General features: G+C 44.6%; 1 protein-coding gene across 1 annotated transcript; it reads left to right on the top strand.

The window, feature by feature from the left end:
- Positions 1 to 38,043: 38,043 nt before the first annotated feature.
- LOC123028030 (transient receptor potential cation channel subfamily V member 5-like) lies at positions 38,044 to 60,667 on the top strand. The gene is made up of 15 exons (XM_044439474.1): positions 38,044 to 38,107; positions 39,467 to 39,595; positions 40,243 to 40,365; positions 41,671 to 41,811; positions 43,661 to 43,759; positions 44,128 to 44,303; positions 45,054 to 45,200; positions 51,167 to 51,379; positions 51,785 to 51,871; positions 53,624 to 53,700; positions 54,979 to 55,144; positions 55,509 to 55,575; positions 57,171 to 57,439; positions 59,570 to 59,676; positions 60,397 to 60,667. Exons 1-15 carry the CDS (start codon positions 38,044 to 38,046, stop codon positions 60,665 to 60,667), a joined length of 2,136 nt encoding a protein of 711 aa, XP_044295409.1.
- The last annotated feature ends 11,422 nt before the right edge of the window (positions 60,668 to 72,089 follow it).

The following is a 72,089-nucleotide window of genomic DNA, read 5'->3' as shown; positions in this document are numbered from 1 at the left end:
GGGATCTTGAAAATATCACCTGTTCACAAGGTGATAGCAATCTTTCAGCTCTAGGGTCAACATCCATTTCGGATAAGTTCTTGGGACCTCTTTCTTGTGGTAGGGAGGATCACAGGCAAAAAAGGGGGGCTGAAACATCCACACCCATCCAAATGTCATTGTTAGCTATTTATAGTAAGAAGTATACTACTCAGAAGAAGGCATGAGGACAAGCTGTCACAAGTACTCAGAAGCAGTTTGGAAAGCCTCAGCAGCATTTTCAAAAGGCACCCTAGACTTCAGGAGTTGGCACGCCTTTTCTGAAGTTAGCATGAGCATCATGCTTTCATAAGTCTCTGCGTGACAGCTCAAAAGTAAGCAGAACACGCCTCTGTCAGACAAGACTCTGAAGGAAGCAGATCTGAATTATCCATCACATTCCGGTGCCTTCTGTCCTGCAGGGAAAAGCTCTTCTGTCAGCAGCTGAACGGAGAAACAGGCTTTTCCTTGCTAAGTGCAGAGAAAGTCAGCCCTTTTCCACTGGGGAAAGCACTTCTCTCCAGTCCACTGCTGATTGGAGACAAGAGCTTTCTCCTCCATGGCAGGGAGGGGCCACAGCAGATCCACTGGGAAGAGGCCCCAGGTCCCTGATCTGGTCTTGCCCCCTGCTCAATGCAGGCTCTACAGCACAGGATGCAACTGCAACACTCCTGCAAGAAGGGGTGCTTTCTGCAGAAATACTTCCAGTGAAGGAGTACCACCTCCTCCTAAGGGAGCCTATTCTAGTACTCACAGCTAGCAATGCGGTTTCCCTAAGATTTAGTCAAAATCGGTTTCCCTGCCCATTGTTTCTAGTCCTGCCTTCTGGAGTGTTAAGAGAATAGCTGTGCTCCCTTTTCTGCATGTACTTAATTCCCTGGTTTTTTTTTTTTTCCTTCAAGGAAGCCAAGGTAGCTTATATAACCCTCCTCTTCTCAGTCTTGTCCTTTCAACAAGGGTAAGTTGCCCCTTGTGCTCTGTGGCTGAGTGGGAACTAGGACCCATATCTCCTGGATCCCAGGCCAAAACTCTTAGCACCACACTTGCTCTGCACGACAGCTCTTTTGGGTATTCAGGAGGCTGGCTGCTGTCATGTCTGCATTTAATCTTCTCTTCCACAAGCTAAACATATGCAGCTCTTTCAGCCTTTCCCGACTGTCCAGGCTGCTCTTCTCTGGACACACACTAGTTTTTTCTTAAAGTGTGGCACCCAGAACTAAACAGGGTCATCCAGAAGTGGCCTGACGAATGCAAAAGAAGAGGAATTATATCTTTGGTGATGAGGACAATTCAGTTTCTGTTAATGCAGTCCAACAGCATCATGCTGCATTGACTTGCAATGCAGAAAGGGTGCATTTCAATGGGGCTACCCATAAGTTTCCATGTTCAGCGGATTATGAGCACCTTATACAGGCTGAGAGAGATACGGAGCTGATCCTCATATCTGTGCTCCTCCCCCCCTGTAAATTAGCTGGATCAGGGCAGTCCAACTTTTTGTACCTTGAGGGCTGCATGAGGACTTTTGACACAGAACCTGGGGCAGCACAATGAATTGCATGTCCATATTGTTAATTAAAGTGTTCTCAATATTTCTTTAATTTGAAATACACCATTGATATATTTAATTAAGCATTAAATGAGGGAGAAAACTGAAATGAGGTCTCATAGGACTAACTGAATGAGAAGAGAATGCTTTGTGGGCCTGCAATTTCTGTAGAGATCACAGGCAGCTCCTCTGGCCGTGGCCCAAGCTCAATGACCGCTCCTCTGGGTGCCCCATCCCTTCCTGCCCTGTTTCTCCAGCCCAGAAACCCTTCCGTGTGGCCCCCCAGCCCCTTCTTGGAAGGGGTGCACTGAGCCTCTTGTACTTGAGCTGACCAACTCTGAGCACCTTTGTGCTTGTCAGCTGGAGCAGCATGGGGCATGCTGGGGCAATCTCTCTCAAGGCCGCCAGCCCGACTTACTGTCTTCCTGAACCTCAGGAAGAGAGCAGGACAGGTCGGCGACCGCAGGAGCATTTGCCGAAATCATGCCCATGCCATCGCTGGGATCAGGACTGAGGGGAGGAATGGGGTGGGGTTGGGGGCTCCAAGCAGCAAGAGCAGAACAAGGCCTTGTGGGCTGTGTGTTGGACCACCCTGACCCAGAGGATATATAGCAGAGAAGTAGGATTTGTGTAGGTCTTGGGATCTCAGTTCTATTAAGCAACTGAAACAGATCTATGTCATAAATGTAAATACGCAAATAGAAACAACATTTTCTTACATCATCAGATATAATTCCGCATGTTTTCCACTCTAAAACAAAGCAAAGAAAAATGAAAAAAAAAGCCAAAAGTGCTGTTTACAAACCAAAACATCTAAAGAACCAATAAACAGCCATGAGTCAGAAATAATGACTGCATAATAAATGACTCACAGAGAAAACCTCATTTTAGAGGATGGAAAATGGGGGCATTACTGTCCACTTGTACTATTCTCTATGTCACAGATAGGATGAAGAGTGGAGCTTCTCTAGCAGATATATACTAATGTTCTCAAGATTTCTTCTCATCCCAAAGTCTTGGGGCTGATGGCAAAGCCAAACATTTCAGCATCTCATGTCATCTGATGCTGTGCAGTTAGATGGGACCAAACCCCACTGAGTACAAAGGGTGTTCTTTCCAAGCAGGAAAAGATACTGAAGAGGAAACTCAAATACTTTGGCCACCTAATGAGAAGGACTCACTGGAGAAGACCCTCATGCTGGGAATGATTGATGGCAAAAGGAGAGGATGAGGTGACTAGATGGAGTCACTGGAGCAGTGGGTGTGAGCTTGGGTGGACTCTGAGGGATGGTGGAAGACAGGGGGAATGGCTGTGCCTCCCCTTGCCCCATCATTATCCCGAATTGATTTTAGGAAAGGGGAGCTCAGAGATAGCTCCTGTCTCTTCCTATACATCTGAATACCTCAGAATGTCCTTGTTTTAAGAGGGTGTCAGAGAGATCCTCTTCCAATGCTTGTGGTGCACCCTTATTCCTGTCCATCAGCTCCTTCTCATCTCCTGTAGAACGAAAGCTTGGTGATGCATTGGGGCCCCCAAAGTAAGTTCTGGAAGGTGTGTGGATGTGAACTTGAAAAGTTTGAGAAATATTGCTTTCAGCAAAACTGTTTGGTAACAGTAATTGGCGGAGTGGTAACAGTAAGAGGTGGAATGAAGCTGCTTGAATAAACCCAGTGACACCACTGGAAAATGCCTCTGGGTCATCCAAGGATGTTCAGGTGGAAAGAAAATCTGCTCTTTCTGTGGTAGAGACTGTTCCGGCCCTGGAGTTTGGCATGGGTCCAATGTGACTGGATCCACATCTTTGTATATGATGCTATTGCAAGAGCATTAAGTAGTTCCTGATTAATACATTATGGGGCAGAGGCAGGGCCACCTCAAGATATTTTGACATCCTAGGAAAGGTACAGACCCCTTCCCTTTCATGCTTCCTCTATTAGTCCTTGAACAGCATGACAAAGATGTGTGTGCGGGGGGGGGGGGGGGAATATTAGTTTTCCGGGGATATTAGTATCTTCTATTTTTATGTCTTTACCATTAGAAAATTTATCTATTAATTCAGTGGCCAGTACTTTATACTGTAATATAAAGTACTTTAAACATGTATTTGGAACACACAATATATATTGTGTATATATTGTTTAAACTTGTCCAGACCTGAGACCCACTTCTGACCCAACCTACAACATGGGACATATTTGCACTTTTTTGTTTATACTGGGGTGGGTGGGTGAGAGAATCCACACACCCACACCAAACATATTTCCACACACCCATGCCCTCATTGCCAAACATTGCTCAAATAACTTTAAAACCATGCATGCAAAACAGAAGTGGGTGGGGGATCTACACAGCCAAGCGATGCGGTGGTGGAGGTGATGATGATAATGCAGCCTGGACTGGCCACTGAAATGCTCTCCTTTCCTGTATTTCAAGCCCAGCCACTATTAGGGTCACTTGGCATCCTGAATATCGTGGCACCTTAGGCAACTGTCCTCTTTGCTGCCCTAGAATCAGCCAAAAGCACAGTAAAGAGCATTCAAGGCAATGTCAACCTTATATTGTTCTATTGTTATTGTTATATTGTGAGCCACGCAGAGAGCCCAAATATGGGCTATGGTAGCAGCATACAAATCAAAACAACAAACAAACCACTACATTATCCAATTGGAAGCTGCATATATTTCTAATTCCTGGTTCTGAAGCTGCCTAACCTTTAAAAAAGTGTAACAAACATACTTTTTATAAGAAAAATGTATGTGTATATTCCATTGAAAAATATGCTGCACGTACACCCAAATGTCCAAATGGAGGGATCTCTCAGCACAGTATGAGAGCTGTCTTGTGCCTACTTGAAAAGGAAGATGTATCCATCCATGTAAACTAGCAGCAGGATCTATGGAATGGTTAGTGGCACCTGAGATCCTGTTATAGAGAATACAGAAATATGAATAAGAGTGTCAAAATCAACCACAAATGGTACAGTCACCATTAATTATAAATAGATACAATTTGTGCACACTGTTCAAAGTCAGTAAAACTTGGGATGAGCATACAAAAGGAAGCACATTCCAAGTCAAGCATCTGGCTACAAAAAGAAAGCAGCAGGTGAGGCAGGGGAGACAAAGTAAATAAACTCTGGTGATGAGGATGGCTATAATCTCCAAAAGATACCAGGTTGTTCTATCTTTGTCCAGCATGTGCTTGATCCAGGACAAAATGCCTTCTCTGCTAGGTCCTAGGTCCTGTGTGGTACTATTGTTATCATGCACCTACAGTGGGATCACCCTAAAATAGAGCTGTTGTGTCATTGCAACCCAGAAATCTGTGCGATGGCTCTAAATCCCTCAGGAGGCAAGGCAGCCATGGCATCTTCCTGTTGTACCTACTTTGATTCCTCTCCGCTCCTATCATAATAAGCAGAATTTCAGGTGTGCTGCCCAGCAGGAAGGACAGGGCAGAAGGTGACACAGCATATTGTAGACGTGGAAGAAGCCGCACCTGCCTTATCTCCTGCTTCTCCAAAGTCTTGATAGCTATTGATAAATTTAATGTGGCAAACTTACCCAAAGTAACATGTTAAACGTTTGCAGAATTTCTGGCAAAGGATATTAATTGTCCTTGAGCATGCAATTAATATTCATTTATAAGCTTTATGATAAATGCTGCAGAAAGGTAACACGTAATTGCCTGCACAGTGGGACCACAATCTTGCCATAGCTTTGGAGTGCTCTAGGGTTGTGCATAGTATTGCTTGCTTTTGTATTAAGTAGTTTTCCCCTCAATAAACCACTTGGTGGCAGACTGGGTACGTGGATTGTGAACATGCGTAATCAGTAATAAATAGTTTTATTAGATACAGTAGAGAATCCATTGCATGAAACCAAATAGTCCCAAACTCCTAGCTTACACCATTTCACTGTCTGTGATATAATACCTGTAGTGCAGGCTCAGCACATTGACATTTGACAAGGAAAGCCTTTTCTACCTCCCTGCCAGGAAAAATTCACTTGCTAAGTTTGTGAAAGTTGAGGTGCTGCTAAAGGTGCTAAACAAGGCCAGAAAAGGGAGGTGATAACTCTAAAGTGAGGTGAAAAGCAGTGATTAAGAGAGGTTGGTTCTCTGCACGCACACACTACCACTCAAGTCCCTTTGGCACTGCTATACAATGCATAGAGTGCAAGACAAATTATGCACTAGCTCTGAGGAAAGCAGATATTTTGTTCCTCTGGATGAGTCTTTAAAGATCGGCAAAATTAAAATTGGGTAGTGATGATTTACAGCTGCTTAGCTACTGTATCAGTGACACCAAAATGTGTATTTGTGTCAGGGAGAGAAGCAGACCTGTGCCTTCCTGGATTCTGATGTTCTGAGTTGCAGCCTTTCCATCCGTTTGAAGTCTTCTTGCTGGTTTCCTCTCCTTGAGCATTCTTTTCATGAGAGGAACAAGAGTGAAATAATAGATACCCCACTAGAGGGTAGCATCTCCCTGCTTGACATACCAAGTCAGCCAGCAGCAGCACAAGCCTTTTAACAGTGGTGTGTTGCACTGCGGCCTTTTCCAGAAATGGAGGCCACCCTGGAGCTGTGATCTTGTCAGTCCTTGTAACCAGGCAGGGTCAAGCAGGGACAACAGTGTCCGAGGCATCTGGCTGCAGGAGGAAAACTGGCAGTGAATCAACCACAGCTGATGGCACGATGAACTGGCACCCTCAGCAACCTGCAGAAATGGGAGAGAAAGAAGCTGCATCCAAGGACTAGGAGGCATTCTCCTAGCCACAGGTTTCTCATTTCCTGGATTAAAACTGGAGGTGCAGCATCACTTTTCCACATTAACACACAGCATTTACACTTTCTCAGTCATCTCCCAGAATGACAGGCAGCAGTTACCCTCCTGCCACTGCAGGATGACCAGGTTGTTTAGCAGGTTCGTACGGTTTCCTGGCAACTGGCTCTCCCACGTGTGGTAATTGAGAGCTTGGGAAAGGGAAGTTGTGAGCTGCCATGCGGCAGTGTCAAGGAATTCCTGTGTATCCTTGTTTAGGCTGATGCACTGCTCAAGCATTCACAGAAGGTCCATGCTGCCTCTTCCTTCCCTCCTCTAATGGGTATCAAGTGGTGGGTACATCCAAGAAGACTGGCTTATCCAAGGGATCCCTTGTTCCCTTTCCTCCCAATGTCTTTTTCTCTACCTATAAATTGTAAGCCATGGGTGGACAGATGGGAGGGAGGGGGCAAGGAGGAAGAGCTGGATAACAAAAACTCCAGAGGGGGCATAGCTTTCAGGGCAAATGTAATTACCTTTCGTACATAAAGGTCTAGCTTCAGTCCTAGGCATCTCTGGTGAGAAGGACTGTAGAGAGCAATATTGGGGAAAAACTTCTGTCTGAAGTGAGGCCTTGTGGAGCTACTGCCATTCAGAGTACTCCTGTTTTGATCTGACATCAGGCTCAGGGACCTGGGAGCCCCAACAGTTTGAGATGGAAGGCCAAGGAAGGGGAAATCTCAGGTGGGAGCAATATACTCAGCTAAACATTTGATTGCAAGCCTCCTGTCCTGATTACTTCAGCATTAATTTACTGGTGAGCAGGACCTAACATTATGGATGGAGCACTGATTTTGGTGTCTTCAAAGGAAGGTAATGAGTATGTGCAGACTTATATGTTTGGAAGTAAAGAGTCAACTCAACTGTTAAGCTGGTGACTGAGCTCAAAACACTGAAGTGTTTGCCTTAAAATATGAGGAATAGTGTCTAAGAGCGCAAACAGATCCCATCTCGGCTGTGATGACGACTTCAGAGGCATGAAGAGGTCCATTTCCTTTCCCATCCTCTGCATGTCTCTTTCCCATTTCTCAATCACTTTGTGTGCACCATCAAACCTCCACTGCACCCACCTGCCCAGCTACTGACTCTGCTGCTGTGGCCACAGTGGAAATCTCACACACTCACATAGACGGGAGGAGACAGAAAGAGCGCTGTTGCATTGCTTAGTGGCTGCCATGCAGTGTGTGACATTCATGTTGATCTAGAAACGAATTGAGACTGTTTTTTTAATAGTACATTTTAAATGTGATTTTTAATCTTTGCAAGTAAACAACTTGGAGATCATGTTGTAAGAGGTGGTATATGAGTATTTTAATTAACATAATTCTCTAATTGTTTCTGTAGATGTTTTAATCACATCACTAATATTTGGGTATCAAGTCTAATTTACACTGTGGAATGCGGCTCTCCCTCCTCTGTGATGGGCTCTTTGATCTTTTTGACCCAGGCAGCCCCCCTCCCTCTGCTTTCCCGCAAAGAACTGCATTTCCCAGCAGGCCAAACACCTCCTCAGTGCCTTGTTTCCCAATATTATTGCTGGGGATGCAGCTATGTGACAACTTCTGGTTGCAGCACAGGAGGGGAGCATTCAAGGGGGCTCACTGTGGGCCCCGATCCTGCAAAGCTGCCCACCACTGATCTAGCCCCTATCTAAGCACTTGCTCAGAACATTTTCCTTCTTGGATTCTTCCCTTCTCAGCTCCACCCTTCTTACTTCTCCACCAATTCTCTCAGCACTCTTGTCTTCACACCCTAGTGAGTTGCCAAGGCTATACTAAAGACCTTCCCTGCAAAAAGTAGCTAGGTTGATCCTAAGAAAAAGCTCATGATAGTGTATTATCTTTATTAGGTTATCCAACAGTGTTGATCTAATAAAGGTACTACATACAGGGATTTCAGAATTATTCTACAACAAATTAACTTGTTCACTGTTGAAAGATAGATCTTCCTCCAAAGCAGCAGTGTATCAAAAAGCAATGTTAAAATAAAAAAGTGGAAAAGTGGAGAAGGTTCACAGACCTTTTGAAATGGCAGTTTTGCCTTGAAAATGGAATTTTGGGTATATTCGGCAGTTTTTTTCACTGCCATAGTACAGTGGTCAGTCAGTCAGATACTTACCATTCCTTAAATTAGTGCTAACTCTCATCATCATTACAAGTAAATAAAACCAGAGGATTAAACAGACGGTACAGCTAAAGCAGAAATGAACAAAGTGCACATGGCCATGCCATGCTTTGAGAGAGCTTTCCACCAGAGCCCCAGGTAGTTACAGTCAAAGTAGACTTCATGTGCACACATGCGCCATTTGGGGTTTTCCCTTTTTGTTCCAGTGTGCATCAAAACCTTGTATGTCATTTCGTAGACTATTTGCAGAGTTTGCTGGTATCTTTGTGGAGAATTCGTATTTGGATGCATCACAATTTTGCTGCTGAATCAGGATCCATCTCACCTTTGCCCTGCCTGATGCCCACCAGATGCATTGTACATAGTACCAGATTGCGTGTGTGAGTGCTGCAAATGATTTTATTAGATTTATATCCCACTTTTTCTTTTTTAAAGTACTTGTACCAGCTTACATCATTCTCCTCCTCCCACTCTTCACACATAAGCTAAAACAGGCTGTCTGTGTGAAGGAGCATATCAATTCCTGGGACCAGAAATAAAGGCTTGAAATGATGCATTGACTTGATCTTGCTAAAGTTTATCATGTCTATGACTCACATAAAGTCATGCAATTTTGGGTTACAACTGTTATAATGTAGTTGTTGCACTCTGCACGCACACACAAAGTCTAGAACAGTGATGCCGAACCTTTTGGAGACCGAGTGCCCAAACGGCAACCCAAAATCCACTTTTTATTGCAGAGTGCCAACACTACAATAAAACCTGAAAACCTGAAGGTTTTAGTTTAGAAAAAAATGACTCATACATTAAAATCTTCTGTCTTAAAATAAAAATACAATAACAGAGCTTCCAATGATACAAACAGCTTTTTATTGAAAGGTAAAAGTTTGTATTTGGCATGCTTTTGCACAATTAATGCGATCTTTGCTGTTGTATGCATACTGATAATTTGTCACGTCTTGGCTCATACTTCGTTAGTTTGAGAGCAACACATGTAGCACTCAGGTCATCTGTTAATCTGTTTCTTATATCAGATTTGATATAATTTGTTAATAAAAACAAATGTATTAAAACTCACAGCCAGTCCAAGCAAATATATAGCGATATATATATATCCTTGGCAGTGCACTGACCGGCCATCCAAAAGCTCGGATGAGTCACAGCTAATGAGTTGCGGCCCATGATGTCATCGCCTGGCACCACTACTCCTTTCTGAGCATGCGTATGGCCCCTATGTGCGCTGTTATCCGATGCTCGGCTGCTGGGGCGATGCTGGGGTGACTTGGCTCGCGTGCTGACAGAGGGCTCTGCATGCCCACTGCGGCACACGTGCCATAGGTTCGCCACTGCTAGTCTAGAACAATTTGCTGACCAAATGTGTATATTCACATTATAAAGCTGTATGTCTTTGTACAATTTGAGCCATTATGGCTCCCTCAAAGAATCTTGAGAATTGTAGCTGTTTGGTGAGGGTGTGGAAATAAATTACTAGCTCCTACTGCACAAATACGAGTTCTCTGGCTTTGTTGAGGACAGATAATGACTATTGACTCAATTCCAAGTTTGGATCATAAATATCGCTATACGGCTCTTCCAGGCAAGAATTTATGGAGGAATCACCATGCCTCATTTAGTCACATTTTCAGAGGTGATCCAGACAACACTGTCATCCTTTTGTAGTCCACCTGTCTTTTCCTAGCAATTCTCCCAACATCTTGTTTCATGCATAAAATCCTTTAAGGAGGAAAAGAGCAGAACAATTGTAAACTACTAGTGTGAACAAGAATATGTGGAATGAAACCAAGGTGGAAGGAGTTGTTCCTGGGGAAGCAAAAGATACATTGAAGATACTCAAATGTTCCTGATTACTTACAGTGTGTTTCCCTGTTGCAGAGCCAAATTCTGCAGTGTACTAGCAGCTACTTAATAAATTGGGGGCAGCAGGGGAGGGGTGCTGCTTTATTCCCACAATGCAATCACCAGCTTGATTTTGTAGTTTTCTCTAGTGCTTTTTGCACAGCATGTTAGTAGAACAGGCCTTCCACTAACAGGCTCCTGAGGCCTTCACGATAGGACAGCATATAAATGTTATAAATAAATAAACTATGCGATTAAAAAATGTGTAAAAAAATGTGTGAGGCAGCAACATGGAGTTGGGCCTGGGATCACGAAGGCCGTCTTTATACAAAACTGGAAAGGGGAATTTGCATGATTGGCTTCTGGGCTTCCTTTTAAGCAGCTATTTTGTTGGGAAACTGAATAAGAATCTGGCAAAGTAGGACAGCTGCTTGCTCCTTAATTTTAAATCAAAGGTTCCTAGAATATCACAGCTCTGCTTAAAAACTAAGTATGTATATAAATAAGAGGAAAAGAGTGTGCACAGGCAAGTTACAACATACTTGCCCAAAATGGAGAAATGGGAGGGGTGCAGCACAATGGAAGAGGCAAGACGAGGGGCAGGGAAGGTCACCTCTTCACATTCTGGCAGGGACTGCCTCCCTTATATTGATGAGAAGTCCTGCTAGGCCAATTGAGAATAGGGGCTTTGGTGCAGATCATGGCCACCAAACTACAGGCAACAAAATGCAGTACAATCTCTGCCCAAATGCACATGCACAGAACAGCTCTATGCTGAAAAACCCACAGACACCACCTTCATCACTATCTCCCTTGCTTTTGCACTTGCAGGCTTGGTATGCTTTTCAGTTCCAGGTAGTGCAGATAGTCAGAGATTAGTGTTTCTCCAGGGGCTCCTCCTGGAGGTGCCTGAGTTTGGACTGAGGGATAAATGACCCCTGTGCACTTACTTGGTGAGCCAGTTTGATGTTTCAAGATAGCAATTTCTGAAGAAAGGTCAGAACATACCACTGGTTCTATGACATTCCTGGATTTTGATGCTGCAAAGCTGTACTTCTGTATTTCATTTCTTCAACTCTGCTATGTTGTCATTTCTACCTCCAGTGTAGTCCTGGCAGGACATGGCTTGCATAGTGCTCTGTCATTCACACAATGGTCTTCTATCTCTACACTTCAATACAGATTCAGAGGATTCACCTTTAAGTCTAATAGGATTACTGTATCTATTATCACTAGGAAGTTGTCATCCTCCAGAAGCCTTCCCCTCATCTTCATTATGTCCTTGCCCCAACCAGAAGCCACCTGCCCAGAGAGTTATGGTGGCAACACCTACAGCTGACTCAGCTGTACTTGATGCCTGCTGGAAAGCTACTGCCTGGTCAGGAACTCAGCTGGACAAATCCCAGCTATGTAGCATTAGCAAAGAGACAGGGAGGGAGACCCCAGTGCTACCTTTAAAAGGGCAGAGCAGGCAAACCAAGCAGGGAGAAGTTAGTGAACAGACAAGGAGTGGTGTCTTGGCCGGTTAGCCCTGTTCAGATAGGGGTGTGACTCCATTTCACCAAGGCCACTATATCGTCTACTGGCAAAAATGGCTGCAAGAGAACCACCAACCTTTGAACCTGTTACATCAACAGGCATGCAACACCCATCCGGAAGAGGGTAAGCATCCTTCCAGTTAGAAGAGCATCTCTGTCTTGCCACTATTTTCAATATATCAATCCTCATATGGTGCATTGTCACAGGTAGGCACCAATCTAACACATCCACAGCCTCACCTGATGAAGAGGAAAAGGAAAAATAAAGCTGTGTGATTAACATATTGATGTCAGTATGTTCTAAAACTCTATCCAGTGGTTTCAAGTAGATGTTGAATAGACCCTCCTAGCCTGAGGTCTTCCAGATAATCAGATCCAGTTGCATCTGGTAATCAACCTCATCTAAGAACATCTGGAGGAAGTTGGCAACCGTCCACTCGAGGCTTCTGGCAAATGCAGCCATTCTGCAGTCCAGGCCTACGGAGGGTTTCTTCAGGAGTGATCTCACCATTGTCTCTCTCAGGTGGCCAGGGAACATTCCTGTTTGTAAGGAGGTATTCAACATTATCACCACCACCACCACCACCGCTGCCTTGCATTGCATTGATATCCTGCCTTTCTTCTCTTCCAAGGAACCTAAGCTGACTTACAAGATTCTCCTCCTCTTCATGTTAACCTCACAACTGTGTAAGTCAGGCTAGGCTTAGAGGCAGTGACTGGCCCAAAGCCACCCAGTGGACTTCATGGCTGTGTGGGAATTAGAATCCAGATCTCCTGAGCCCCAGTCCCACACTCTTGCCCATGACACCATGTTGTGTGCTTCACTTATTTTTCTCTGCACTTACCTAGCTGGAAGATGGGAGCTGCACTCCAACACATGTGAAGGGAACTGAATTTATTTAAAAGTTTTTTTTAAATACAGCATCCAACTAGCAAAGACTGTCAGAACCATGTAAAACATGGGGTCAATCAAGTTCCAATCGTCAGCATTAAAATGCCCAATCTCCATGTTTGCCTCAATGCATACCAGAGGTGAATATTTGCTTCAGCACTTCAGGTTTGGGAACATTTGGTCCTGAACACCAGCTGCTTGGAATTCAGGATGATTTGCATTGCATTGTGTCTGGTTGCCATTTGAAGTGTCCTCTCATTCCTGCTTTGGTCAAGACCCATTTCCGGCTCGGAATGGAGAGACCCTGTTGGCATTGCTCTTTCGTGCTCTCCTGCACTCCCTGCCTGCTCTAAGCAAGCCTAAGGAGATTCTGCAGTGAAAGCTGCCTCAAAATGTCTGGCGAGCATAATGTAGGGCAAGAGGGAGGCAGCAGGAGAGAGAGAGCGTGCTGTAAAACGGCACTGTATAAAAACGTACCAGCTCCGACTCCTAATGTATTGTAAATAATATGTTTAATTTTCCTATTTTGTAGATAATAATTTGATTAAGCTATTTTTTCAGGTTATATTTCGAGGATATGTTTCAATTTCATATATTAGTGAAAGTGTCATCCCATGAAAAAAATCACAATGGCAAAAAAGTGTCATTGAAGTCAGTTGTTTTTGAACACTTTACAATAACTACAGATGGGAAGTATTCTATGCGTCAGTGTATTATAGATGATGATGATTGTGAAAAAGCACGTGTTGCAAAGATTAGTAGCGTAGCTGTGGCCTTTAGACCCAAACTTCAATAGGTTAGGGTTCTCAAAGTAGCCCGATGATTCTTGTTGGCAGTGATGAAATGTCTTGTAGGTTGAGTGCTTGCAATCAATATAGAAAATAAATAACCAGCTTGGGGAAGGCTGGTGTAAATAAAGCCCTTGGCTATGCCTCCCATGGCTCCAAGGATGTACTTTTCGTGTTTAGGGTGTCTGCTGTTCCATCCTTGACTTCATCTCTGTAGCAGGTCTTAGCCACTGTGCAGCCACCTAGTGAGGTCAGTGAGCTGGCTTGGCAGAGCAACCGCTTCATGTGGTCAGGACTGCAGGAGGAGCATCCTAGGTGAGCCAAACAGGGACTGGAATCCAAGTGACTCCAGCTGAATTCCAGCTTTCTGTCCACATCATGCCAGCTTCCCATCCATTGCCCTGATTTCCCTACTCTACATACTTGTGGTAAATAGATTTGGGGTTGCTGTCTCAAGGCATCACATCTATGGATTATGATTGTGCAGAAAGAAATTCACTTTCTGCTCTGGCCCCTCTTCTGCAGGGGATTAGGGCTGCGAGGGAAAACAAAACAGCAGGGAAGAAACCATCTGTGGCTTTAAAATCAGTGGACGGCCAATATATCTTTCCTGTTCCATAGTTTCACTGTTTAACTTGCAGGTGTAACATTTGTACATCAGATACCTTGTGATTGTTCGGGTGAGAGATGGGGCAATGCCCACAGCAGACAGAGAGAACACAGAGTTATGCTTCTGGAGCCAGAGAGCCCAACCTGGAGGGCGGGGACCCCTTGTTTACAAACAGGAACTTATCTGCCTTAGGTATTTATACGACACCTATTACAATGGGTATCCTATCATGCTATCTAGATTTGAACTAGCATTATCCTCTGGCCCATCCTCCTCACCATATTCAACAGGAGTGGGGACAAGGTTTGCTATTCAAAAAGAGTAAGCATCCTAGTCACAAGAATCACAACCTGCTGTTTCTGATGACCAGGTCCTGCTTAAATTTACAGCTTCCAACAAGGGCAGGCAACCTCTGGCCCTTGAGATGCTTGGCTAAGAACTTCCATCAACCGCAGCCACTGGCTATGCTGGCAACAGCTGATGGAAATTGTAGGCCAATTCATCTGGACAGCCACCAGTTGCCCATTCAAATAAATATATTTCCTATCAACACTTTTGATGAACAATGATTCAGCCATATCACAAGATCACAGTGACTGGAGATATCATTTAAAACCAACTTTCTGGAACTAAAGATGTTTGGACTACAGCTCCCAGCACCCTCCATGAGAGGATGACATGGAGGTGTGCTGTTGCTGTCCCCTATTCACCCACCTGATGCCAAGCCCACCCACTCATGCCACCCACCTGCTACTATTTAAAGAACTTACAACTGAGTAGCAGCAATCTGAAGCAACTGCACATTGCTTTTGGGGAAGGGTAATCAGGGAGGTCACAGGAATGGCAAACTGAAAGGACAAGCAGCAGGGAGAAAAAAAATCCAGCATTCTAAACAAAGACCCAACATTGATTTCCCCTATTGTTTTCTATACACAGATCTCATCCTAAAATGATTTTTGCCCTTCTCTGTGAGGTAAAGTACCATCCAGAAAAGAATTTATAAATAGGCTTCTTTCTGCAAGCAATGAGAAAATATCCAGAATTTTAAACAAAGATCAAGCATTGTTTTCCCCTGCCCTTTGTTTGATGAATGCAGAACAGTTGGATGAATACAGAAATGAATACAGTTTCACATACAGAACTTCTTGGAGAGGATGTCAAACAGAACTGTATGAATTTTTAATATATTTCATTTTTGTCCAGACTTTATCAGGATCATTTCTGTTAACTTTCTAAGACCATGCTGATGAAAATTTTACAATGCTTAATGCTTAAGCTAAACAAATTGAAATAAGCTGTTTTATTTTCAAGTTCATCATCAGGAAGACTCTGGTAGGGGGGGAATAAAAATCAGCTGTTATCTCAAAAAATCATTAACCTTATTGGTGCCAGCTGCTGCCATATGTACAATTTACTTACATGCAACCATCACTATTAAACAGTGTTATTACTAAAATGGCAACATGCAGGCCAAAATAGTACTTCCAAATTTTGACTCTCTTGAAATTTATTCCAAGCTTTCAAAAGATCTGCAATTCTGTTGATATCCTAATGTTTAAAAGATCAAGGTCATAAGCCTATGCAAGTTTAGGCAGAAAAAAGGCCTACAACTCCCTAGCTGCCCCAGCCAGTTGCACAGACGCTCCGAACCTGGAGGCTTGCATGCATCTAGTGCATGCCATGAAGTGCAGCAATGGCCAGCTCAGCTGCCATCATGCCTCATGCCACATATTTGCTCTTGATGCCATTTTCAGCCATCCAGATTAAGCACTAGGGAGGGGAGGAGCAACCCCAGCCTTGTCTCCTCCCTACATCCCTTTTTGTCCTTTCCAAGGCCCAGTTGTGACATCGAGAGGAGGCGGCCAGCACAGTTCTTTCTGGCTTTACTTTTGGTTAAACAAGGACAGGTTAATGCTGTGCAGCTGAGGATAAGCAGTGCAAGAGGTCTAGCTAACTAGCCCAATGCAATGTGTGTGTGTGTGTGAATTTGCACTGGGGAGGCTCATTAAATTGGCTTCCCTAAAGCTCTCTCTTACGGGGCATCTGAATGATAGGGGTTCCGTGTCTGAAGTTCCATAACTCACAAAACAGAGGAACAAATATGATCTTTCCATAGAACACTTTACAGCTTAAGATATGGATCAAATTCACTTAAAATGAAAATGGAGCAATATTTCTCACAACATGTAAAAATGTAATGAATAAATAGCAATCCTCTGGAAACCTGGCTCGCTGTAAAATATTCCCAAATAATTTAGCCTAGTACAGTTTTCATAATCCACTTACATCATTGGCCATGACAAAGCAAAAGATAAACCTTTCACCCTCTGGTTGTAAATCAACTCAGGAAATGATATACCTTCATATATTCTGTGGAACATGAAAGGTAAAAAACCCCTTGATGCCACATAAGCAAGAATCCTTCCTGATAAGATGTTGGTATGACATGAGCTGTGACTGATCAATTCTTTTTCTACATCCAGGATGGCCTTCCCCCTTGTGCCAAGAGCTTCTTACCAGACATTTCAATGGTGACAAGGATATGCAGGACTGCCATCTACTGATCTGAGTATTTTGACTTTTTAGTCTCAGTGCCATGAAACCAACTGCTAAGATGAAGATGAAGTATTTATTGTAGTACAGATGGCTCCACAAGCAGTAGCAATGGCACAAATAAGGAAGTCACATAAGAGGACTCATTTCTACAGTATAGCTGATTCTTAACAATCGACACAAAAAAGATAAAAAATTCTGTATGGTTAAGACTAGCTTAGTTTCTATGACCTCAAAAACATGGGATTCCACACTGCAGGCCCTCTTGCTCAGCCTTACTGCATGAAACATGCAACTGGTGGCATAGTTTCCTTCAGCAGTCCCACTGCATTGTGGGAATTTGATGGCAACTTACCAAAGTGCACCCATCAATGGGCATTCCCACATGAGACCATTATTCGTCATATATACAAGGAATGGCTAGTTGAATAACCTGAAAAAGAGAGTGAGCAAGGTGGTTGACAGTCAAATTCAGATTAGAAAGGGAATCTGAAAACACAGCATGAGAAAGAGGGAGAGAAAGGGTAGTGTGATGTAGTGGTTAAGAGTACAGGATTGGGAGGTGATCTGGGTTCTGGTCGCCACTCAGCCATGGAACTCACTAGGTGACTTTGGGCCAGTCACAAACTCTCAGCCCAACCTACCTCACAGGTAAGCTACCTGTCAGGATTAATCTGGTAGGAGGAGAAGCCACCTTGGGTCCCAGGAAAGAAAAAATATACCAGATAGCTAAATAGATAAAATTCATGAACAGGCGACTTATATGCCAATGGTTGGCCTATAAAGTGGTCCCAGAAGGTTGAGAAAATAACAATGAGGGGGAGCCAGCCCAGCTTCTGTTGGAAGAGGCTTCTCACACATGAAGTGGCCATCAAAAAGGCCCTCACTCATATCCCCACCAACTGTCCTCTCCTGAAGCTCTTAAAACCAAGGCAGGGTCATGTGGGAGAGGTTGGGGTTTTTTAGGCAGCCTGGTCCCACGCTTCCACAGCCATAAGCAGCCCAGAAGCAGACTAGCCATTAGTGACGCTGCCTGCATGTAGCTCTGGTTTTTGAACCTTTCTCAAGGGCATCCCCCCGCCCTTCATGCATTATTGCTAATTTCTATACCACCCGGGAGCCAATCCTCTCTGGGCAGTTCACAACAATTCATAAAAACACAAATACAAATAATAATATAGAACATAAAATTTCAATAAATAGTAAAACAGTTAAAACACTTACAATACAAATATTAGACATGTTACAAAGTCAGCCAAAATACATGTTCCACTTGTGCAATTAACTTGCATTAAATCCCTGACCATGTCACAATAGTAAATAGATCAAGCATCCCTAAAAATGGGTGCAGTTAGCTCTAGCCTCACCTGTGCAAAAATACTCCTGGAGACCACTAAGACCTAAGCTCCCAGATTCAGCCCTGAACCCTAACTGTAATCCTGAATCCTCACCTCAGGATGACTCCTATTCAGCCTTTGACTCCTATTGATTTCGATCTGAAATCAAGCTTTCAGATCAGAATCAGAATCTCCCTTGTCCAGATTAAGCTTTGATATGTTCTCCACCATCCTGTTCATTATTGGTATTTCTCACCTCTTTCTAAGCCAGAAATGTCAAGAATCCAGGACACAACTGGTAGGCCTAATTTCTCCATATTCTTAGTCTGTTCAAATTCAAATATATCCATTGTAACTCGGCAAGCAAAGCCAAAATTGGATCCATTGGTCCTTTATTAAGGATGGCATCCAAGCGGCTACAGATAACAATTCATTTAATTTGCAAAGTGTTGCACACATTAGCCACAATGGGAATTGGTGTGGTTGACATTTTTTTCTCAGGGACCACAGTGCAATTGACTGATTACCCAGAAAAGCTCCATTTGGTAACTCTGCAGATGTAGTGGCCGCAGAGAAGTGAGGCTTCTTTGCCATCCTCATTTCCAAGGAGTGAGCTTCTGAATGAGTTCTAGCCTGTGTACAGGTGGACCTGTTCCAAGTTTTCTGCCACGGCTGCTTTAGTCACCATCCTACTTATTTCACAGCTCCCTTTGTCCTGGAAAACTAGATGGCTTGTTGGGCTCTATTCAGCAGAACTGTGAGAGATGACATTCAGAAGTTACTGGGCCAACCCCATCTTTGCAATGCATGCTGTGCCCTGTGTGAGGAGACTGAGCTGTCACAGAACAGACCCAAGTCTTGGGAATGCTTTTGCTTTAAATTGTAGGCAGAAGCCCATTTTCAGGGGCAAGGAGCTGAACTTGAAATACAGGTATGCCAGGCAAGCTAGGCAAATTAACATTGTGAGCCAGATATTAATGAACTATAAAGCCACAACTACCATGCCTCTTCTTTCTGTTGTTTGTTGCCTTACTCTTCCCCACACCCAACCTTCAAACTGAAAGTTCCCTGTGGCAAGGGGCTTTTTTTTTTTTTACTCTTGAACTGCTACATATTCTGAGGGTTCTATATATAGCCATAAATAAAATTCAATGTCATCTTTCCGCGTCTTTGCTTATGTGATGGGATGCAGTGCAGAGAACTGCAGGTGGTGGCATCTTTGGCTGCATTGTTCAATTTGAGCTCCAGTCCTCACACCAATTCAGGGAGGTTTTACTGAGTACATGCTTGCACACTTCTACACACTGACCACTGACTTATACACATTTCTAGTGCCTCACTCTCTCTTCCTGCAAAAGTGAGAAACTACTGACAGCTGCTCTAATATGCTGCTTGGGCACTTTGGATGGACCGTCAGTGGCTGAGATCATGAGATTGCAAGGAGGGGCAGCAATGGCACCAAAAAGAGGTTATGCATGGAATGATAAAAGGAGACAAGGGGGCTTCAGCTGTCAACTTCCCAGGGATACCAGCAGAAAGATTAAGGGGGTTTCCATGAACAAGCCATAGTACATAGATAATTTGAGGGTTGCTTGCAGCATTGTGTGAACCCACCCGATAAGACAGACTGTAGGAAAGAGGTAGCAGGGAGAGGCAGTAAATGAAAAAAAACACTATTATTCTCTTGTACACTTAGTTTTCAAACAGAGACATTGCTAGGTGGATGAAGAGGAAAGTAGTTGCTTGGAAGAAAAAAAAAGGTGGGATACTATATCATATGGTGTTCAGGATCTGCATACAATTTGCAAATGTAACTTCACATCTTTATGTGCACATTTACAAATAATTACTAGGAAAGCAGCACTGAAAGTAGGGCTGTCATGGATAGGACATTTTGGAGGGTTTTCCTTCACAGGGTCATCATAAGTCAGAGAAGACTTGATGGCACATAACAAGAACAACAAATTGAAATCTCACGAAGGCATAATTTCTTCAGCCAAATCATTTCAGATAGAATGTATTCTTCAATTAATTTGTGCCCTGCCCTAGTTTATCCCAAACAAGTAGTTCCCCTTCAGTTACAATTCATATACAAAAGAGTAGGGAAAAATGTCAGAAAGATAGTATGTGGTAGCATTTTTCAAGGGCCCTTATACATATACCTAAAACATGCAACCTTTGCACCAAAATGGAACTTCTAAACTTTGACAGAGTGCTAATACAAAAGCAAGTCAGTGATGAATCCAATTTCTGCCATGCAGGTCCTGCTCCAAAATGGAATTGCTCCTCCTTCAATTAATTATCCTATTAATCATTCTTTATTAGTCTTTATTAATCTATGGATTTAAAATAAAGGGATTTTGTTGGAGTGGGTGAGAGTGCTGGCTAGCTGGCAGGATCAGAAAATGCATCAGACGAGTAAAAGGGGCAGGAATATTGGGGTGGGGTGGGGAGGGGAAGGGCAGATTTGGGGAATGGGGATCAGAGGTATGGAAGGAGACTGAGAGCTGGAGACTGAGAAGCCCAAGAACAGAAAGGTGGCAGCAGCGGGGCAAACAGCAGCAGTCTTTCTCTCCCCCTTTCCCTGCTCTGTATTTTCTCTCTCCATGTGGTGGGAAATAGCAACTTTTCATTCATACATGTGAGGTGTGTCACGCTAAGCCACTGCATTAAAAAGCCACATGAGCTCGTTTGCAGAGCAATCTGCAGGATGCACAACAGATTATCGGGCTTGGGACAGGTTGTTTTGCTGTCCCCTTCATCCAGCAGTGGCATGCAGCTCAGGAGCTTTGGGGTACCATCTGCATCCCTTGCTTTCTTGTTGGTCCAGCAGGCTTTTCTCTGATTGGACTGCTGCACATGTGGGGGGGAATGTTTTGCCCTAGCCAACTCCCTTTGGGAAGTCACCATTTCCCCTTCTCCCAATTCTTGCCTGCTGAAAACTCACATGCCTTTCTATGAACCCAGTAAAACTTCCCTGCCTGTGTTGACTTTTGCACTTCACCTCCCCGCTCTCTGAGGCAGATGTTTTCTGTTGCAGCCGCTGTCACCGTCCAGCCGCCTGCCCCTCACCCAAAGAATCTTCCTTCACTGCTGCCATTCCCCATACCCAGCAGAGAAGCTGTGCTCCCCCAACATTCTCCTATGGTCCCCCACACTCCCACAGGACCTATCAGCCTTCCCAGTGAAGCTTCCTTCCTCCCCATCCTCTCTCTGGCTACACCACCACCCACAACCATACTTGCTTCTTTCACCCCCAAGAACAACACAGTGGATTGCCAAGGAATGTTCTACTGAACACCATGATTTTGGGTGCTTAGGCTGCCTCTCCTAGGACAGAATAAAGCTTCCTTGAAAGGATTTCTAGCAGGGGAGCTGCTGGATCCAAGAGGGAATGCAAGGAGCTGTGCCACAGGCTCTTAGAGCAGGCGTGATTATATAAAAGGAAGTTGTGAGAGGCTTTGTTGGGGTGGGGCTTCAGCTGGGATGTGATGCTTCAGCAGATGCTGTGATGGCTCCATATAGAGGGTTTAACCGTGTATCCAGTCAATCCACAAAAGAGGAATGCTTACATGGTCGTGTGTGTATGGAGGGAGACGAGGCTGTTCTATATTTTGCTGAAAGGTATAAAGAAAAGTTGAGGATGAGCTGACCCGAGTGGGCCCTCTTGCTGCTTTGCCGGTGTCCACTGTGTCAACACTGATGACCACCTGACAGAAAGGGACAGAAAGGGACACAATGAACAGGGCTCAGTAGACCCCTGCCATGTGGGGTGGGAGCCCAGGAGACAGGGTTTAAACCTGAGCCTGTGAAGATCAGCAGCAACTGTTACTGGTTAATGCAAACCAAAACGCAGCAACAATGAGCTCTTATCTTTGCTTTTATTACACCAGAATGGTATTTTGCTATGGCTTGTCCTGCTAAAGCTCAGGAAATAGGCTACCCCAGCAATGCTGGGGGAGACCTATCAGGGCCTACCACATCCAACCCCCCACTTTTTGGTTCTGGCTTGACTTCTTCTGTAGGGTGCATTTTTTTCATATAGAGGCAGTGGTGGATTCTGGGGTCTCCTCCAACAGACTCAGATTTCACAAAATGGTTGCCAAGCTCCTTCCAGGCCCATCATCCTGGCCTGTTACATATGACACAAACTCCTGGGCAATGTTGGCCACTCCCGGTCATCCAGAATTGCTTTCTTTCTTTTGACCTCATCTGAGCCCATTACTATTCTGAATGAGTCAGTTGTGCTTGGTGTGATTTTCAAGTACAGGAGGATTCAGACTCTTCAGATGGGGAGGATGGACCCTTGAAAACTGGGCCTCCAGCTGTCGAAATGGAAGAGGCACAAGGGCTTATCTCAAAGTCACCCTCTCCAGGTATTCAGGCGGACTCTAAGAATAGCCAGGATCTGCAATGGTCAAGAGGAGGTGTGGGGCAGGAGCTCCAAGATTTTGGACTCCACAATGCAGTGTAGAGAGAAGGGGCTAGCCAACTAGAGGGGGCTTGCTCGCCTCCAAGAAGGAGGGGGGCCAAGGTCACTCAGAAGGGAGGTTCCCAGAAGTAGTTGCTAAACTGGGTTCACTGAACTGCTCTGTGCATGCTCAGAGATTCATGCTGTGGTGATTGTGCTTACTGGATGTACTTTGCAGAATAAAGAGCTTTTGTGAAGGAACAGTTGCTTTGAATGTACAAAGGGTGAGGGACGTAGCCCCCAACAATTATTTCCTAATTTGGGGGTCCTGTGGTTAGTCAAGCATGTCTTCATCGTTTTGTGGAATGAACCTTCAAGTCCCCTGTTGTCAGGAGATCTGTTTCCAGCCTGCTGCTATGACCCAAAGGAACATGGGAGCTTGGGGTCCAAGATCTAGCACCATGGCTGGAGAACTGCCATCTCAAGGGCCAGTTGCTCTCCCAGTCCAGTAGCATGATCTAACAGATCTCTTTGAAAAGAAAAAGGTTCAGTTCCCATATGGGTTGCTGCATCAGCCTACAAGCAGGTGCAGAGATTGGCTGTATGTGCTTGCAGCTCCTGAGCTGGAAGACTTGCCCAAGTATTTTTGGGAAATCTACCTATAAGATTCCTATGCTTATTCACATCCCCAGCAACAGCCCCCATCTTTTAAAAATATAAATAAATTATATAAAATTATATATTTTTTTTCTTAGCTGTCCAGACTTTTTTTTTAGTAATGGACAGCATAGGGAAAAAATTAAATAAAAAAACAGAACAGTCACCTCCTGCCTGCATTGATTACCAGAAGCTGAACTGAGTTGTACTCAAGAACAGATACCTCCTACCCCTTATTCTGGAGCATTCTGAACAAGTACAAGGAGCCAGGATGCTCACCAAACTGGATCCATGAGGAGATGCAATCCAGGTAAGCATTCAGAAAGGCACTGAATGGAATAGCTCTTCGTATTTAATGCACTTCTCTGAATATATTGTGATGCTTTAGGGGCCACATAATACCTCTGCTACCTTCCAGCACTTTGTAAACGACTTTCTCTGTGATATGCTAGACTGCTTTCTTGTATCCTAGCTTAACAATATCTTGTTCTAAAGCCCTACATCTGCCTGGTCCTGCAGCATCTCAGAGAACAATGATTATATCCAAGATTAGAGAAATGTACCTTCAGCCAGGAAACCACGGAGTTCCTGGCCTATGCCAACTGGTCTTCCATCCGCAGAACATCCAAGCCATCGTGAACTGGCATCTGCTGTGAAAGGCATACAACAGTTTGTGGGATAAAGCAATTTCTAGGCCTTTCATTCAATGATTATCCTGCATTATCACCTCCAACACCATCTTCCTCAAGAAGAGCATCAAGTCCAAATGGACCCCGCTGGTGAAGGAGTCATTCAACCAATTAAAAATGACCTTTACCACTGCTCCTATATTGCTGCACTCAGATTCTAGCTGACCCATGTGGTCAAGATTGATGCCCCTAACCAGGTGTTGCTGTTTCTAAAAGTAACTGTTGTGCAGGGGAATAATTTGGTTGTGTGATGCAACATGTAGATAGGTTAGGTTAACTTTTTTCTCTAGAGCTTTAGTTCCCCCTTGAAAATCCCCCATATACGGCAATCGAGCTGAGAAAAACTCCCACTGGTACCAAATGACCTTCAGGAATATGGGGATTGGATCCAGATTGATGGGAAATATTACACCCATGGTTCAAATAACCCAAGTCTTGTAACACACTTTTTTAAAAAAAATATGAACACTAAAATGAGGAGTAAAAACACTGGGAATGTCACGGAAATACTGATGTTTTTACGCCCAATAAAAGTATGCAACTCTTTATGGAGACTTGTATATCTTTCCACAAGCCTGTGGAAGAACTGAGAGTGCTTAGAAGTGACTATTAAACAGAACAAGGACAACAAAGAGTGTTGTTGCGGCACCTTAAAGGCTAGCAAAGAGCTTACTTTGCGAGGGACAGCCTCAATAATTGGTATCAAATCTCAATCATCAATGTCTAGGCCTGTAATATTTAAAGCTGTTCATCTAGTTGGTTTCTCCAATGTTGGCTCTCAGAGCAGAGCTCCATTTGTGAGCCAATTAACCATCACCCCGCAGTCTCAGAAGACCACAGGATTGCTTTTTAAACACTATATTTAAAAAAGCAGAAGTGGGATCAAAACTGGTATATTGGATGTTATATGCTCAAAAACTGCCTAAAACATTTTGCATAATCTGAATGGTGTACTCCAAAATCCTCTCCAACACAACAAATCATTCTGGGAGGATTGTGCTGTTAACTACTTCACTGGCACTGTGCATGGATATTGCTGTCCTGAGAATAGCCATAGCTGAGTGGCAGAGCCTGTGCTTTGCACATAGGAGACCCCATCCTGCTTGAAAACCTGCTGCCTACCAGACTAAGCAATACTAAGCTAGATCACAGATGAATCCAGGGATCCAATTTGATATGAGGAACCATCTTGTATTCCTAATCATTCAATTATTTGAGCATCTTGTGCAATTACAGTCACCCTACCTATACTGAAGATTACTCATACTTCTATGTTATTACTTATACTAGACAAGGAAGAGGAATAACAAAACAGCTTTTGCCAAGTTGTTTAATAATTTAATAATAATCTTTATAATCCTGCCCCTTCTATAGCCACCCCCTTTAAAAAGAAACAGATATTGGTGTGTACCCATGGCTTAATTTGCACTAACACTGAATGCCAGAATATATCTCCTGTTAGCAATTGTTCCAGAATAGGTAGTAATAGGTAGTAATAAATAAGTATTCTTCTGAATCAGAGCATGTGCAAAGTTCACCAGTGAGCAGCTGCAGTCTGTACACACCTACTCAGAATTAAAACTGAAACTTTCCGAGGCAGGAATGAAGGCAGGTAGGCCAGCAGAAGGGAAAATTTGCCAGCTGGGCCAAGCCCTTTGTGGTATCTTGTCCACACAGCAGCCAAACAAACCCCAGGTTTCATCCTGACTTTGAATTGGGTTAGTGATGGGGATCTCACGGCACCTGGCTCAACACTTCCAAGTTGCCTCTGCAGCTTCAGTGCTAGAAAACAGATATGGCCATGCTCAGGAGCAGCACCATTCCTGTTATGGTGAGCAGATTTGTTGAAAGCTTTCTGCTGAAGAAAGAAGAGAAAAGCAGCAGAGGGAGGCGTTGGCTAGTTTCCTTCTGCACTGTGCCCCTGGATACTCAGCACAGGACAGCTTCTGCTTTTCTGTCTGCAAAATCAGAAAAGGAAGCAGGGATGGCAAGGGGGAGCCAGTGTTGCCTCTGATTTCCCCCCTGGGGAGGTGCAGAGCTAAGGCCAGGAGCCACCACACTGGCCAGTGGAGGTGGCATGCGAATGAGTAAGACTAGAAAGCGGTTGGTCTGCCTCCACCTGCTCAGTCCAGGCCACTGCAGGGAAGAGGAAAAAGTGGACATATAACTGGACAGAGATGGCAAGGGGTCTCCTCCTCTTGCAGGCTCACAAGCACCCTTCAGTGTTTCAGATGAGGCTCTTACTGTGCAAATGTGCTGCCTCCCATTGCAAAATTGTACTGCGGCACATCCCTTTGTCTTGCAACCCCCCGTGTTTTTGCACTTTTTGTATTCTTTTCCTTACCACAAGAAAGCTGCTCAAGAGAGTCGTGGCCCAGTGCTTCATGGTTGGTGGTGGCCGCAGCACTCCGTCTGGGCCCTACATTGGGGCCAGCCTTCTCATGCAGGCCGCTCCTGCAAAAAGTAGGGGCGCCCAGATCCCACCCACTGGGTTGGGAGGAGTGGGCCCAGCAGCGAGCGAGCGAGCAAGAAACGAGGGGAGGCATCTTATCCAGAGTTTTCCCTCGCCACGTGAAACCGGCCCTGACGAAAGGGAAGAAGACCACCGCTTTGCGCTTCGGCCCGGTCGCCAGGGACACAGAGACGAGTGCGCCCTCGACGGCGGCGGGGACCAGAGCTGCCCCGAAAGCCTCTGAAAGGCGTTGAGCTAATTCCAGACAGTTGTGAGCCCCGGGCGGATTAACCAGAAACTCCTTGACCGAGGGTCACCGCGGAGGTGGAAGAGGGTTAGGATTAAGGCGGGCCTGTCCGCTCCTCCGCCCCGCCTCCTCCAGCGCCGGTCCCGATTTATATCTTCCCTGGCAAGAGCGGGCCGGCTCGCGCAACTGCCGGGTTTTGCTAACTCCGTCGGGGAAAAAAAGAGTGCGCGGCGGTCGCGAAAGGCGAGGTGCGCCTACTGAGGGCAAGGACCGGGACCCCGTGCCCGGGAGGCTGACAAGCTCGCCGCAGGCTTCTGGTTTCTGGCTCCTTGCGCCTCGGCGCCTCTCCTTTCAAACAAACAAGGCAACGCGCAAATTTAAAAAAACAAAACAAAAACAGGTCACTGCAGAAGGGCTGGAGGATCGGGATAGGATCCCTTGGCCAAGAGAAGGAGCAACACAAGGGCACCCAGCGCTGCGTTTCGGCACGGTTGCGGCTGTTGCGCCGCCGGAGCGATGGGGCTGCCCTTGCCTAGAGCGAATAGCTCCTTGGGTACTTTCTGGAAGAGGCTGAGCCGCAGCTTCCGACGACGAAACGATACCCGCTGCGGCCGGCAGAGCATCGACGAGATGCACCTGCTCCAGCACAAAAGGTAAGCACGGCTGCGGCTCTCGTTCCCGGTGCCGCCGCGGCGGACACATTGCCGGCAGAGCGACGCCGGCCAAAGAATGAGGGTGCGCGGGCGGTGGATCCGTGGGCTGCATCCCTTCATACGGGGGAGCTGGTTTCCTCTGCAGCTGGAAAGCTAGCACAGCAAGGAACGGGCTGGGGCAGGAGCCTTTCCTTCTAGTATGTTTTTTTGCCTTGAAAAGTTTGTTTCCCTGTGGAGTTTCTAAAGCGGTATACCTTGGCTCGGTTTGATGTGGTGCACTCTGGCGGCTCCCTCAAGACTCTCGCTTATCTTTCTGTGGCGCTGCACCTGTCCCTGGATTTCCAACTTCCCTGGCGCATTGAGTTAACTGCAGCCCTGAGGCAAGGACATGGAATCGCCAGGAAAAACTGCAGATCGTTTCCTGGCATTTTAAAGGCAAATGCACTTATTATTATGGGAAAAACTTTTGTGGCTGCCCGACTTCCTCTGGATGTCTTGCGGGGACTGCAGTAATGTAGCTTTCCCTAGAGGTAATTTACATCACCATCCTGTACATATTTGCCAGAATTCAATGAGACTGGCTCCTTGTTGAATACAAACAGAATTGCAAGCTTAGTTTGTAATCTTATAAACATCTACCTGGGGATAGGCCCTAATGAGTTTAGGATTGTTCTGTCAATGTCGTTATCAAAATGTATATAATATTCATTTGTAAATGTAAGTGAGGGGTTTGTGTGTGTTTCCTCCCCAAAAAGCAACCAGTATATTATAAGAACATTTGTTGTGGTTAATTTTTATACCACATAGTAGCCATATTAACATTATCAGTTACGGGCACAAATGTAATAAACTACAGAGAGAGAGAGAGAGAGAGAGAGCGAGCGAGCGAGCGCCCGCTGATTGTGCCTCTGGCATGTATACATAGTAATGGTCTCATTTAATTGTTTATAATAATAGTTGGTCAGTGTGTAAAACCGGTGAGTTGGGCAGAGATCTAAGTGCTTTTGAGAAAAGACCATGTTGGTCTGAAAAGCACCCTAGCTTCATTTTAGAGAAAAATGGTTCTTCACAGATTATAACATCTGATATTTCTTAGACAGAAACAAAATCTGTTTTGCATTTGTAACTCAGTTGTCATCTGCATATCACCACGTGAGGTTCATTGCTTCCTATACCTTGCATTCATTTACTCTACAGTACTGTCCTGCACTGGTTTCTGAACTGATGTGTGTTTGTACAACAATCATAACTGTTTGCTTTAACAAGCCAAGGACTAAGCATGTTTAATTTCACAAGGAACATGGTTATACTTTTCAACTCAAAACACATTTTACTATCTAGATAAGATGTTATAGTTGGTTGGAAAGGAAGCAGTACCCTGACACTCTGTTCTGGTTTGTACAACACAACACCCCAGCTATGGTATATTTCAAAAAGGCACTCTGACTTACTTTAGGGTTTTTCTTGCCTGCAGTGGGTTGTTAAGTTTTCTGTACCCAGAAGGGCAATTTTACCTTGTGTTGCTATGATCTCTGCCACAAAAGACACTAGGATGTGTGCTGGAACTGGCTGGAGGCCTGAGGTACTCGTGTGTTGTTCAGTGCATGAGAAATCCATCATTGGTTGTTTGCGGAGTGGACTAACATAATGTGCAAACATATCCTCAGAGTCTCTCTCTGTGTATATACACCAGAGCATGCATGTATTAGAATCAAGATGGGTTTGCCTGAACTCATAAATTACTGGGGAAGAAGGCTCTGGCAAATCACAAAGTTTTTGAAATAATTTTCCTCAAATCACTTCAAAAATCAAAATAAACACCAAGCAGAAGACACCAGAAAATATTGCCTAGGGTAAATATCGACAGCTGCAGCATGGGTTCCTGCCACTCCCCCCCCCCCCGCCCTTTTCCCCTTTTTTTAAGAGGAAAGGATATAGTAAACCTACACAGAACATGCTCAGAACATGTTTTATCTCCCTTCAGATTTGTTAAGTGACATTTGTATTGAAGGTCTTTTCCTGACCAAATCAAGGATTACTCAGTTATATTCAGTTATAGCAGCTGAATCCAAAAGCATTGTACTACCCAAGCAAGTTGTATTTGGCTAGAACCTGTGTTATGCACATATCTGCATGTTGCTGTTGCCTAGGGCAGAATCCAGTGGGGTACTTTTGCCCCCACTTTGCCAATTTCCTTCTGCAAGTAATGGGTCCCACCAATTCTGTTGCACAAATTGGAGCCATACTTGCACAGGGAGAAGTCTCAAAACGTATGGAAATGCTTATTGTTGCAAATGCTTCTGTAAGGTCTGCCGACTGGCTTCGTTCTAGAAATGAGCATTTCCACTTTTTTCTGGTTGCCCCAGGAAGAGCCAGGGGTGGGTGATACTTGTGAACCTCAGTTGTCTGGGAAGAATTGGTGGGGACAGAAGCACCGCATCTGCCCCCTAGTATACTATTAACGTTATGTCTTCTTCATCACCTCCAGTAATCAGTTGGAGAATAGAGTGCAAGTTTTGAGACTCACCTGCAAAATAAAACATAGAGACGAATAAATTAACCAGTCATTTAATCATGTCCCTGTTTTACTGCCTGTTATGGTTTCTCAATCTGACCTTCGAGATAGTTGGTTCTAGGCTGCTGTCTCTATCTTCTTTTTTAATTTTTTAAAGAATGTTTCTGCTGGCCAAAGTAAGTCTTGATGGAGAAGGATGATAGGCAAATACCCTTTATTTGACAGGGCCCCACAGAGGATTAAAAGATAAAGAATCAGTCCTGAATTAGTAATGCCAGAGATAGTCCGAAAGGAACAGTAAAGAGCCTCAGCCTTGATTTGAAAGCAGCTTTTCATGTGATGCTGAAAAATTTTAAAGGGAATTTTCAAAATTATAAGGAAACATATGCTTTCAGATGAAAAAGCAAGCTTACCCTGAAGGAAATTGGTATGGCTGCCACAGGGGGCAGGTTTAGGGCATCATTAAAACAGTAGAGCGAATCCATTAGGAGCCTGTTCTTTTCCCCAGTTGGGTGCCCTTCAAATGTGCTGGACTGCAGGTCTCATCATGCCATGCTGTCTGGGAATGATGGGAGTTGCAGTCCAACACATTTGGAGGATACCAGATTGAGGAAGGCAGGTTGTTTATGCAGTGTTGGTTTTACATTCACATTGTAAACTGACTTTGGCAAAATCAGTGTAAGCCTCATTTGGAAAAACACTCAGAAAAGAGTATTAGAAATCCCTGTATTTAGAAACACAAGGAAAAATCAACATAGTTAAAACATAAATTAATTTAGAGGTGTCCTACTTTTGTTTCCTGTATCATGTTAACAATATAAAGAACTAAAGCATTACAGACAAATGTCTCCTTAGTGCATTTAGTGAAAATGTTGCATAGCCTGATCATACACATCTTCACTTGAAAGTAAACCTTACTGAGCTCAAAGAATAAATCTTCATTTAGGACTCTACTGTAGCCTTACTTTTGACAGAGGTGGTAAACCTGTTTCTGGGCTACCCCATTTTATTTCATGTATCTGTACTCTTCCTGTTTACCAAAAATGGCACTCCAAAAGCCTTAACAGCAATTTAGACTGCATGCTGGGGGCACGGGATTAAATCATCCCCCAGCTGCACACACACAATCTCTACACATAAAACTATATGGAGAATGTTTATCTTTCTGACATCTAGTTTTCCATTTGAAGGGTAGTTAAATCAATCAAATTTGTAGGTATAAATTTTGTGGAAATCTTGGCTTTAATAAATGTTCACACCCTTCAGACAAAGTGTCTTTGGTTTCACCAACACCCAGCCAAAAACCTGATGTCTTTATTGTCTTAGCCCAAAACACCCAATACCTGTACAAAGTATCAGCCCAGGGCTGCCTTTGAGTTCAACTCAAGGCATTTTGGTGTTTGGGAGGAAAATCCAACTAACTTTAGCAAGTCATCTTTAAGTCCCCCTGCAGAAATCTCAGGGAAATTAACAGTTCCCACCAAAGAGCAGGAAAGCACTCTTGGGCAGCTCTTACTCATTTCTGTGGGGTTGCAGAGAACTTTCTGGAAGGAGACAGGCTCCAGGAATCAGACCTCTCTGTCTCTTCTGTGGCCATCAGTGTCACCCCACATCTTGTTGAAAGTAGCCGTGGCATCTTCACCTCATGATACTGAGTCAGGGCAAAGAACCCTTTAGCCCCAAGGGCTGCATTGGGAATTTGTGGAGGTGGCAAGGGTTGCACAACTCACAGACACCCCCCCACAAACACACACACATACTGCTTGTGTTTGATAAATCTCCATATTTAGAAAGCCCTTCAGTTTTAAGAGAGGGGTGAGCAAGTTTTTATTTGTTTCTTTGGGAGTAATCTGCCAGGGGGAAAGGGTCCTTCAGAGCTACCTGCTCACATCCGAACATATTTAGCCTCACTCACCAACTCACATATTTAACCCTTCTCTTCCCATTTGCCAGAAAAAGCAAAAAAGAAGCACTCTGAGAATAGGCTGAAGAATCCTTGTTCTTAAGGCAGGATCATTTGAGCACCATTTTCTAGGATGTGTTCAGAATTAAGCTTCTTCTGTGCTTCCATCTATGTTTCTTTTCATGTAAGGAACCACAGAGCCCATTCGTAGAATGTTTTCTCCTCTCCCTTCCCCACCCATTTTTTTTCGGAGGCAGCTGATGCTGGGGCTTGGGTGCGGGGGCACCAGACCAGAACTCGGATGCTGCCTGTGAACCCATGGGATGCACATTTTACACCCAAGTAGCATCTTGGAGTACTTAAGCAAATGGTTGCTAGACTTTTTAGGGAGTTGAAAGAATTCCTTTAAAAGCTTGGGATATCACCTCTTTTTGGAATTCTCTTGGCTAACATTTATCAGGGGACAATATCCCTCTTCAGGAAATCCAAGTATGGGGAAAGTAAACGCATAATGAAGGGGAGTACACTAGCTCTCCCTTCATACCCTCTTATCTGTTTAATGACCTGCTGTACCTTGAGGGACCCTTCATGTTGTGGAATGCTGATTTTCCTACATGGTATGGAAAGCTATGAATCCAGTTATCTTTGTTTATATGCTATATACCTCATCTAAAGTTCTGTATGTTCTTGGAAGCTTGTATAGTTTGCTGTTGATTTGGCCCATGTTAACTCAGAATAAGTCACACTGAGTTCAATGAGCACAGATATCAAAATCCAACATCATATGAATATTACTGTGTGATGGGGCTTTCTCCTCTTCCTGCATCCCCAGCCCTCCAAATCCACAGCCCTCCACAGCAGACTTAGAAGGTGCTGGGGGTGCAATGCAAGAGAAGCACCTGAATTGAGTTCAGGTGTTTTGGTTTTTCAAAGTGTTTCTATTCCATTTTTCAGTCAAAAGATTCCAGAGGTGCTTACAGCATTCCTTGTCTTCAGACTTACAATTTAAAAAGGTAGACACAAGGAAGGGTTTGGAAGGGGAATATCATAATGGTGATGTTTGATTCAGTTGCCCAAATGCATGGCAACAGACCAGTTTGGGGAACCAGCTGAACTCAGGTTTGTGCTCTATCCATTGTTCTTCCAGGCTAGCATGTCTGTTCATCTGTCCTTCCTTTTCTTCTGCAATTTCCTGTTATACTTGGAAGCAAATGTGCATTTAGCATCTCAGTTCTGTAAAATCAGACTCTGGAGTTCTTTAAAACAGTATGACATGTGCTTTGAACACATTAAGAGGAATACGATGGTAGAATGCCATTATGATGGAATGGCCTGCACCCTGATACAGCAATACAGATAAAATAACCTTTCTCCCCACCCAAAACAACCCTCCTTGGAAACAACATAATTGTTGAAACAGGATTGTTCCAGCCTGAATATATTTGCCTGATGTGCTGGTTTTCTGTCTGCAGGGACTTTGAAACAGGAGGATTTTACAGCTGATGTGTGAAATAACACAGTGCACTCTATCACCTCAGCATCGCATTGCTTCGTTCTGTTGCATGGGTAGACCAGGCCAGAGTAACACAAGTGCTACAGGGTGGAATGTGGGTTGCACGGTTGTAAGTGTGGGATGAACTGCTTAATGCAAAGCCAAGAGTTATGCAGTTAATTCCACATGTGGGGCAATAAAATCATTACCCTCTTAAAGTCTTACACTCCATTGCCTTTTGTGGTAAAGCCACGTATTTGTGTTAGTTTACAAGGAGGTGTCCCCTCTTGAATCTTGCCCGCCTCTACTTTTTTTTTTCCATTTGAAGCATTTACAAAGCAATTACAGTAAAGCTCTCGGTGACTGTTGTATCTGAAGAATGATCCATTTTATGCTTTAGAACTGGGTCTACCTGGAAGCTTAGAAAGGGTCGGGAAAACCTTTTATCTGTAATCCAGCAAGGCCAATTTGTTCTTCATGGGTAATTCTTTAGAAGTGGTTAGAGATGGATGGGTGCTCAGGAGTTAGTCTGGCATGGTGGGTAAATAAAAGCAGTGAGAGAAATCATATTGCCCAGTGGACAGAGTTTGGGACTTGGGCATAAGGACACCTGGTTGGAAATCCATTGCAATCATGAACTCATGTGCTGGCACTCAGAGCCATATGGGTGGGTTTGCACAACCGAGTGAGTCAGCCTGCAGATAAGCCATAGTGGGCTGGTTGTTCACACAGCAACCCAAGGTTTGCCTAACCTTTGGTCACCATGGGCTCATAGGGGTCTCCATCTTTCCCCCGTCTTTCCTCCAGCCTGAATCCAAGTCTCCTGTACTGAAGAATCTGCAAAATTGTGCCTTCCCCTCTGTTTGTTACTCCTTTTTGATTATTGCTCCCCACTTTTTCCACAGCTTCAGAATTACACAGTTGGGGTTATTGGGGGGTTTTTTCCAGAAGCCTTTTTCAGACCCAGAAATGTGCAGTCAATTTCTCCTCCTCCTTTCTCCATCTTGTAGAGGTGCACAAGAACGTGTTTATGGCTGTGCTTTTAAAAAATCAGCCCTGCTACATTTGCACTGTTCTTGCCCTGGAAAATATATGTGAATTTCATGGCTGGGAAGTAAATGTGGGGTGGTTGTGTATGTTTGGGAAGGAAATGGAGGGAAAATATGCCCAGGTTTCATTGATGGGAAATAAATGGGGTGGGGGGTGGTGGGATGTGAATTGTATAGGAAAAACCAGCACAGTAGTATTGTTAGATGTTATAGGAAGAAGTGGACAAAGAAACGAGAGTGGTAGCAACTCTGTGTCTCCCACAATATTTAGTTCCATCTTCAAGTTTCCTTTTGTAAAAGTGGGAGCAAGAGATCTATCTCTGTGTGAGATCAAGCAAAATAGAGCTAATAAAACACACCACTAAAATTGTTGTCTATGTCATTATTATTACATTAATCACAGTTAACATCAACATTAAACTATAAAACTCACCCTTTGCTGCTCGAGTGACTCACCTGGAGTGATGTACACAAGCATAACTTTGCGATTGCCAAGCAGATACAAGGTGTAAAACTGTGCTGGACCATTTTCTTGATGGGTGTAGCACAGCTTAAGTCCAGAACATGAGATTAGCACTATTCAAGCATCATTCGACAGGACATATCACAGTTTTTAGAAACAGTGCAGTGTGAACATTGTATGCTCACAGAAACCCTGTGGAGGCAGTTGGAGTGGCCGAGGGACATGACTACCATGCAGAGATTTGAACTGGATTGGTCTTAGATAGTTATTTTTACTAGAATTCATATGGTCTACTGCTTGTTCTTAGAGTGCATACTTGAGATCAGCCAGCACTGATTAAGCTTTAACAATTAAGTTATCCAGAGTATGCACTTTTATTTAAAATGGGTAGGCTACATGGAGCCTTCCAGATATTTCAAAGACAACCCTTTGTTGTCCTTCTGAAAGAAAGGGTGGCGTGTACTCTTAGCTGTGGCAACATGGCTGTGGTTGGAGATTGTCCCTGGGGAAGAGAAGAGGAATTCCTCTGTCAAGCAGGAACCATTGTTAGTTTCTGTGATTAGTAACTCATCAGTGCAATTGCATTTATTTATTTCAGACTTAGTGGCTATGCTGATAGTTGAACTATTCACTTTCACAGGTGCTTTTGAAATGCCTGAGATACACCTCTAATCTGAAGGTTATGCCTCTTTAGGACCCTGGTAGTGTTTGCTTCTAGGTCACAGGAACTTGTGAGTGGAATATGATACAGAGGCCTATAGATATTCTGGTCTTGAAAAGTGACTCTTTCTCCTCTCTTTTTTCTCTTTCTTTCCCCTTCCCTTGTGTGACTTGCCATGTCAGTTTGTAACTCTGAGAGCAGCCCTCCCACCACTTTTAAGTGATGGAAGCCACTTGGGATATAATAATTGTCTGAAACAGAGACTAAAAGGCAGCAAATAATATCCCTCGACTTCAGTTCTCATGCCCCCCCTCCCCCGACAAAACTCTGTTAATGCATCTCTACCTTCAAGCCAAGCCATATTAGCAGGACAAACACATTGCCTACTTCTTGCTAGCCTGGACCACTTCAGATCGCACAGGTGGGAGGTGGAATACTTCTGCTATTAAAATGACTTGGTGGCATACGCAGATAACTAGCCTATCAGGGACAAGGAGCTTAATACGGCATTCTTCCATATAGTTAGGTTTATGTATTATTTAAAGATGCGTTGCTGTTGTAGTTGTTGCTGCTGTTGTTTGGGGTGGGTTGTTTTGTTTTAAATGCAAGCATTCAAACCTGCAGTCTAGTGCTAGCGGACTTTACTGGTATATTCCAGAAGGAACCTGTGCCACAAATTTCTTCTAATTGCATACAGTGGCTCTACCCTGAGTATTCCAGGCACAGACAGTGAGTCTGATTCTACCACCACAACAACTTGCGTTGCCATTTGCATAGATAAAATTTGTCATTATTTGTTTTTCGGCGCCAGGCTAAGACCTTTCTATTTAAAACTTATTTTAATTGTTAAATTATTGTATTTATTAGGATTTTAAATTAGCCGAGAATGCACCGGGGGGGGGGGAAAATGTTTTTTTTTTTTTTAATATATATTTTTTGTGAGCCGCCCCGAGGCTTTGTTGCGATGGGGGCGGCATAGAAATGCTTTAAATAAATAAATAAATAAATAAATAAAATCTTTTCCTGGACTGTCCAACAGTCATCTGACAGCTTGCTCGCAAATTTCAAAAATGTTTACTTGTGTTATTGTTTTATCCATGTATTTGGTATTAATGGTTTTTAAAGTTGATTTCGAAAGCAAGATTGCCCCCTCTTTTCATTACTGTTCTAATTTAATCAAGCCTAGAAGAGTATGTTTGCCTTGAATCCCAGCTGTAGTTTACAACCATATGTCTGGAAGCGGGCAGGCAGTATTTGTGACAAGCTGGGATCCTCGCTCGTGGCAGGACTGCCGGTTAGAAATGTCAGGGTCACACAACTTAAGCCTCCTACTAAAGACTTCTTCCAGGAGTTCAGGATGGGAAGGCAGAAGTATGGCCAACTATTCTGCAGGAGGGCCATCCTCCACTTTCTTTCCCATCCTAATGCCCTGACTTCCTTTCCCCAGCACATGCTCCTCATTTCTGTGTTTTTGTTGTGGGAATTTCCAGCAGGATAGCCATGCTAGTTTATAGCAGTAACATTCTTACAGTACCTTAAAGACTAACATGTTTATGCCATAATAAAGCGGTTGGTCTCTAAGGTGCCATGAGGTTCTTTGTTGTGTTTCTCGAGGAAAAGTTTGACTAACTAGATTGTGACAAACAAACATGATATGCACATGTGGAATTAACAAGAAGGAAAAGCTTAATAATTTTGCACTGGAGATCACTTAAAGGCAAAGCTTGAGAAATCTTTCCAGTCAGTCAGTCAGTCCTCCCAAGTATCACCAAGCCTGCAATTGATCTTCAAGTGATAGGCCAGACTCCAGGGTGAGATGGCCAGCTGCAAGGGTGCTTCATTTGTATGATGTCAAAATTTGTTTTTGTTTGTCTGAACTGATTTACCTGGCTTCTGGAATGTGGAGACAACTGACTTGAATTGCTCCAGGAAGAGTGCTACATGTATAATAAAAATCTTGGTTCATATTTTACCAGATGGCCAAGGAGATTCTCTGGTCAAGTGCTGTAATGCATCAGGTTTTTTATAATTGGCATGAGGAGGAACAGACTGCAATCACGCAAAAGACAAACCCATAAATAGATAACAAAATTCTATAAACCGAATGCAAACCCTTTGAACCCTAAGCCACAGTTGGTTACAAATACAGTGCTGCAGGTAACGGGAGAGTAGCTATTGCTTTTGCAGTGTTTTGGTCTCCTGTTGCTGGACTCTGCAACATCTTAAGTGCTTAATGGTTGCTCTGTCTTTCCCTCTTGACTCTGCTGGTCTCCCTGAAATTCATTTTCAGTGGCTCTCAGTTGATGTTGCCTTTTTTTTTTTCTCTGGACTGGCTGGCTGGCTGAGAAATGCTGGGAATTGTAGGATATTTTTTGTGTAAATATGCATAGGATCATGCCTTCAGACTTGCTTCTTGTGTGCTCAGGGCTTGTTTAGTTCCTCTTTTTTGCTTTTTCAAGTTCATCATTCATGCTTTGGTCTTGTCTAATCTTTAGTGATTAAAGCAATGGCACACTCAGAGATTTCCCAATATTAAAATTATTATTATTATTAATGATCCATCTAAAAACTAGGCGCAGTACCAGACCTTAAAAAGACAACTCCTGCTCTATGGGTTCATTATCTGCTTAGACAACAAAGAACAAAGTACCAAATCAAATGAAATTCATCTGGAGGAGAAAAAACCCCAAACAATTAGATGTATGTGGAATAGAAAAGTCTTGAAAAACAAGGATATTGGCTAAGAATTCAGTGAATATTGGCTAATGAAGAATTCCACTGAGAAGGTGCACTATGAGGAAAAGAAATACACAACAGAAGGGGAAAGTGGTGGGTTACAAGCAATGAAGCACTTGTCCCCTGGTCTCTGGCAAGGGGGCTGGCTGGAGGAGGTGCTGGTCCTCCAGCCAGTACTTTGGTTGGGGCTTGCCCCTTGCCCCGAGACACAGGTGGGAATCAACCTCCCCCCCATCATAATTCCCCGTTTCAGATTACAAGTTTTGAGGGAGAAACATAGGTCTAAGAGACACGATGCAAGCAGGCAGCAGAGGCCACTGTTATTTTAAAGGCAAAAAGAAAAGGCTTTAAAGAGATAATATTCCTACAGCTTGATTTTATATTTATTCCTTTATACAAGCCAGTTACTGTCATTTGGAAAACTTTTGTTGAAAAGCAAACCTAGTTTTCTTCTTCCATTGGCTTTATTATCTAGAATATGTTCACACTTTGTTGCAGAAAAAAAAATGTTTCGAGTAATATTGGGATTAGGAAAAGCTGCATGTGCTTCATTCATTTGTTATCCAGAAAGTGGAATGGCCATTAATCATTCACTCTTGGGGCTTTTCAATATCTTCTAGAAGCTAGATTGCCAGGAAGTAAAGCCTATTTACTTGGTCCATGTTTTCTGTTGTTTTTATGTAAAATGTGAATCTTGGATAAATAAAAAGGATTTCTGTTCCCCTCAAGGAAGTTGGATTGCTCTTTCTTGCAGGGGAGTGAAGCTCTGGCTTATATCAGTCAGAAAACAAATTGTCTTCCTTTTCCCACACCCTTTCCACAGGGTTAAAGGTTTCAGATTTGTTGACTGTCCTTGACCCTCTTCTGATTATATTCCAAAATCTGGTTAGATCCAGTTACCTTTTATCCTTCTTCTCCGGCTTGTGGAAATAGCACTTCAAGGGACAGACAGTGGAATTTTTCCCAGCAGCATGGAATGTTGTTGTCCTTAGCTTCCCAAATTTGGAATCACAAAGCAGAGACAGATGCAATATCAAGGCTGGATACTTTTAAGGATTAGATTTACCTTTTCCTTATGCATTTGAAAAATAGAGCTCAAGAAGGGTTGTTCTACAATAAATGTATTAGTCCTTAATGTGCTAAGGGACTTCTTGCTGTTCAAGGACTAATTGTAGATGGCCCTGTTGATTTTGCTCCTGATTACAGCTGATGACCCTGTTGAATTTTCATTTTTGGTTCCTATCCCTGTGCTGCCCCCACGTGGTCCCAGATAAACACTGCCAACTGGATTTTATTTTTTGCTCTTTTGCCAGGAGTATTTCAGCAAATTCCTAGGATCCTCCTGATCATGCCTTTCCTTTCATTCTTATTTAGTGAGAGTTTGCTGTTGGCTCCTCCAAGTAATTCTGGACCTCAAGACCTGATTTCTCACTGGAGCAAACTGTGAATCAGTTTTTTTGTTTGTTTTACTCCATGTCTGCAGGATTTGGGACTCTCCACTTCTCCTGGCTGCTAAGGAGAACAATGGCCAGGCCATCAGGAAATTGACCATGGATGGCTCTTGCGATCTGTATCAAAGAGGTATTTATCCTTGTTGCTTACCATCAAAGAGAGCTGGTGCACAGCTGATGTTCCTTGGACTAGCAAGAACCCTATTAAAATAAATGAGCTGCCTTCCCCTCTCTCTGTTCCAATTCTCTCCAGTGCAGTCCCAGCTTTGCTGTCTAGGCTGGCGCCCTGGGCTCCTTCCAAACACCTCTCATGCAAGATCTGTATTTGTTAGCACTCTTTGTCACAAATGGGCCAAGTGAAGTGTGAAGTGTCACCAATGGGCCAAGTGAAGCTGCCATGTTGGTTTGTGTATCTATTTACATACAAAGGGGGATCTAAATTTAAGGCAAAAGTGGCATATGCAGTGGGGAAACTGAATGTACGTTTTCCCCAACATCTGTGACCTGAGATGCTTTTGTGCAAGCCTAGTGGTACCAGAAATTAACCAGGTTGGAGGAAAGTGTTTGGAATGGAATGTGAGGGAAGGACCAGCTCACTCTATTCAAGTGGCCATTTTGTTATTAAAAAAAGAAAAATGGACAGTTCTTCCACTGACAGCCTTGGATGTGAGTTGGGCAGTCATCAGAATAAGCCAGTGGCTGCCCCCGTTGAATCTACCAGCCCTGCATGCAGCTCATTCAAGCTGGGTGTTGTTTGTCCACATTCTGTGCCTGTAGGAGCTGTCGGGGAGACGGCGCTCCACATAGCTGCCCTCTATAATAGCACTGAGGCTGCTGAAGTCCTTCTGGAGGTGGCTCCAGAACTCATCAATGAGAAGATGACATCTGAACTCTATGAAGGTAATTACTATGAAAAACAAGGGTCTGAAGCAGGAGCAGCTTCCTTTTCATTATTTATAATTTGCAGTTTTGCAATGTACGTATCAGAGGTTAATGATTGCAGTATTTGAAACCTCATTTCCTAATGCAAAATAGACCACAATAGACAAGAAGCATGTATGTCTGTGGAAGCAGATCCTTTTTGCTCTTGGCAACAGCTGATAAATGGTAATCAATTTTAAGCAAGCCCATGAGATTTTTGCCTTATATACTTTAGTTGCACCAAAATAGCAAAATGGGGTTGTTTGCTTTGCTGGTTGAAATCCTTTTAATATTTTCAGCATCTGGTATAAAATATTCTACATATGGACAGACATAGTTTTTCCCCATAGGTCCAAAAGTGGGAGGGTGGGTGGGGATGTCAAGCGGATACAGAAAAATAAATTAAGCTTCTTTCCCCCCCGGGTCCCAAAATGGTCAGTTAAATTGTGGACTGGGGAGATCCCATGTGTTTTGAATACAGCCGGGCAATATCTATCCTGCCACTTAGGTTAATAGCTGAATGGTGAGAAGCTTCATTCGGATCTGGCTTCATTCTTACAAAGCTGGATGTTTAATTTCCATGGCTTCCTCCTGAAGAATACGTGGAATTGTAGTTGGTGACTCCTAGGTTCCCATTAAGGAAAAGAATCTTAAATCACTTTAGTTTAGTGAGGATATACCCTACCTGGCTGCTTAGTGAGGATATACCCAACCTGGCTAAGAGATGCATAAGAATATGATCTGGATGCCAGATGTCTGAGTAATGGTGACCTTAGATGAACCCATGGCTCAAATCAGGTAGGGCATTAGCTACTTCACTGAATCCTGTGATTGGGATTCCGCTCACCCTTTTAAACGCACAGTTGCAGGAATCCCAATTTGGACTGGGACTGTGGGAGAAGAGTTTTTAAGCATTTCCCTCCTACACCATTTTCTGCCGACCCCCCTGCCTGCCCCCAGTCAGGCTCTAGCAAACAGCAGCTTCAGAAGTGGTTTTTAGTGGGAGGATTTTACGTACCTTGATCCTTGGCTTTCATCTCAAGCGCAGTCTTTGTCTAAACTGTTTTTTTGTTTGTTTGTTCTTCTCATTAAAGAAACTTTTCCAGATTGTAAAATATGTTTTTTTTAAAACAAAAAATCCTGGCCATAAATAAATAAATAAATGCTAATAAGCCTCGTAACATTTCACGGTGCAACACACCCAAGGCTTGTGTGCAGAGAATGTCCTCATGTGGGTGTTTAATAGAGGGTCTGTGTGTTGTTGTTGTTTCCTATGACTTGCAGGACAAACCGCTCTCCACATTGCAGCCGTCAATCAAAATGTGAAACTGGTGAGATGCCTGCTCAAGAAAGGGGCCCACATCTCCACTCCCCGAGCTACAGGCCTCTTTTTCAGGCGCACCCCGCAAAGCCTCTTCTACTTCGGTATGCCAGATCCGCAGCTCCAGAGGAGAGGAATTCTTCCAGTGGTTGACGAGATTAAAAGTAGCACAAGGTTTTGGGAGTGTCCCTGGAAGAACCCAGCAGACAGTGGGGTCCCTGCTATCCTTGGTTCCAGTGTCCGTCACCAGAGCAGGCATGCTTCTCTTGAAAACAGATTGCTGCGGGAATCTGGTGCCTTTGCCAGAACCTGCAACCCCACCAAGTCAGGCAGAGTGCTTGTCCTTCATAACTCTGTAACACACCATAGTGCCAAGCCCTGTATGGGGTGACCTTTTCTGCCTGATCGGACACATTTTAGTCATCACGACAGTGATTTTTCTTGGTGGTGTTTCACATGTATGCTTCTTCAGCAGAAGCTTGGACAGACATTTGCTGAGGGGCCAGCAGCTTCTGCCAAGGAAGTGCTCCTGGGAAAGGAAGGGGACCCAGTGCCCTGCCCAGCAGTGGGGAGGGTGGTCGGGGGCTGCTAGTTCATACTTGTGGAGCTTGCTGGAAGCTGTGATCTCAGCTTCCCTGGGAGCAATAACTCTTAGTGGCTGGAACGGCCCCTCCACTGGTGGATCGCTGAAGAAGCCAGCACTGCTCTCATCACATGGGTTCCCAACACTTGAGGACTGGCTAAAGCCAACTGACAAGTATGGTGTGTAAAGTGATATAAAAGTTATGTCCATGGAATTAAGTCCACCATGACCCATTCATATAAGCAACTAAACAAGTGCCAAAAGAAACACCATTTGTACTGAAAACAGGGAAAAGCCCACCTTCCCGGATATACAAACTGTTCTTTTCTAGGGCTGAGTTCTCTTCTGATCCCAAACAGCATGATCATTTAGATCAGGGCTGGGAAGCTTCCGGCCCTCCAGATGTTTTGGGCTATAATTCCCATTAGCATAACCAAAGGTGAGGAATAATGGTACTTGTAGGCCAGGACTTCCAGGATGGGCAACTGGTGGACCTCCAGATTTAGACTCTGAGACTGAAAGGAACTAACCCCAGATTCCAAACCCTTTGTTGGGGTAAGGATTCCTCCTACATTGCCAATAGGTCTGACAGTTGAATAAAGTTTTTCTTGGCGGACAAATCAGCAGTTAATTGAATGAATTAAATGGGATGAACCCAGACGGAAATCAGTGGGACTTGTCAGGATTAACAGTCGCATTGATTTAGATGGGGCCTAGTCTGAGTACGACTAAGCCTGGATCCTACCCATTATTGTGAAAGGCATGTGTTGCTTTTCAGATGAGGGAGGTGTGTGTCTCCATTTTAGAAGAGGCATTCACTCCTGCATGTAAGAGAAGAAGGCAGCCACCCTTCCGTAGCTTGTATTGAAAGGTATAGAGAAGTGTTGGAACATCAGTCAGAGTTAACTTCATAGCTGATGATAGCAGGGCCAAGTGTCACCAATGAAGGCCACCATCCTCTTGTCTCCTGACATGGTGTGGGGCACCATAGGATTTCTATAACCTCAAAGGTGGGACTCCAAAACATAGTGCCCCCATTTTGGCCCCTTCACAACTGGCATGGGAGGAACCATGCAGGGCGCAGGCAGCGAGGGCTAAAGGGGTGTTCTGGGAGGCTGGGGCTGATGGGTTGCACTACATCACCCCCCTTCCCTGCTTGGCACTTCATCTACACAGCCCAAGCCAACTCACTAGACAAAATGCAGGGCACCAAATCATCACCATCGTGCCTCCCTCTGTGCATGGAGCAGGGAGGGCACTGGGTTGCACCCGAAATGTTGCAGCCCTAATTACCAGCCTTCAGAAAAATCCCCCCTATGCCTGACTTGGTTCCTGTTTTAAGTCTGCTTTCTCCCTGGTATTTTCCTCAGGGGAACATATTTTATGCTTTGCAGCCTGCTCAGGAAATGAGGAAATTGTTCGTCTATTGATGGAAAACGGCGCTGATATCAGGTCACAGGACTCTCTAGGTAAGAGCTGCAGCCAGTTCAGGCTCCGTCCTCTTAATGATATCCAGCAGCTTTTTCCTCGGGGTTGAGGTGCTATAACCGGAGGGTCTATTGCAATTTAATAAGATATTTTTAATATTTTATTTTTCATTCCTTGTAATATGCCACTGCTACAATTCATGCTTAGCCTGACAAGTTAAAATGTGGCACCTTGATTTAAAAGTGATGCAACCAGATGAAGCTTTTCTTGGTTAAAATCTACCAACTAAATCTGAGTAAGTGTTATAGCTTACTCATAATCTGCTTTGGCTCCATTCGCATTAGCTATCAGGTTCTGCCTTCAGATTTGCAGTTCCCTAAGTGTGGTTCTTGCTTCGCTTCTTCTCCAGGTAACACCATCCTCCACATCCTGGTCCTTCAACCCAACAGGACATTTGCATGGCAGATGTACAACCTGGTCCTCTCCTATGACAAACAAGAGGGGAGCCTTGAACCTCTGGACTCTATTCTGAACAATGAGGGCCTCACGCCTTTCAAGCTGGCTGGAGTCGAAGGCAACACTGTGGTGAGCACCCCGGCACTTGGTCTCTGTGAAAGAGGCTTTGAAGAGAGGTTTATAGAAAAATGTTACGGCATATCCTATCACTTCACTTCAGGAAGCTCCACGCTGCTTGCACAGCGTTCCCTGACAGTCTCCCATCTAAGTACTAGCCAGAAGAAAGAATGATTTGAATGTGATGGCAAACCACTGTTATTACAGAGGCAGGCTCAAGCTTTGGGGTTGTAGTTCCTTCTGTCTTTTCATGTATGAGGCTTTTTTGCGTTTAGGACGGCATGAATGAATGAATGAATGAATGAATGAAGCAAAGCAGTGTTGACTTTCTCATTCAGAATGAGTAACAAAGAGCAGTTTCCTGCAGAACAGAAATGATGGAGGGGTGCCCAGGTGCATGAAAATTCATGGTCACAAACAAGGCTCCACTGCCTCCTGCACACATCCCAGCATGCCCCACACAGATGCCCCTTGTCAGAAGAGGAAACTCAAAGTAAACATCATATCCGTTGCAGGAGGGGCCCCGGTGCAGGGAAACCTCTAGGCTGCAGCACAGCTGTGAAGGTGTAGTCTTTGACTGCCTGGAAGCCAACAGCCTTTTCAACCACTGAGGCCTTATTTTGCTGGCCACAAATTTCCATGCATTTCCCCAAACCAGCATGCAGACTTGGATTTCCTGAAATTCAAATGCCATCTTGAGCATTCCCTCCTGTGGACCCCTGGCAGGCCCATCATGTGACTCTGGCTGTCTTTCTTCCTCAGTTGTTCCAGAACCTACTGCAGAAACGAAAGCAGGTGCTGTGGTCCTTTGGACCCATTACCACCATTCTCTATGACCTCACAGAAATTGACTCCTGGGGTGAAGATCAACCTTTTCTGGAGCTTGTTGTCTCCACCAAGAGAAGAGAGGTACTGTGAAGCTCAGATACTTTTTTTTGGTCTTTGTGGGAAGAGGACTTGCTGCCGTTATTGAACAAGGAATCCGAGTCTTTCCTAGCTGTTTGTGCAGCCCACCAGGTCTAGGAGCTTCCTGGCCAGCTGATGAAAGGAAGATGCAAAATTGCATTGCAATTCCATAAGAGAATTGACACCATGGACTTCAACTTTGTGTGAAAGAGTGAAGGACCATAGCTTTTATGCAAGCAGTCTGTTGGAAGAGTGCTAATGCTGCAGGAGGCAATATGACTGATCAGACTAAATAGCCTGTGTTCTGTTCTGCTGTTTCAGTAAAATAAACAAGGTTTAGGCCAAATAGTCATAATGTTCTCAAAGGGGCTCACCAAAGTGTTGGAAGGGTTTGCATCTATGGAGAGTTTTTAAAAATGCTAATGAAATAGCATATCAGAGAAGGTCAAACAATGGTTGTGTGTGTGTGTTTTCTCATGTTATTCTGATTTGGCCTTTAAACATAGTTCCTGAAATACGGAAAGTTGAAAGTTTCTTTCAAGCAAAAAAACCAAAAGCATTTTAAAAGATCACAGGTGCATCTGGGACTACAGCTGCATCTACAGAATCTTCTGGCAATGAGCTGCCATGGGAAATGCCTCTGTGTAGTGGCCCTCAATTTGTAGCAAGCTGGCCACGTGCGCCCCAGCTTTCAGCACGCACTGCCAAGAGAAAGGAGCTGCCTCCCAAGGGCTTGCATGCCGCCCAGGAACCTGGGAGGGAGGGGGCGGTGTTCATGCTGCCGTGGAACAGGGTGGTTCCATATAGCATTACAATCACAGTTCACCTGTTGCAACAGTAGATACTCTTTCCTTTTAAAGTCCCATGAAGATGCCTGTAAAACCTGAACAGTCTTTGAAGCCAACACTGATTGAATTCAAGGGAATAATAAAGGCTTAATGCAGATGTGTTACCTCCCTGAGGTTTGGGCAGTTGGGCTCCATCTGTCCCTGTCCCTTTATGTCCCTGCTGCCATGGATCTCACACTACCAGCTACTGTTGTCCATCTGACCTCCAGCCTTCCCGCCTTAGAAGCTGCCCAGTCACTTGATGTTGCAGGGAGGTCAGAGGAGAAGGCACAACAGTGTGGGCTGGCTGCTAAGCCATCGCTTCTGATTTGATCCAAACATTCTTTCTGTGTGTAAACATTGGTAGCAGAAGTTCAAGGATGGCCAGAGATCTGGCCTTGAAGCTGAAAATGTAAAATAGCCAGGGCTCCCAGACTGCAGAGCCAGTGAGAATAGCCAATTATTCTGAAGGCTTAATTCAGACTTCCATTTGAAGGCAAATGAATTTGGAAAAAATACTTTTAAAGGCCCTGAAATCTTAGTTCTAAAAATGGAATGCCCTTCCCAAGTGGTTGTTCCCGCCAAACCACAGCCTTTACAGATGGTGACTAGGGCAGGGCAGGGCAGGTCAACCTGTGACCCTTAGCCCAATTTCAAAAGCCCTTTGCCTGTAATCAGTTTTGACCTCTGGCAAGAGCAACCTGTCCCTCCCCAGCCACCACTGGCCAGGAGGCAAGAAAGGCAGGAGGCAAGGGAGAGAAACGATGTAGCTAACCTCTTCCCAAAACCCTGAAGAACCACTGGCAGTCAGCCTGTGCATGTTATCATTCTCTCATTTTCCTTCAAGAGAAATAAACTCTTTCGACCTTCAGGTCATAACTGGCAAAAACAACTCCATTGCCCTGGAAAGACAGATTATTTGCTTGCCAGGAGCTTGTTAACCCTGCTGACTTTTTCATATGCTCTTGAGCTGCTGTCCATTAAAGTCTATAGCTTGTTTATTATGTGGAAAACACTTCACACAACATGGGCCCATCCAATATCTGCAGCAGCAACTCCCATCAAGTAGTTTACCTTTATGATTTTTGCGTCATTGTAGCCCATTTCCTTTGACCTCTTTGAACCATCATAAACATCTGGAATGAGTCTGCTGAACATGGTTGGAAATAGATTCATAACCGTTTGATGACTGATGGGCAACTCCCATTATCCTGACTCGTGAAACTGCTTGTTTGCTTTTCTCCCTGGCAGGCTGAACTCTCCAATGCCTTAGAGATCACAGCCAGCCCCATTGGAGATTTTAAACCAGGGGTCCTCAAACTTTTTGAATAGGGGGCCAGTTGAAAAGTGCCAGAGATGGGCGTGGGCCGCCAAGGCAGTGCGGGCAGGGGGCACGGGCCGGGGGGGGGTGTGCGCATGTGCAGAAAGGCAGGGGCATGCGTGCGCAGAGATCATTTTCTCCCAATGAGTCCAAAACGATCTCCTTGCGAGCAAGCTATGGTGGGCCGGATCTAGCCCACAGGCCATAGTTTGAGGTCTCATGCTTTAAACTTTCCCCCTGTCCTATAGAACTTAAAAATGCGTGATTAGGTATTATCTGTGAATGTCATTATAGACTCAAGATACCATCTTTGGATAACTGTAGCTCTGTACCATAAACGATGACATACTTTCATAGTGTAACAGTAAAGGTGGTCATTGATAAATAACTCTGTTTTCCCAGAATCTGCTTGACTCCAGTTTTGGCTAATGCCCTGTGCAAGTAGGAGAGCGTTAAATGGTGGGAGAAGATCAGGGAGGAGAGTGGTTGAGGAACAGAATGAAAGAGAGGAGCTCTATTTGAAGAACCGTAATGGGAGTAGGAAATCAGAATCATGCTCACTGGCTCCACTCCAACCTCCATACATTCATCAGGGGCTTTGTCCAGACGTTCCAAGGGATGTGTGATGGGGGGGGGGGAGCAGGCATCCTCTCCCCCCTCATCCGCATCATCATACCTGCTGATGACATCTGAATACAAAAGAACAAAAATGAAATGGGTAGAAGAAGAAAAGCAGGCACAGACAGTTAAATAAATAGAAGATGATGGTGGTTCTGTACTGCAGTTTGGAGTTGACGGTGGGGATATTAGAGTAATTTGGAAGTACATCTTTTCACAAGGCTGCTGCAGAATGTGACAGTAGCTGGTTTACACGGCCTTAAGTTGGAATTGGGCACGTTCATGCAACGTGTGTATGTGTGCAAAAGAGAGAAGCAGTGGGAGAGGGCTGCTTCCTTTGTACCCCTTTTGGGCTTCCCAAAATCATCTGTCTGTGCATTGTTGGGAATGAGATGCAGACCCCTTGGTCTGACTCAGCAAGACTGCTCTAATAGTCTTGGTTCTAGGTTCCTTTATGGACCCCTGATCATGAATGCATTTATATCATGCATCCCATACAGACAAAATACTCCATGTATATTACTACAATACAATGCAAGTCAGGAAGAACTATCTTATATCAAATGGCATGATATAAGAGAATGGCTTTCCTAAATCCACCTGCTGAATTCATGGCAGAGGCAAGATTTGAACCAGAGACTTTCCAGCTCTCCACCTTAGCTGCTGAACTCTGTCAGGTCTTATCCATCAGTCTCTTAAGGAAACAATACCAAATGATATTTTTATTTGTCTCCAAGGGTGCTTATGCTCACATAAAACATCCAGCAAAATAGAAACAATTTTTAAAAGCCATAAACTAAGCCCTATTCAAAAGCAAACCTGCACACGAAACCTATAGTCCCTGTACTGCGTAGAACTGGCACTGTTACCCATATGCTCTTTGTGTTGCTCCTTGGGCATAAAGGCACAGAGGAACATGTATTAATAGGAGGGAAGCCTGTCCTTGCAGACTCATGATGGCTAAAGTTAGGCTAATTTCAGTAGAGTACAAGATTAATCCCATGGGCATCATAGCAGCTGCTTTAATTGGACCATATTTAAGAGTGGAGGAAATCAGTGAATCCTAGAACTCAAGTGTTATAATTGCAGACTAAGGATGTATTGTCACGTAGGTTCAGTTGAGGCATTAGACCAACTATGACTTGTATTAATCATAGCTTAGAAACAAATGATGGTTTCAGTTTCCAGATATGCAGCAGCAAAGTGTAGTTTTTGAAGCTGCTTCTTGGCTTTCATCTTCTGTCTGATCAGCATTTCCAGTTCCATGGTTCAGGGGCTTCCAGCAACAGAGCCCCTGAACAGCCTTAATTCTAGTCAGCAAGTTCAGGTGTCAGGCTAAGGTTAACACAAACTATGATGTGAAAATAGACATCCAACAAGGCTTTCTCGTTCTACATTTCTTGCCAATTGCAAGCCATCATGAACTGAACCATAGTTTGACACAATTCCTAAATCCTGTTCAATCCAGTTAACTGGTTCCCATTACTGAGTGCAGACCTGGTATGATAATAAGAGAAAATAGTCTGTGATAATGCATTGGTGACACCAGTGTAAGGATGTAAAATGATCCAGTGACAGCTGTGGTTGGTATTCAGGAACACATAAGAACTCTCTCTCTTTGTAGCTAGTTAGTAGCAGATCTGCCAGGTGGGGAGGCTGGCTGGCTGGCTGGCTGGCTGGCTGGCTGGCTGGCTGGCTGGCAGGCAGGCAGGCAGGCAGGCAGGCAGGCAGGCAGGCAGGCAGGCAGAGGTGGGGTAGAATCTCAGGAACAGATATTCCAACTTGTCTTAAACTAAAAATTAAAATTTCTGCTGCACTCTAAGAAATAGCATCATATCCCTTTGGAACCCTCCGATATCCTATTTCCCCAAAAATAAGACCTGACCTGAAAATAAGCCCTAGCTTATCAGGTCTAAGCCACAATATCTAATTCACCCCACTTAGTGGTTGGAATATAATAACTTCTTTAACCACATGAATGTGTGATAATAGATGAGGAGGGGAAAATCTGGGAGTTACTCAGTCTTACTCTAAAGGCATCTAAATCTGCTGCCTAAAGCAGCCCCTTTGCTCTGCCTCATGATGGGGCCAGTCTAAGCCTGTATCCTGGAGATTAGCTCCCCCCCCACACACACACATTTATGAGAAAGCATGCATTTTGTAAGATGTGGAAACCCCAAAAAGCAACTGACTGCAAAAGTATTTTCTCTTGTCCTTGTCAAAGGATAGAACCCCCCCACCATCTTGCAAAGGAGAATGCCCCTTCATCATGTTCTCCTGAACTGCAGGCAATGCAGAAAAAGAAGAGTCTTTCTCCCCACCTTCTCATGGGCTTTGCAGGCAGCATGTCTGAGAATACCAGCTCTGCAGGCATGGGGGAAGATGAGCACATGCGTGGTCCTTCCATAAGGAACCTTTGAGAGAGAGCGGTCTTCAAATCTGGACCGTGTTGGAGAACTCACTCGCACAACAGGAAGAGAACTGCAGTTCTGCATCTCTGACCTTCAGCAGGAATCTGCTAAGTCTCCAAGTAGCTCCAACCCTGAGGCAGAATCCACTGTTGCTCTTGCATCACTCCCGGTCCTTTCGAGGGTCCTTGTACAGGAGAACTTCCCCTGGGCTTGTAGCAGAGCATTATAGTGATAATCTGCTGCATCAATGCACTATGAACCAATGGGAGGTTCCTGCCTCCAGCATATGCCACCTTCACTTAGGCTGTAGCCTGGTGAAAGATACCAGCAGGAAAGGAGATGGGGAGTGCATAGGTGGAAGCACTAGAAAGTCTATAAGGTTTCTTTTGGCTGGGGAGAGATAAAGCTGAAGGCGCCAGAGGAGAGGCAGGTTTTGAAGAGAAATTGCTGAGCCATATGGGTGTTCTGGTGAGGGGTTTGCCTTCTCCAATCTGCCAATCAGCTTTGGCATTTCCCAACACAAGCAACCATTCATGATAGAGAAGCCATTTAAGCCTTGTGCTCCTTCTTTCGAAAGTTATCCGCTAAGCGTTTACAAAGAGCTTTGCTAATTCCCTAGAAACATATCTTGGTTTGAGATGAAGAGAGTTTTGTGGTGATTTCTTTAGTTAAAACAAAAATATGTTTCTTATGTTCTCCCTTTCAAAGGAGGGGATATTGTATTCTGCTGATCAGGGACCTTCAGAACTAGTTCTCAATTCTACTCTCTCTTGCTTTCTCTCTGTCTTGCAGGCTCGTCATATCCTAGACATCACCCCGGTGAAGGAGCTAGTAAGCCTGAAGTGGAACACATGTGGACGTCCTTACTTCTGCTTCCTGGCTTTATTTTATCTCCTCTACATGATTTCCTTTACCATGTGCTGCGCTTATCGACCTCTAAAAGATTACCTGGGAAACTCTTCTTCTGACCGGGACATCACTATCCGCACCCAGAAAACATTGCAGGTGTGTTGAGCTACAGCCCTGAGCTACAGGTTTCCATTTCTCTGTGTATCTGTGCATGCTGCAAAATAGGAAGGAGATGATAAGGGGAGTTTCGGAGTGTGCTCCAGGGATGGGGATGAGATTGTCAAATGCCTCCTATATTAAAAATCCTTTGTAGCAGGAGGAGAACTGAGCTGAAACTTTTCTCCCTGGCATTTTTGTAACTGCAGTGCCAATAATCAGGCCAGGCTGTCCTGACATCTGAAGTACTGTAGTCCAAGAAAAGTTTTACCAGATACTTAAGAGGATCCTATCATAAGATGCTTTGTGTGTTGATGCCACAGTATTGGCATCAACTTGACCCCTCCCCAGGGCTTCTGTTACTTTATATTTGCTCACTAACTGGTGGTCCTTTCCCATTTTTAGGAATCGTATCTAACATATGAGGATCATCTCAGACTGGTGGGAGAGTTGATTACAGTGACAGGAGCCATAGTGATCTTGCTCTTGGAGGTAAGGAAAAGAATAAAGTGGTAAGAGACAAATCTTTCACAGCTTTCACCAATACCAGCATAAAAGTTCCATCTAGCACTGGCTGTGCCACAGAACCCCTGTGCTTTCATAGGGCAGGCCCAAGCTACAAAGTTTTAACTGTGAGCACTTCCTCTCAGGAGCCAGTGGTGGAATTGTACTTTGGGGAGAAGTTCTGTATTAGCATCTCCTGTTTGTGAGTTAAAATAAATGGTGAAAGTGATGGAAATACATAGCAGAGACAAGCCTGCTGTGGGAGAAAACAGCCAATATCAGTTAACTTCATCCCACTTCATTCCTGGATTTTTCTGGGGATTCAGACATGGCCAGCCTTTACGTGTGTCTTCCTGTCACTTCTTTCCTATCTTCTTCATTTGTATGCCCTGTCAAATATCATATGGGTGTGATTAATTAATTATTTGATTTGATTTATTTATTAGATTTATATCCCACCTTTTCTTTTACAAAGAGGTTTTTTTTTTTTTTTTACAAAGAACTCAAAGCAGCTTACATCATTCTCCTCCTGCTGCTCTCAATCTTATCTCCACAAGAACAACCTCATGAAGTAGGTTGGGCTGAGAGTATGTGACTGGCCCCAAACAAACAAACAAAATGATAAGAGTACGTGACTGGCCCAAATGATATGTGTTCATTCATTCATTCATTCATTCATTCATTCATTCATTCATTTATTGTACTTATATGATAAGGCCAGAGGTCACAGTTATTAAAAGTCTCTGTCTCACTCTATTCCATTGGCTCAGGGGAGCTTATATTTTAAAAGTGCTTCCTTTTTGGAGAAGTCTGTCAGCAAATTTTCATACCTCATGTCATTCTTTCCTTTAAGTCCCCTTAAAACCTTAAGAAAGCTTAAATATATACTCCGAACTCTTCCTGGCACACTGTCTTTCCTTCGGGTCCTGTCCTGCCCAGATGACGCCTGATTTAATTACCCCTTGCCCCACAGGCCCATTTTGGAATTTGAGTACTGCCACAAAATGCCTAATCAGTGGATCACCACCACACTGGCTTCTTCCCGTCTTGTCTATGGCTCTTGGGGTGCATCTTATTCAGACAAACAAGTGTTGCTTGGGCATCACAGCATCTTTAATATGGGATTGTCTGATTTGGCTAACTGCTAGCGGTGCAGAACAGCTCATGCTTCATTTAAATATATGTTTGGACTGTGTCCAGGAGCAGCTTCTTTTTAGGGAAATGTTAGTACATACACAATTTTGTACTGGAACAGTCTATAATGCGCACTGATGTACACTCTCTTTTTAATTATCTTCTTTGCACAAATTAACAAATGGAAATGGGTTACCTGCACCCTTTTGGCAACCAGAAGACAGACATTACAAAACCAGGAGGATAACACTCACCTCCTATAGTGAATCGAGGACCTTACAGTGCTTTCAGTATATGAATAGATGGATGCCTGTTGCAAATGGATACCTATTTGGATAGTTGGTCCACTTTAGCTGAACTCTGCATCTCATTGTTAGAAAGTTGTAGGCATTCCATACAAATCCATGCATGTATATTAAAAAGACAGGGAAAGGATGCTAAATTGGGGTTACCCATGGCACCACATTCCTGATAATTCTGTGGGCATCCTGCCACCTGCAATGGATGTCTTGAGATAAGCAGCTGCAGCCCTAGATGGAAATGGTAATCTTGTGAGCTGGCAGGCTGCTTATATGTAATCCATTCTAATGGATACCATCTTTTCAGATTCCAGATATTCTAAGAGTTGGAGCCACCAAGTACTTTGGGCAAACCATCCTGGGAGGACCTTTCCACATCATCATGTGAGTTTTACATGTCTAGAATTTACTTGTATATGTTCTTTCTTGCTGATTCTCTGGGTGCTTCCAGATGGGGGACTTCTGGGATACAGCAGCCAGAAGACATTGTTCTTAGCAGCAGTTCTATTCCGCCCAACACATTCTGTAGTGAGAAAGAAAATGGCAGAAGTGGTAGGAAAACATGGCAGGGTTACAAGGAAAGGAGGGGTGTGTTTGAACTCCCCCTGTAAGTATCCATGAATGAGGCAGGATGATGGCACAATAAAGGCTATGCTTCTATTTGTTCTTTATTTTGCTTAGCATCTAGTGATTAATTCCACTCCGGATTTCTTTCTTGGCAAGGCTCGGTTGCAGAATCACAGCTGATCTATTTGCCTGAACTCTGGTGTTTATTAATTCTTGATTTGATTTGTACCCTGGCTTTCTACAAAAAGGGCACCTGAGGAATTTGGAGGGGAGCTTGCAACATTTCTTAGAGGGGTTCAGGTGAATCTTCTAAGGATGCTTGGCTTTGCCTAAAGTGAAAATTGAATCTTGAGTTTGCTCCAGAGTGTGATGGGTTCAGGGAAACCAAAGAGCTTGAAATAGAATAGCCCAAAGATGAAGCAACTGGAGCAGAAGGCACCCAAAAAGATGCCAGCACGCCATTTGTCCGAATCTCTTTGTGAGGGAAGGGGTGTTGGGGACCCACATCCCTCAGCAAAAGGCTTGCTCCTCATCTCTTCCCCATGGCTCCTGACCCCCTCCTTGAGCCTGGGGAGCCACAGAGTTGCTTTCTTCCCTGTCACCTTCCTCTTGCATGTTGCTGTCCAGGGAAGCCTGTTTTCTTGGCCTGCTTGCAAGAATGCATCTCTCCGCTCTGAGAATATCAAGCCTGTTCTAGGCCGGCCAACAAGCTGAGTTGGGTGCTCACCACCTCTGCAGCTTCCCGATGACTCTGCAGGGTTGCTGCTTTCCCCGTAACTCCCTTCTCTGCTGGGCCCTCCACTTTCTTTCTCTTCTCCCCATAGTCGTGGTCCTTCACCTGCCTTCCAGGACCTCAGCAAGGAGGAGCTGCCTTTTAACCCCTTCTTGAGGAGAAATCCCTCTAGCCTGGCCCTTTTGCAGAGTGGTGCCTTTTGTTCTGCTCTGAGGGCAATGAAATTTCTCTGTGTCTTGGGCATTGAAAAGGAAGCGATCTTGCAACTAAGCACAGGACACAAACACAGAGGTGTGCATTTACACAAGCACAAACGAGCAAATGTGGAGTCCACCACCGTGATCACCCCTCTTCCTTTACAGCATCACATATGCCTGTTTGATCCTGGTGACCATGGTGATGCGTCTCACGAGCACCAACGGAGAGGTGGTCCCCATGTCTTGTGCCCTGGTGCTGGGCTGGTGCAACCTCATGTATTTTGCTCGAGGGTTTCAGATGCTGGGGCCCTTCACCATCATGATACAGAAGGTAAGAAGTGCTCTAGGGATCAGTTTCAGAGAGCTAATAGAGAAAGTACACTTCTTCGTCAGAGGAATCCCGCAGGTGTAACAGGGACTCAATGCCCTGTGATGCATCATGGGGCTCATTTTCATCAGAAAAAGCTAATTTGTCATAAATCCCTTGATTCAGCAATTTGTATACTTCAACAAGTGCTTTGCAGGATCAAATGAAGGTTCAGTCTAGAATTGGCAGTTCAATGAGAGTTGCAGCCCAGCCCTCCTGTCTAGTCTACTTTTTATTGTCCAGAGATAATTGGAGGCAAAATAACCTACTGTGAGACAGCTGGACATCATGACAACTCCTTCCTTTTGTGTTGGTTTGTCTCCTCTAGATGATATTTGGAGATCTTACTCGCTTCTGTGGGCTGATGGCTGTTGTGATACTTGGCTTTGCTTCAGGTGAGTCAGAAACAGATAAATACATTTCTAGGTCATTTCAGCCACCCACTGGATTTTGCATTACACTTTGAATATTCCGTGTGTTAAAGAAGCCACAGCCTTGAGTTCACAAGAGCTGAGCAGGAAATCTTCATTCATAGGATCTCCATAAGTCAAAGATGACATGACCACACATAACAACATGATAACCTGGAGAAGAGGTTCTTCTCCAGTGGAAAACTGGAGAGGCTTTGCCCATAGATTCATTCATGTCAAAGATGGACATGCCTTCACATTTTTGCCCAAAGCAGATCTCCCCTCCCTTCTCACTGTTCCCAAACCTTCTTTTAGCAGTGGCTTTCCCACTGTGTTCTGCAGAGTCCATGGAAGGTTACCGGGGTTCCACATTAAGTTCTATTGCAGCTCCGAATGCTGCAAGACAGACACGTTCTTCAGCATTCACTGCTGACCTCCGGCACTGTAGAGCCACAGGGAAGTGCTGGGCACATTTTCAGGTCTCATGGAACAATAACTAGTCTGAGCAGACCTGACTGGTGCCCTGTGTGGATGGAGAGCGCAGCCTAGAAGGCACTGCAGGCTTGGGGAACAGCTGTGGCAGAGGACAGATGCAGACAGCAGGGGGGGGCCTGCTGCCCACCTGGCGAGGCTTCCCAGAGGGACCCAGCAGGCCACTGGGGGAACTGGGGTCCAGCAGGTCTCTGAAAGTGGGGGTATTTCTTGCTCCCTGTACACCACATGCTCTGCATTCTTAGACTTCTGAATTCTAAGAAATCCCTCTGCACTAGCTTAGCCTTTGTGTCTCTCCAGTCCCATCCAGGCACATTCCCCCCCTCCCCACACACAGTACACACTTAAACCTGGCAATTGTCTGCCCGTGTGTTCCCCGTGGGCCTCCAGCAGCCGTAGGCTGAGTTGATAGGTTGCAATGAACTGTTTGCTGGCCTAGAAAGGGGAGAAACAAACGGAAATGTCACATTTCAAAAATCTCAGGGACAGAAAGAGATTCGTGCTGCTGTCCATACGTTGCCTTACGGAGGAGGGCTGGATGGTAGTTGTATGCAAGGGAGCGCCACATTTCTCTTCTCCATCCCGGTGCTGTTGCTAAGGGAAGGCGGCAAGCCCCTGCAGGATACTATAGATGGGGGTCATAGGAAATCTCTCCAAGTCTGCCCAGGGGTCCAGCAATAGTGCAGATGAGTGGAGGTGCGCCCTGCTTATCGGAGGATGACTGCCCCTCCCGCATTTAAGTGTGGGAATGTTGCATTCGTTGTGCTGAGGTACCAGGACTTCCTAGCGGGGCAGGGGGAACAGAGGAAGAATGGGATTGAGACAAGGGGGCTGCAGTGGGGGGAAGCTGCAGCAAGATCTCGCAGAAGGACATGCAGAGCTGCACACCGCCAGCAGGAGGTCAACAGGTGAGGATGTGAGAGAAGGGTGGCCCAGGGGAGGAAAGCAGGTGAGGTTGCTGTGCCTCTGAGATACAGGAGACGTTCTGAGATGGTAGAAACCAGTCCACACAGTGGAAAATACGTAATGTGAGAATGCTTCACACTCTGCGCTCTGTGTAGCTGACCAGTCCTTTCTTTCCCCACCAGCCTTTTATATCATCTTCCAGACAGAGGATCCCAGCAGTATGGGAGAGTTCAGCACCTACCCACTCTCTCTGTTCACCACCTTTGAGCTGTTCCTTACCATCATTGACGGACCCACCAACTACGATGTGGACCTGCCATTCATGTACAGTGTGGTGTACTTTGCATTTGCCATCATTGCCGCTTTGCTCATGCTCAACCTGCTCATCGCCATGATGGGCGACACTCACTGGCGTGTGGCCAGTGAACGGGACAAGCTTTGGCAGGCTCAGGTGAGCATCAAGTGGGGCAGTGGCGGTCCCTGTGAGTCAAGTGCGAGTTGCATGGCGACGCTGCAGATGTGTACCAGGCTCGAGCTGGTTTAATTGGCATGGCGCTAACAAAACAACTGTAGGAACTGAGTTTCTGTAAAGGCCTCCAAATTCTTGGCACTGGAGAAGCCACGATCCTCAAACTGTCTTAAAACCACATTAATGTTGTAATGTAGAGGTGCCCCTACAGCTGCCTTTCCCAGCTTTTGAACTACAGTTCCCAGTACTCTTTACCATTGTCCATGCTGGCTGGGGATGATGGGATTTGAAGTCCTAAACATCTAGAGGGTCACAGTTTAGGGTAGGCTGACTTAAAATGGAAAGGTGACCATTGCTTATGTCTGCCATAGTTCCACTAGCAAGGATGTTTAGAAACAGAGCAAGTCGGAAGAGGTCTCCCAGGCCATCTAGTCTGACCCCTGGCTCCAAACAGCTCTGCTCGTGTACTTCACAACATTTTATCCTCCCCCTGCATTTAATTGTTTTGTTCTGTACTTTAACTGTATGCTGTCCCATCCACAGTCTTAATTAGGTACAGAAACAAATAAAGGCCATGCTCGTGAATCATTCCAGTCCAGTCAGCAACTAAATGTGCAGGGTCCGGGTCTGCCAGCCCTGTGGACATTGTTGTATTGCGAGAGGAATAGCACTTTGCATGCACTCCAAAGAATGGTGCCCGGAGATGAGTTGGGAGAAGGAAATCAGTGAGCACCACTGAACCTGACCAGATTCTCCTCCAGTTTCACATGTATGATGACTGGCTGCAATGCATTCAGTTGCATTCCCACTTTATTATAGGTCAGGCCATAATTTGAATAGCCAAAAGGCCTTCAGGATTGGTCACAACACTTCACAACAATACTGAGACAAGCCACTGAATAACTGCGATTAAAACCAATCTAGAGCCGTTGAAAATAGACAAAACTTCAGAAGCATGAAATGCATTATCATGCTATGCCCAGCTTTAGTGGAATTAATACAGGCGGTCTCTCTCCAGGTCAAGAACACTCAAGTCATGAACATCCCTACTTAGGCACAACCTGCCATAAAGTCTGTTAATTTAAAAATTCAAGTGAAAGACAGATGGTTTGTAGTAATGAATGCAAACTAGTTTCCATGACCTACTGTGGAAAATTGTCATCACCATAGAGAGAAAAGAAGTGAAAGGGGAGAGGGAGGCCTCCAAAGCATCACCATAGAGAGAGAGGAAGTGAAAGGGGAGAGAGGGAGGCCTCCAGAGCAGGCCTTCCTGCTCTACCCATCTGGAGAGGGAAATCCCTCCACCATTTCCTTGGTGCAAATTGGAGGCACTGGTGAAGAAAGTGAGTGTGGAGAATAAGAACCTAAGAATGTACTAAATGAATAAGGGGAGCCCCGCTGGATCGCACCAAAGTCTGAGAGAGAGAGAAGCAATCCAGTACACATACAATCCAGTGAACAGTATTAAGAGTTAAGGTTTGGGGGCGTCTAGAGATATTAGCCGCTTTTCCACTTTTGCACTGATCCTGCACTCCTAGCCCCTGCAAAAGTAGAGAGCTGACTGTATATGGAAGTGTTTCTGAAGTGCTTTATATGCATAGAAAAGTAAAACATATACATACACTTAAGACAAACATTTGGCTGACTCATGCTAAATATGACCCGTAAAAACATGATCCAACTTACATACAAATTCAGTAAGGACGTTCTCGGGGACAGAACCCGTTTGTAATCCAGGGACTGCCTGCATTAGGTCCCCACCCGCTGCTCACTCACGAAGCTTGCCAGATGACCCCAGTGCACTGTTTCTCAGATTAATTTACCTCACAGAGTAGTTGTGAGGGTAAAATGGACTTAACCCACAGAGCTTTATTGCTGGCTCCCACTTGGGTGATGAATGAATGAATCATTACTTAATTAGTGTGGCAGGTCAGTAAAATTTACAAATGTGGATCGATTAAATAAAGAGAAGCAGTTTGATTTATGAATATAAACCTGTCAAGCTGAGCTGCTTTAAGCACTGTGCTCAGGAAGGCAAGATATAAACATGATATACTTTCCATCTATATGGGGGCTTTGGAAGGATTACTCTGACCCTTTGCTTTGACGCAGGTTGTTGCCACGACGATCATGCTGGAGCGGAAGCTTCCACGATGGCTCTGGCCTCGCTCTGGCATCTGCGGGCGAGAGTACGGGCTCGGGGACAAGTGGTACCTGAGGTGAGCCCCTCTTGTCCGGGTGCGCGTGTTCTGCGTGCCTCGTGGAGCGCGATGGCACAGCAGTTGCAAGGCGCTCGGCCTCCACTTTGCTGCACATCTGGCCACACATCTCCGTGGTTGCTCCCGGCCATACTTGCAGTGCTGCCACTGTATTGGCAGCATGTTCCCTGCTGCCAAGCTCAGCCCTTCCCCGCGGCTGCCCTTGCTGGGGTCAGGGGTGGCTGTGCACAGACCTACGCCTGCGAGAGGCGTGCTGCAGCTAAGGCCGGGAGCTGGGGCTGGGATGCAAGAGTGACGCGCAGAAGGTGCTGCTTCTCTGCTGACCAAGCAAGGTTCATCACAGCCCTCCAGTCTAGAGGCTTCAAGCTGCCTGCCAGCCACAGGGAACAGCTTTGCAGCTCCCTCTTCCCCGAGGCTGGAACAGGCAGACCCAGGCAGCTGACCAAGCGAGGCCCCAGCCATCGAGTGCCAGGTCTGGTCCTCGGAGTCCCTGCCTGGAGGAGTCCTTTAATCTTGGCAGCACAGCCTGGTGCCTGGCACTGGATGCCTAGCACAGGGTGAGCAGGGGAACGTATCTCTTACGGCAGCCCTGGGAACGGCCCATCCCCTTTGCCCCAGCACCCTCTTGTGCTGGTCACAGTGATCGAAGACCAGCCCAGCCACATTGGCAGGCGGAATTGGGGAAAGGGCCCTTATGCTCCTCCTTTCTCCCTTGTCTAGGGTGGAAGAGAGTCTGGAATCAAACAAGCTCAAGGCGCTTCGCTATACAGAGGCCTTTAAGAACCAGAACAAGCAGGATTCTGGCAGGTCTTCCAAAGAACTAGAGCCGGGTGAGGATTTCCTATTCAAGAAGGAATCCTCTCCCTCTGTCTCCAGGAGCACATCCCAGAGCAGTTTCCACCGTGGCTGGCAAATCCTGCGGCACAACACCTTCAGCCACTGCCGTGGGGAAGTTAACCCTGCCTTGGAAGAAGAGGTCTACCACATCTGAGATCCCTCAGGAAAGACTGTTCACGCTGCAGCTGCTTTGTGCTGCATCGCTGATTCCTCCGGGAGCAGGCAGGATCTCATGGCGGTGGCCCTGGGTTCCAAGATGGCCGCTCTCTTCCTAGGTTCAGCTCATGCCTGCTGTCTGATATTTCTCAAAGACAGTGCTGCTGCACTTGTGGGCGATGGAGCTGAGGCATGTAGGGGTCTCTGTGGTAGGGATATGCATCCCCTTCCCAGGGAAACTGAGCGCTGATGTTTATCAGTGTCCAAAGGGCTCTCACAGGAGTTAAGTTACAGCCTGACCAATAGTTCCTGTCTCTCAACATGTTCTCAGGCCACATTCCACAAAAATCTCCCTGCTCCCTGAAGAGCCGGCTCTATTAAAGCTAATACGCAAAACAACAGCCATTCTCTAAACTCAGGGAACAAACTAAAGCCAAGAGAGCAACTAAACCGCCTGTCAACAGATAGCTAACTTTCCGACGAGCCTTGAATTGGGTGGACCCCTTTGGGATGGCTGCCCTAGGGAGGATGGACCGTGTTATCTGTTTTGACTGTGACAAGCCAATGCACTTTAGGCCAAATATGTAGCTGTGGGTTTTATCCCAGACAGAATTTTTCCAGGACCGTATCATAAGACTTACTCTTTCTGGAAAGGCTGGAGTAAGCCCATCTTTTCCTTGGCTGCACTGTTTTCCTTCAGGAAAGGGGAAGAGGTGCATGGACTCGTTTTGTGCCCATGTGCAGCTGCCAGTATTTCTCCTTCCTGGATTCTTTTCATCTCATCAACTGCTGCCTGTGTACATTTCCTGCAGAGAGGCACCCCAATTTCCTGTCATACCTTGCTAATCCAAAGTAGCATTATATACTGGCTGGTGGCAGGACACTACGGGTATTTGGGTTGCCATCCCAATCATGAGCTGAAGCTGGTGGTGAATTTTCTCACTCCCTGCACAGTGCCTTTTGGGAAGTCTCTGATGAACTTTCCTGCAGATCCACCTTGGAAGGAAGGCTCGTCTTTCAGCAGTTACAAGCAGAAGGGGCTGGGGCCGCCGCAGTCTCCTTCTAGCATTATTGTCACTTTGAGCTTCATTTTGCCAGGAAAAAAACAGGTCATGACTTAAAGAAAAGCAGTAACTCAAGACTGGTGCCTTTCCAATTACGGGACTAAAAGTGGAAAGTTACTCACATTCCTCTGTAGCAGGAACAGTGAAGGGAGTTCTCCACTGGCCCAGCGAAATGCGCTTGCATTTCTATTGCCAAGCTACTACATGAACAGCATCAAGGAATTATGAAATGGTACACTGAGGGTTAATCGTGTTTTTGCAGTTTGATGCGATGATGTTGTTGCCTGCTTCATATTGAGGTGAGCCTGTGGCTTCAGAGGGGCCTCCAAGGCTTGTTCGTGTGTTTCATCTCCTTTCTGTGACATGAATGCAGCTTTCAATGCCAACTTTCCTTTAACCTGGTGATTTTCAAACTGTGCTCCAGAATACTCTAGTGTTCCATAGAACTGTGTCAGGAGTTCATCAATGAAAAGATCAAAAAAAGGCAGACAAGCTGCTGGGGAGACACTTTACGGGCCACCACTGTTTTTTTCCTGCAGTGGGCAGTTGCAAGGAAAAGGTGGGTACGGTCTAGAGAATGCACACAGTTCATATAGGGCCACAGAGGGACCAACCTGAATCCTAAAGATGCCGGTTAACCCTTACTGAGATTCTGTGGCTGATATGCTTGGGAGTGGTGATTCTTGGCAGAACAATGCTATAGAAGGACTTCTTTACCTGGAGACAGAAAGTTTGGAACTCATTTTTGCAGGTTAAAGTGAACAACAGTGCATTAATTGACTTCAGCGGACTGGATTTGCATTGGTTGGCCTTAGTTACTTTTTTATTTCCATAGGTTCCTGCTATGCACAAGGTTTGCACTTGAAGGCTTTAGGAATGGGATTTGCACACATATAAAACTGTGATATGTCGCAGTACAGTCTGCAAACTTGATTTCATTTCATGTCTTGATCAATGGGAAGGAGAAACTGTGTGTTCTTCTGCCAAACAAAGCCAACCCCATCAGGGGGTCAGAAATACCACTGAGGCTTCCTGATTATAGTCATTTCTCAAGAGGGCTTGCATCTGCTTGCATCTCAAAAGGATGGAGGTGATGAGCCTGGAAATTCACCATGAACTTTCCTGTATGTGAGGATGAAAATGGCAGTCTGGTTCAGCAGTTTATACCACAGAAGCCTCCTGCAATGGGCTCCCCAGGACAGCCTTAGATGGCTTCCTTTCAGAAGGTTGGCCTTCTGCACAGTTCCTTCCCACATGAGTGTCAGTGTTGACCCCAACAAAGGAGCCACAGTGGTGTGGGGAAGACTCATGCAAGAGGAGAAGTTTCCCCTTCTTTATCCTCACAATGCGGGAGCTGGACAAGGCTTGCAGCGACAACTGCACCAGCAAGGTGATCCGTGAGCCGGGCCTGAGCAGAACTTGGCTCACAGCCTCATTGTCCAAAAGGGAAGACCCACCCTCATCCCATAGGGGGTGCTTAGTCTCCAGCACACGTGAAGCCACTGCCTCTTTTGGCTGAAGTAGCTCCTTTTACACATCCCAGCAGCAGTCTGTAGCAGCAAAGGGCACTGCCCTTCCTCAGCAACTAAGTTGGGTTTTGGGAGACACCATGGCTAATAGAAGCTTCTGCAGCAGAACACCCACCATGGCACAATCCACTGGGAAATTCTGGTGTGAGTCCTAATCATCATCATCAGTGTGGGGTTAGTGCAGAAGAACTTCCTGGTGAATTATTCCCCTAGTCTCTCCTTTTGCCATAGTGATTTTTTAGGGCTAATTCAGGTGTTAAGCAGAAACAAATGATTCTCCTTCTCGGATTGTTCCATTTAATGCCACAGATGGATGCAAGGAAAGCATTAAAAATAGCCTATCTGGGAGAGGGTGACACTTAATCGCTTCTCTATGATACACTGTTTTCCTGTGCAAAAATGAATGTCCATTGAGTACATTTGGGCTTGTTATCTCTCACCAGTCCAGGAAAAGCTTTACCTCTTCATTCTGCTGATGGTATGAACCTGTCCTCAAAGTCATAGTAATTTTCTACACCATTGGGACTGAAACATCTCCATGACTTATATTCATGTCCCTTTAAACCACTGAGCTCCAACTCAGGACAGCATCTCTAAACACAACGAAAACCAGCTTTTCAGTTCATTCCACTTGGGTGACTTTCACTGCCAGGGTTCTCATTCATTTTATGAAATCTCATTATTGTTCTCTCAGAAATTTAAGCTTGGTTCTAGTGGTATTTTTCCTTAACAAATGCTGAATTTGCATCCTTGCAGTCATACCTATCTGAGTATGTTAAATACTGTCAGCCCTAAAACAGTGAAGTAGGAAAGGTGTGTGGAAACTGGATATGGGATAGCAAAGTGACAGGATTTTGGAATTGTGAAAGTTTGGCTTTTGCAAAATAGCAACAATGAATCGGGCAAAGGTTGCATTCCAATGTACATTAAATTCCAATTTATGTTTCAGTAAATAGTTTATATAATGGGCACCAGTGGGTTCAAAGGCCAGTTTGGTTCAAAGTTGCATGTCTGGAACAAAGCTGAAATTCTGTGTGCTGCAAGGACTCAGTACACAGGAAGTTGGATTATATGAGTGAGACCATCTAGCCTAATAATGGCTCTCACTTTGGGGGCAAGAATTTTTCTAGCCCTACCTGGACATACTAGGAACTGAACTTGGGGCCTTCATGCAAAGCAGATGCTCAGGAATCCCACCTCAAATCTAAAGCTGTTCTTACAGTGTCAGACTTTTAGCAGCCATATTACAGCAAAACCTCTGCTCATTTTGTCCACACACATCTCAAAGTTGGTTTGGGGAGCTCTGACCTAAAGTCCTGTTGCAGACATTTTAATGGGGAAAGTGTGGAACAGCATCACTGCAAAAAGGTAAGGGAATATATCGACACTGGAAATGTGTGTTGCAGTATCTCTCAGCTTCCCCACAGAACTCTTGGGAATTACAACTGGATGAAGCACTGAAAATGCTGTTAGCAATCCCTAACCTAACCTATCAAGGCGATATTAATTCTGTAATAATTCATGTGGGATTAAGTCCTATTGGATTTTATGAGATGTACTTCTGAGTAGACATGTATATGATTGCACCATCAGTCTATAATGTCAGTCATATCACTTGCTCTACTTTGCATGCTATTTGTGAAGTGAATTAAGGTAATATGAGTTCAGATTTGTTCTAGTTCGGAAATGTGTTCTGTGTGTGTGATGTGGCTCTATCTAATTCTCTCATACTGTATTAGCTTATTTGGGTTTGGGTTTTTAAATATTTTGGTAATGGAAAAATACCACTTGAGTATACATGAAAATCAGGTTCTAGTTTTCTGCTGCATGTTGCTGTTTGATTTAGCAAGTGAGGAGTTAAAACAGTCTTGTTAGGATATTAAAAAAGTCACATCCCAAGCAGTGGCTAGATAGAATATGACTCAAGGTACATTAGCAATTTTTCAAAGTCTTTGCTCTGTTGCCAAGCACACTGAACTGTTTCAGAACCATCAATTAATTGTGCCCTGCAATTAGGGCTTGCTCTGGACACCACTAATAAGAGTTGGAAAATCCCCAGTGGGTTTGAACTCTCTCTGTATTAATTTTATGTAATCTACACGGATTTTATGTCAACCGTATGGCTCTTCAGCAGAGTTATAAAAAAATCTATTCTTTATTCTATATTTTGTTTACGGTGCAATTGCTTTTATGGCGGCTATGGAAAACTTCCACTGATACGGAATCTGGAAGCACATTTTTGTGCCTCTTTAATCAAAAATCCACAAACAGGACTCTTGTGCCTTTGTTTATGCCAGGAGAATTATGCACTCTCTTCTACCAAAGGGGTGCAAGAGAATAACCACTCCACCAACCATCTTCTGTCTCAGAGAAACAAGGACATGCTTTGTTTCCGGAATCAGCCACTCTGTTGTTAGCCATCTGCAAGCATGAACCACAAGGTGGAAAGGATGATGCTTTCCGGGATGATGCTTTCCTAGTCCAAGAGGGCCATTTTCGTTTTGCACCACTCATGAGTCCTGTGGAACAACTCCAGTGCACGCATTTCAGAGCTATGCCAGTGAGGCAGCCACAGTGTGGTGGCATGGAAATGGGTTAGTTTCTGATGCCTGGATCAAAAGGCCATGCTCATTTTCTGCACTTGTCTCATCTGCTAGTGACATCAAATTGTGTTGGAACCACCTTCAGTAATTTATTTGCTGTTGGAAAACCGACAGTGTGTTGTAAATGTGTTGTATCTGTTCTCCATTTTGGACACAAAGTGAAGAGACAAATATTTTATTAAAATCAATCCTTTATTATCCCATAAATATTACAGGTCCGTATGGTGGTGGTGATTTTTTACCAATGTATTATTTTAACGACACCAATATATTACTATTTCTGCTCCAAGCTGGTGCCCAGAAGATGTGTTGCACTTCCAATGTAGGTGGAGATATCATCCACTCTGTATGTACTCTAGGTGTTTTGTAGCCCAGTGCATCCAACAGACACCAGTTTGCACCCAAGGTGCTTCCTGTGGTTTAAAAGGATTGCAAGCCAACGGGGGAGGGGCTGTAGCTCAGCCAAGAAGCATAAGCAAATAGGAGCAGGCTCCTGTAACAAAGGTGTTAGGATCTGCATCATGACACTGGGAAGAGGAGGGAAAGCTTTTCCACTAAATGTGAAATTTATTTAGGCTGGTTTAGGGGGGGATGCTAGGACCCCTAGACAGTATCCAAGGAGCCACAGGATTTTTCAGCATCATCTCCAGGGCTGGAGATGCTCTGACCTCAGAATCTGTGTTCTGACTCCCTCCCCTTCATAGCCAGTTCATACCGGCTGTGCTCTGGGGTCCCAGAGAGGAGGGGTAGGAGGGGGCACTCAGGAGAGTGGGAAGACTCCCTGGGGCTTCTTCAGCTTCCTTCCTTCCCTTCTGAAATGCTGTGGCCATCTAGGGGGAAAGTGGAGTGGGAGAAGCCTCTGCCACTCTGGATCACCTCTGTGCACGGGACACACATGAGCCTCCAAGTCTGGGGGCTTATGCTCATCTGCATAGGATTGGGTCGTACTTAAAGTGGTGTCCATGCACCATACTCCTTTCTTTTTACTGGCAGATGTATACATATCCATACCCCTATACTGAGCTTCCTTAACCTGGTGCCTTACAGGTATTTTCAGCTCCCATCCTAGCTAGCTTAGCCAATAGGCTAGAATAGTGCATGTTTTGGACCAAAGCATCTAGCAGGCACCAGGTTGGGGAAAGCTGCCCTACACAGCCACATTAAAAAGGAATGACTTGTGCTCCAACCCATAAAGAATTTCTGGAGAGCGAGTGTGGTGTAGTGGTTAAAAAGGTGGGTCTGGGACTCAAGAGATCTGGGTTCTAGTCTCCACTTGGCCATGGAGCCAACTGGGTGACTTTGGGCCAACCACAAACTCTCAGCCCAGCCTACTTCACAGGGTTGTTGTGGAGATAAGAGTGAGGGCAGGAGGAGGAGAATGATGTGAGCCTCTTTGAGTTCTTAAAAAAAGAGCAGGATAGAAATCTAATTAATTTCTGAAAAGCCCATGTTAGTGTCTCACCCTTAAAATACATCTAGCTTGATTTGGACAGTTAAAACTATGGTTTTCAGGGCTAAGCAAGGGTCACATCGCTGTACCCAAAGAAAGGCTTAAAGGTGAGAGTGAGGGTTGCTACAACCTCATGATGGAACTGAGCAACTGATTCTTGAGGGAAAGCAAACAAAGTGAGTCTCCTTGGTCAACCAAGCATGGACAAAAGCCAGTGTTGTGCTGCTCTTTATACCTGGCCTGGCCAAGCCAAACTCCTAGCTAATCCTGCACATGAATTAATAATCACAAGGACTCATGCTGTGCCCTCCTACCCCTTCTGTGTTTGCAAAGGCCTCTGGAATCAAGACACACTTTCCTGTAACCTGCCTAGATGGAAAATCACCTGGGATGTGCATGCATGCCAAAATGTGGAAGCACAGCTGCCTCAATCATGGTGTGATTTCTAAAAAAAACCTTTAAATACTAAATAAGTAAATTGCACCTTTTCAGGAAAGGCCCTGGATGGGTTTTCCTCTCCCACATAAAGAGGCATTCACCACAGCTTGAATCCATGTAGTCCACACCTTTGACTAGCTTTAATAATCGATGAGCAAAGAGTAGCCTTCATCTGCATCCTTAGGTCAGATTGCCTGGAACTAATCCCAGAAAACCAGGCTAACCCAGCATCTTGGTTGGATCTGCCACAATAACACATCAAGATCACTGCACAGGTGAATGTTTTTAGCCTCAGAGTGCTTAGCAAAGCAGTTGCAGCAGGTTTCTTTTCCCAGGTTGCTGGGAGGGATGTTAAACTCTAGACTACTCTAGAAAATCCCACTTAATGACAGCTATATCCAATGGGAGCAGCAAAATACTCCTTTTTTACTGCCCTCACTGCCACCTAATAAGCACAATTAGCATACACTTGGTCCACTTCACAACAGGTCTCACACATTTGGACTGTAGGTGTTGCCTGACTTGTTTGCTTGCTTGAAGCTTCCTGGAATGGTTAGGAACTGAACTGGCTCCACAGTGCCAGAGAGGATGCTCAGGAATGCAAATCCTCCACATCCTATAGGGAAATTACATCCTCAATAGGAGCCCCAACATTGCTCATCAGATTCCATGATTTCCATTAGCTCCCAGGGTTGGCTATCCAAACTGGCCATTCTGCCCCTATATGGGTAAACTGGTGTTTTGACTCCAAACCTCACCAGGAAATGGTGTGATCATGGCAGTGGGCTTATTTGAATCCACCCACACACAGACAAACGCACTATTTTCAGACCACCAAAGATCTGGCTTATAACAAATATGTTCAAGTTTACCCTGAAAGGTGAACTAAACTCATTTCCAATCAGTCATTCCAGCCCATTGCCTGTCTGTCTGTCTGTCTGGGGCTGTTTCAACCTTTGGGTCTTCAGCCCCATCTCTTCTCTGCAATCCCCTTTTCCTGCCCACAAGCCCACATGACTTTGACCAGTCATAATGGATGGAGCTATATGAACAGCCTGGTAAGCTAATTTTCTACTGGATCAAAAATATCATTGAAAATTGCAGGCACCCTGCATCTAGCATACTGTTACCTCTCCCAAGAAAACACAGACATCTGTGCTGCTTAAAACTCCAATGGGACATGACTCACAAGGGGTAAATTTCTTTTCCTCTTTATTACACAATAACTCATTAACATAAGAACATAAGGCGAGCTCTGCTGGATCAGACAAGGGCCCATCTGGCTCAACATTCTGCGCACACCATGTCCTCAAATTGAAGAATGAGATATAACAAAATAAATGAGGGTTACAATCAGTATGAAGGAGGAGGTTACTGTGTGTTTTTCAAGCTCAGAATAAGGGCAAGCCAAAGGGAGAAACATCACTAAGAAAGAGCAATGCATTTTGAAGCCTGTGTGTCTTGTCTGGCCCAGGGCACCTGGTGCTGGAACATCTGGGTGAGGCAATGATTACTGAGGAAGGAGAAGCTAACGGCTTCGGGCTGGATCCAGGCTCTGTCTTTTGTGTGTGTGTGAGAAAGAGATCTTCAGCAAAGGGAGAAGCCCCATGTGGAGAAAGTTCTTCCATGCCCTTCCACTCCCTTCATTTCCCCACTGACACAGCTCACCCGATGCGGCAGTCGCCTGATATTCTGTGTAGCCTTTTCAGAGATCTGGAGGGCTCTGTAGGAAGGAGGGGTGAGGAAGTTCCCTTCTGCCAACACAGCTTAAATCTGGAACCAACTCATACACACTCTATCAAGGCCATCACTCAGCAAGAGTCACATTCCCAAGTAAAAATCACTGCCAGGCATTAGAATAGTCCATACCACAATCTGTAGTTGCAGTAGTAATACAGAGAGTGGAGGAGACAGCTGTCAACTTGGAGAGCCCACCTGTCCCTTTGAAAATCGGGAAGGGGTGAGAACATAACTATTCTGCTAGATCAGGCCAAGTATCCAGTTCCCCACAGCAACTAGCCAGATGCCTCTAGGAGCAATGAAGATGTGCGGTAGGAGTAGAAAATCTGGGAAAGCAACAGACTCTTCAGGCACCTTAAAAAAAAAAAAATATACTGCATTTATGAAGGCAATAGCTTTCCTGGCCTACAGACCACCTCCCTGTCTGGGGCTGGCATGTGCTGGCTGTTTAGGATGCTACTATGTTTTTCTTCTGCAGGATAGAACTGGAAGCTGCCTGTAGACGACAGGTGCAGGATTGTGGTGTGGCTGTTCTTCCATGGCATGACCTTTCACCCAGTAACTCTGGGGAAGGCCATCTTGCGCCTGCAGGCCACTGAAGGGTGAAAAGGCATGAAGGGGAACGCCTCTGTTACCTTCCAGTGGAGGGAGATCAGAGAAAAGATGGAGATCTCCTCACATTGCTCAGCAGGGGACTGCAGGATCACCCTCCTGTCTTAGCTAAGTGCCTTCCCTCTCCAACTGTGTCCTCCTTGGAGTGTAGGTGGGGTGGGAAGAAGACATTTCACCGGCCAAATCACTGCCTGCGCAAAGAGAGACATGGACTTTCGTGGCCACTGCAGTACCACTGATGTTATGAGAGGGGAGGGGCTTTGGGGCAGAGCCCCACCCCCTTGACGTCAAATGGCCCACTCAGGTTCATCTGGGAGAGAGTTCAGTCCTCACAGGAAAACGGTTTGGTTAGGAAGTTTTTCACCTTAAAATATTTTTGAGCTGACTGCAATATATTTACAAAATATAAGCAGGAAGACTGAGGGAAGTCTTAAGTGCCTTGGGTTATATATGTGTGAACTCTGGCTATATTTGTACAGTATATGCTATACCAATATCCTAAGTAAATAAATAAATATATATATTCAAACCAGCAACATTCCATTTGTTTTATTTTCCCAATGAAAATAATAATAATAATAATAATAATAATAATAATAATACACAATAATTGTATTAAGCAATGTTACATGTACAAACCTTCAAAATGAGCACCATGCATACAACACAACAGCAATTTACAAATAAAGACACAAACATTTGTAGATAATTTTAAAAAGATGGCTGAATAGCTTTGAAGACTTGAAAGCAAGAGAAACTCTCTTTTCAAAAGCTAAAATTGGTTCCAAAGCAAAAGGAAATGACTCCAAGCAGAGGAAATGGTGCTTCATCTATTTCGTAGCCTAAATATGTAATAAAAGCATTTTTGAAACAATTACACCCTTTGAAACAATTACATTATCAACATGAATAAACTTTTACTATTCTAAGAACAGATTAACCATGTACCTCTCAAAGCACAGAACCGGAATGTGGTAACCAATCCTGGGTCTTCATAGCAGCTAAACAAGTCAATTACTGGGGGGAGGGGGGTGGTAGCAAAAGACAAGCAGAATAAACAACTTCAGAACAAGCAACTTGTGTCTTTCTTGGAGAGAATAGGCATCCTTGTAAAGGTAAAAAAGCTTTAAGGGATAGATTGAATAAAATATTCCTGTGAATTTTGAAATGGTTAACTTGTGGTAGTGATGATCTTATCAACACGATTATGCTCCTGGTGTTCTGTCTCCCAATATAGCACTTGTATTAAAAACGCCAAGGTAATTAACTTAGAGACAAAGGAGGTTAAAGGTTGGGCATCTAGGTATATCTTTGTCTCAAGAAAGGAAACCAAAATTATATTATGACTTAATAAATGGGCATGCAAATAGAAGTTGGCAGAAGAAGAGGAAGAGGAGGAGGAGGAGAGGAGGAGGCAGTAGCTCCAGAACTGCTAGCAAGGTAAGGGAACTACTGAGGAATGTTAAAAAAAAATAGGACCAAAAACAACACTGGGGATCACAAAACAAAGCAACAGCTATTAAAACAAAAGAACAAAGCCCATAGATAACTAAGAAACAACATTACAGAAATGACACATAGCCTCAAAGACATTGTACAGAAGGCAAATAAAACAGAATAACTAAGAGGAAACAACATTCTCAAAATGTCTTGACTCTTTACAAGCCACCAGCTAGTTCTAAACCAAGAGGCATTATTGTCTGTTTCATGCAATCCACCACAAAAAACAAAATGAAAATTCTGCCAATAAATATTAATGACATGAATGTCCCCTCTAAATGGACCAAAGTTTTTAATTTTCTAAAAAAAAGGTAGAAGTAATATGTATTTAAGAAATGTGCATTAAGAAAAAATATGCCCACATTCTTAAGAAATTGAGTAAAACGTATGAAGCGTTGGCTGAAACCAAAAAGAAAGGGATTGTGATTTATGTTCATAACCAAAGCTTAATGGTCATAGAAGAATTGAGGGACCCAGAAGAAAG

This window comes from Varanus komodoensis, unplaced genomic scaffold (assembly GCF_004798865.1).
Source record: "Varanus komodoensis strain SLA01 unplaced genomic scaffold, ASM479886v1 scaffold35, whole genome shotgun sequence".
Lineage (NCBI taxonomy): Eukaryota > Metazoa > Chordata > Lepidosauria > Squamata > Varanidae > Varanus > Varanus komodoensis.
Note: the sequence above shows the minus strand (reverse complement) of the source record. Positions and strands in the feature narration are given on the sequence as shown.

Coding starts and splice junctions, on each gene's coding strand:
- LOC123028030 (XM_044439474.1), top strand. CDS start 38,044: ATGAAGAATTCCACTGAGAAGGTGCACTATGAGGAAAAGAAATACACA. Junction 55,576..57,170: donor GATACTTGGCTTTGCTTCAG/GTGAGTCAGAAA, acceptor TTTCCCCACCAG/CCTTTTATATCATCTTCCAG. Junction 59,677..60,396: donor GGGGACAAGTGGTACCTGAG/GTGAGCCCCTCT, acceptor TCCCTTGTCTAG/GGTGGAAGAGAGTCTGGAAT.